This window comes from Pistacia vera, unplaced genomic scaffold, assembly GCF_008641045.1.
Source record: "Pistacia vera cultivar Batoury unplaced genomic scaffold, PisVer_v2 Contig46, whole genome shotgun sequence".
Classification (NCBI taxonomy): domain Eukaryota; kingdom Viridiplantae; phylum Streptophyta; class Magnoliopsida; order Sapindales; family Anacardiaceae; genus Pistacia; species Pistacia vera.
Window position 1 is genome coordinate 1,284,383 of NW_022196290.1, and position 72,089 is coordinate 1,356,471.

Consider the following 72,089-nt stretch of genomic DNA (forward strand, 5'->3'; position numbering starts at 1 on the left):
TAAAAAACAGTTCAATGCTCAGCTGTCTGTAGACATACGACAAGGTCATGGTAATCTAGTTTGGATTATTTGGTTTGCACGTATTGCTCTTCTTTAGTCTCATAAAATAAACCCCACTTGGTCAGCCAGGCTATCTACTTCAGGGGAAAAAAAAAAAAAGTCCATGTTGTGATGTAGCAATTGATATGTACACACGTGGAAGTCAACTTTTACCTTTGGGTGGTCAAAGTTAATTGTTAAAGACTTAAAGGGCATTTTCCATCTTTCTGGTATCTTCAATAAACCTAATTAAAGACTTAAGGGGCATTTTCCATCTTTCTGGTATCTTCAATAAACCTAATTCGAATTAGGTTTTGCGTAGCTCATTCTCGATCTTTCTCTCTTGGTTAACAGAGAGAGAAAGCTGTTATAATCTGTTGTGCTGGAAATCCGAAGAACGTTAATGGAATCAAACAGTGGTGGTAGGTCTTAGCTGTCTTGTCTGTTTTACCTTTCTTTGTTGTATAAATCTGTCACTAATTCTACCTATTTGATGATGTATGAGTGGTGAGAGCATCTGGGTGTACGGGTGTAAATCCAGAGGGGTTTTTCTCAGGCTGTGCCTTGTGTAAAAAGGGGTGAGCCTAGTCTCTGTAAGGTTTCTCATATATCATAGTGAATACTCTTCTTTTGCCCTGAAGAGTGGATGTAGGTAATCTAATAGATTACCGAACCACTATAAATCTTGTATTCTTTATTTTTCTTGTCCTTATTTGCTTTATTGATTATTGCTGTAAATTTTTGGTTGCTTCGATTGAATACTGCATATATTTGTTTTGGTTTTTGGTCTCATGTTACAACAAGTGGTATCAAAGCCATGTTCTCTAGCACCTAGGTCTTATTCTAGGTTGTGAGATCTAATTTTACGAATCTGCAGTAGTCTAGGGTTTGACCGTTTTCACAATAAGTTTTTGTAACTTAGGGTTTCTTTTTGTCTCTAGAAAATTGGGGCTTTTATACTCTGAGTAACTAGGAAGGTTAGAAACCTAGAAATGTCTAAGTTTGAAGTTGAGAAATTTACAGGGGATAATGATTATGGGTTATGGAAGATGAAGATGAGGGCTGTCTTAGTTAAGGATGGATTGTCTGCTACCTTATAGGGTGAGGATAGTTTACCAGAGTCTTTGTCTGATAAGGAGAAGAAAGATTTATTAGATAAAGCTTATAGTACTCTAATTCTAGGGTTAGGAGATAAAGTCCTAAGAGAGGTTAAGAAGATGACTACACCAGCAGAAATTTGGGAAAAGTTAGACTCTCTATATCTGTCAAAGTCTTCTCCTAATAGGTTAGTTTTAAAACAAAAATTTTTCAGTTTTAAAATGGATGAAAACAAAATATTAGGTGACAATATGAATGACTTTATGAAACTTGTATAGGATTTAGAAGGTCTTAGTGTTAAAGTTGAGGATGAAGATCAAGCTGTGATTCTTATTAATTCTCTTCCTAAAATTTTCTCAAATTTTGTTGATACTCTTAAGTATGGTAGACAAACTCTTAAACTAGATAAAGTAGTAGTAGTCATTACCATTAAGGATGTTGAGTTTAAAAAGGCGGGTAAGCTAGATGGAAAAGGACTAAATATCAGAGGTAGATCTAAGAAAAAGATGTCAAAGAAATATCATTTTAGCGGTAGATCTAAGTCAAAATCCAATTTTGTGAGGAAGTGTTTTCACTATCATAAGAAAGGGCACTTTAAAAGAGACTGTCCAGATAGAAAGAAAAGATCAGGAGAGAAAGAGGCTAGTGGCAATGTAGATATAGCTTCAAAGCTTCAGATGGATATGAAAGCTCTGATGTCCTAGTAGCTTCTGATAGAGAATCTAAGTCTGAGTGGATTTTGGATTCTGGATGCACATTCCACATGACTCCAAATAGGAGTTCACTGATGAATTTTAAGAAAATAGAATTTGGAAAGGTTCTAATGGGGAATAATGCAGTGTGTAGTGTCTTAGGCATTGGGGATGTCAGGTTATGTCTTTATGATGGCAGTTCAAGAGCCCTTTCAGAAGTTAGGTACATACCTGAGTTGAAAAGGAACCTAATCTCCTTAGGTAGCTTAGACTCAAATGATTTTAGTTGCAAGGCTCAAGGTGGAGTGCTTAAAGTTACTAAAGGGTCTTTAGTGGTTATGAAAAGAAAGAAAAAGAATGGCTTATATGTTCTAAATGGATCCATTGTTGCTGGAATAGCAGCAGTGACCTCACAGAAACCTAACAAGACTTCTATTTGGCACAAAAGGTTGGGGCACATTAGTGAGAGAGGATTGATAGAGTTAAGTAAGCAGAATGCTTTAGGAGGGGATAAAATAGAGAAGCTAGATTTCTATGATCACTGTATTTATGGGAAGATGAGGTTTATTATGGGAAACCACTGTTGTAAGGGCATTTTGGACTACATCCATTCTGATGTGTGGGGGCCAACCAAACATCCATCTTTGGGAGGATGTAGGTACTTCATTAGCATCATAGATGATTACTCTAGGAGGGTGTGGATTTATTTTTTGAAAACTAAGGGAGAGGCCTTTAGGAAGTTCAAGGATTGGAAGATTATGATAGAAAACCAATCTGGGAAGAAAATCAGGAAACTTAGGACTGATAATGGGCTAGAATTTATCAATGAAGATTTGATAGCCTGTGTAGGGTGAGTGGAACTTTGAGGCATAGAACAGTAAGACACACGCCTTGGTAGAATGGTTTAGCAGAGAGGATGAATAGGACCATTCTTGAAAAGGTTAGAAGCCTGTTATCCTGTTCTAAGTTACCCACCAAATTTTGGGCAGAAGCTACTCACACAGCTGTTTACCTAATTAACAGAATCCCTTCCTCAGCTCTTAGTTTCACAACACCCATGGAAAAGTGGTCTGGGCATCTTGCTAATTATAGTAATCTTAGGGTTTTTGGCTGCCCTATTTTTGTTCATGAGAAAACTAATAAGCTAAAACCAAGGGTCATTAGATGTATTTTCTTAAGGTATCCTGATAGCATAAAAGGTTACATGTGTTGGGATATTGTAGGAAAAAGATGCATAATTAGTAGAGATGTTAGGTTTAATGAGGATGAGGTGAATGGTCTAAATCAAAATGGGTTGAGTGATAATGAAAGTGATAATACAGTTAGGACAGAGATGATTAACTTGGATTTAGGTGGAGAAATTTCAAACCTGAACAGTCTTGGTCCAGATCCTAATGTAGATGTTCAAACCGAGGAGGATGAACCTAGCCTAGATGATAGTGGTGATAATGATAGGGTTGAAAATGATTTGCAAAATTATCAACGAGCTAGAGATAGAGAAATAAAGGAAATCAGATTACCTAGTAGGTACTCACATACTGATATGGTAGCTTTTGCTCTTCAAGTTGCTGAAGAGACTGATGAGGAACCTAGAATTGTTAAGGAAGCCATGAGTTGTAGAGAATCTAGGCAGTGGAAAGTGGCCATGCAAGAAGAGTATGATTCCTTAATCAAAAACCAAACCTGGATTTTGACTGACAAACCTGAAGGCAGTAGAGTGGTTAAATGCAAATGGGTTTTCAAAAGGAAAGAGGGCATACCAAGGGTAGAAGCACCTAGGTTTAAAGCAAGATTAGTGGCAAAAAGGTTTACACAGGTTGAAGGGGTAGACTACAATGAGATTTTCTCACCTGTAGTGAGACATACTACCATTAGAATACTGTTATCTTTGGTAGCTCAGTTTGGTTTAGAACTAGAGCAGTTAGACATCAAAACAGCCTTCTTAAATGGTGATTTAGAAGAAAAATTCTAATGGAACAACCTGAACTGTTTGAAAAGGGGCCTAAAAACCAAGTCTGTTTTTTGAAAAAATCTTTATATGGGTTGAAGCAGTCACCTAGGCAGTGGTATAGGAAATTTGATTATTTTATGTTGAATGCTGGTTTCATCCGAAGTAGCTTTGATGGGTGTTTCTATTTCAAATGCTTGTATGGTGAATGCTACATCTACTTGTCTTTATATGTGGATGATATGTTTCTAGCTTGTACGGATTTTTCTAAAATTGATCGATTCAAAAGGGAGATGAGTAAAAAATTTGAGATGAAAGATTTAGGACAAGCTAGAAAGATTTTGGGTATGAACATTGAAAAGGATAGGAAAACTGGGAGTCTTGTGTTGTCACAGAAAGAGTATGTTGAAAAATTAATCAAGAAGTTTAACATGCTTGACTCTAAACCTGTCAAAACACCATTAGGTCAGCATTTTAAGCTTAGTGTAACCCAGTGTCTAGAAACTGAAGAAGAAAAGAGGGAAATGGCTTGTATCCCATACGCAAATGCAATAGGGAGTTTGATGTATTTAATGGTTTGTACCTGAACAGATTTAGCCTTTGCAGTTAGTTCAGTAAGTAGGTTCATGAGTAACCCTAGAAAGAGTCATTGGGAAGCTGTAAAATGGGTGCTCAGATATGTGAGGGGTACACTGTCTACTAGTATTGTTTACAGCAGAGGGCAAATTCAGGAGAATTCCATCATGGGATGTATGGATGCTAATTATGCTGGAAATGTAGACAATAGGAAATCCATGACTGGTTTATGTTTTACCATTTGGAATAATCTGGTTTGGTGGAAAGCTAATTTGCAGGCTATTGTAACTTTGTCCACCACGAAAGCAGAGTATGTTGCAATTACAGAGATAGTCAAGGAGGCAATGTGGCTCAAGGGAATGCTTGATGAGATGGGACTATTTCAACAACAAGTTCCAATCAAGAGTGACAGTCAAAGTGCAATTGTTCTGTGCAAAAATCAGGTTTTTCATGAGAGGTCGAAACACATCGATTTTAGGCTGCATTTCATCAGAAATCTGATTGAAGATAAAGTCATTAAGGTGGAGAAAATTCCTGGAAAGGAGAACCCAATAGATATGTTCACTAAGTCAGTGACTTTGGATAAGTTAAGGCTCTTTAAGAGCCTTCTACATATTGAAGAAAACTACAGGAATTTTCCAAGGCAGTAAGAAAGGAAGAAGATCAAATGCCAAGATAGAGATTTGTTGCGATGTGGCAATTGATATGTACACACATGGAAGTCAACTTTTACCTTTGGGTGGTCAAAGTTATTTGTTAAAGACTTAAGGGGCATTTTCCATCTTTCTGATATCTTTAATAAACCTAATTCGAATTAGGTTTTGTGTAGCTCATTCTCGATCTTTCTCTCTTGGTTAACAGAGAGAGAAAGTTGTTAGAATCTGCTGTGCTGGAAATCCAAAGAACGTTGATGGAATCAAATGGTGGTGGTAGGTCTTAGCTTTCCTATCTGTTTTACCTTTCTTTGTTGTATAAATCTGTCACTAATTCTACCTATTTGATGATGTATGAGTGGTGAGAGCATCTGGACGGTGTAATCAGAGGGGTTTTCTCGGGTTGTGCCTTGTGTAAAAGGGGGTGAGCCTGATCTTTGTAAGGTTTTCTCATTTTCTCATAGTGATTCTTTTCTTTGCCCTGAAGAGTGGATTTAGGTAATCTATCAGATTACCGAACCACTACCAAAATCTGGTGTTCTTTATTTTCTTGTCATTTTTGCTTATTGATTTTTGCTGTAGATTTTGTGGTTGCTTGGTTTGAATACTGCATATATATATTTGTTCTGGTTTTTGGTCTCATTTTACAACAAAATCCCTTTGTACAATTATTATAAAAGAGTGGATTTTTTACTCAACAAGGGTCTCACTTTGGATATTATAATATTTGTTGAGTATATAAAAGTGGAGAACCATACAGTGGAGCCGCCATCGACTCCTCTACTGCCAAGCCTTTTATCAAATGTAAATGTGATTGTTCTAATGATAATAATGTTATAGTTTAGAGACTATATATACAACCTAGCTAATCTCTTTATTCATTCAATGACATAACATAATAGCCTTCAACAGTTCAAAACAAGATTCCCGAAGTGATTAAGTAAATTTTTATTGTTATGGCTACTCTTGCGGATTTCCTAGACGACCCAAACATGGAAGATACGGTCGACGATGACCTCTTGAAAGATGTAGAAGCTCTTGACTATGATGACCTGGATAATGTTTCAAAATTGCAGAAAACTCAGACATACTAATGTAATGTAGAAAGTTGAAGATGCACTTGAGGATCATGGAATTATATTAGAAGATGATCCAGAATACCTGTTGATTGTGGATAAAAATATGCATTATCAGTAGATATTAAGAATGAAATTGTTATCATTCGTGACAATAATCGGTTGAAATTTCTAGAGCTTGAATTACTTGTCCATCACCCTATTGATTATGCTTATCTTGTGAAAAAGATTGGTAATGACCGTTGTTGATCTGGAGGGGCTTTTGCCCTCAACTATTATTATGGTGGTTTCATTTACAGCTTCAACCATAAGTGGTAAGCCACTTCCAGAAAAGGTCCTCCAAATGACAATTGAGTCATGTGAGCGAAGCAGAAAATCTTGGATTTTGTAGAAAGCAGAATGGGATATATTGCTCCAAATCTTTCTGCAATTGTTGGAACAGTTTGAACTGAAGGATTTGGGTTCTTTTCGATATTTCTTGGGTATTGAGGTAGCCTACTCACCTAGAGGTTATCTTCTTTCTCAGTCGAAATATGTTGTAGATATTCTTGAGCGGGCTAGACTTACTGATAATAAGACTGTAGATACTCTGATTGAGGTTAACGCAAAGTATTCTTCTTCTGATGGTTTACCTTTGTCAGATCCTACTTTATACCGTACTATTATTGGGAGCTTGGTATATCTCACTATTACTCGCCCAGATATTGCATATGTTGTTCATGTTGTTAGTCAGATTGTTGCTTCTCCTACTACAGTTCATTGGGCAGTTGTTCTTCATATTTTGCAGTATCTTCGGGGTACAGTCTTTCAGAGTCTTTTGCTTCCATCCACCTCTTCCTTGGAGCTGTGTGCATACTCTGATGCTGATCATGGCAGTGATCCCATAGATCGCAAGTCTGTTATTGGTTTCTATATATTTTTGGGTGATTCTCTTATTTCTTGGAAGAGCAAGAAACAATCTATTGTTTCTCAATCTTCAACCGAAGCAGAATATTGTGCTATGGCATCTACTACTAAAAAGATTGTTTGGTTGCGTTGGTTACTTGCAGATATGGGAGTTTCTCTTTCTCATCCTACTCCTATGTATTTTGACAACCAGAGTTCTATTCATATTGCTCACAACTCGGTTTTTCATGAACGAACTAAGCACATTGAGATCGATTGTCACCTTACTCATCATCATCTCAAGCATGGCACCATTACCTTGCCCTTTNTTTGCACCCGGAATAGTGTATACACCGGAGTTAAGGAGAGACAAGTTTGTGCAAGGGTTGAGATCAGATATTGCTCGAGATGTAATGACAGGAGTCGAGCCCCCTCATACCTACAGTGAAGCTCTAGCACGGGCTTTAAGGGCAGAGATTTATGTGAACAAATATATTGCAGAAGGGTTGACTCTAACAGTACCTAGTGAGCCATCCACCACCTTACAGAGGGAGAGAGTAGATGTCTCAAAGAACAGAGAAGTAAGGGCCAAGAAGAAGTTTCAACCAAGGAAGAATAGGAGAGGGTAACAATACAAGCGGCCCAGGACAAAAGGGTTTCCCCCTTGTGTTAAATGTGGGAGGAACCATTCAGGAGAGTGTTTGAGGGATCAAAACGTGTGTTACAGGTGCCGACAGCCAGGGCATATGTGGAGGGATTGTAAAGCTCCCTTTCCACCGATGGCTCAGGCCCCTAGAGGTACAAATGCTAGGTTTTTTACAGTGGCACAGGGTGAAGCCGAGGCCAGTCCATCAGCCGAGGCCAGTCCATCAACCGTAACTGGTCAGTTATTATTTCATGCTGTTTCTTTATATGCTTTGATTGATTCTGGAGCCACTCATTCTTTTATATCTCATGGAATGATAGAGAGATTAAATTTGAAACCTGTTAAAGTGAGTCANTTGGTAGAGTGTTTATATGCACATGAGTTGTTTGAGGAAATGCCTAAGTGAAATCTGCCCTGTCACTGCCGTAACTATCTAAGTGATTTTTGGGTATCTTACAGTTTGAATTGGGCTGAGACCAAAACATAGAAGTTGTAGCCCTGTTTCTAAGCTTTAAAAAGAGACAGAACCGTAGCAATCCGAGGTGTATAACGCAAGTTATGGTCTTTTTAGTGTGACTGGTGCAGAATGACGGTTTTGAGGAAATCATGTATTTGGCATTTCATTAGTGCATTAGTGAGCATGAGCTAGCTTTACACATTTGTTTTTGCACTTAAGCAGTAAGATGTAGCTTGAGGTACAGTAGAGAATTTGAGTATAAGTTCTTTAAGAGTTAAGAGAAAGAGAATAGAGTAGGTTATGCGATGGGGAACCCATTAGTAATGGGTAGAGTATTCCCGCATGTACGTCGCATTGAGAGAGCGGCATGAGTAATGGACTTAATGAACCGGGTATTTCATGATTGTTTGGATCAATTTATAGTGGTTTTCATAGATGATATCCTGGTTTATTCTAAGTTAAGAGAAGAGCATGAGGAACATCTGAGAATAGTGTTGCAATGGTTGAGAGAAAGGCAGTTGTATGCTAAATTTTCGAAGTGTGAGTTTTGGCTCGATCAAGTGGTATTTTTAGGACATACGGTGTCGAAGGAAGGGATTTCAGTAGATCCAAGCAAGATAAAAGCAATCCTTGAATGGCAGAGGCCGAAGATAGTAAAAGAGGTCCGAAGTTTCTTAGGCCTAGCAGGTTACTATAGACGATTTGTTGAAGGGTTCGCCCAATTGGCTAAACCATTGACAGCTCTTACCAAACAGTAGACTCCTTTTATATGGTCAGAAGCTTGTGAGGACTGTTTCCAAGAGTTAAAGAAGAGGTTAGCAACAGCTCCAGTGTTAGTATTGCCTTAGGAGGGTGTAGATTATGANACTAACGTTAACTTGATTATGGTCGTCCACAACAATGGCTTAATTTTTCAAAATTTTTTGAATTTTTAAAAAATTTTATTTCAAGTCAGTGTTACTTAAAGATATTTATATCATTTCATAATAAGACAGTTAAATGTAATTTATTTCCTTAACTATATATATAATTGTTGATGCTTGATTTCGACACCAACTAATCGCACGTGGGAAATGCTGAGTTGGCTTAGAAGACACACGTGTAGTAAAAGATGGAGAAACAATGTTTAAAGTGGTTCGGATGCTTGAGTAAGCGAATCCTACGTCCACTGGTATTGTATTAATATATGAGATTAGATCGCGTTCAGTGAGCTAATTTACAAGTGATTACAAGAGAGAGAGAGAGAGAGAGAGAGAGAGTATATGTGCTATTTCCAGAGAGAAATTAGCTAATCCCACAAACGGGAGAGAAGCCCTCTATTTATAGTGGGATGAATTAAGGTAATGATTACTGAATCTAGAAGTGGGTTAGATTGTCGTGCAAATCATTCCTTGTGTCCTATTGCTCACCTGCTCGAGTGATTTACTCGACGTGTGCAGGGATTAGACACGTGGAGCACCTCTAGCCTTTCGTCATTCTGGTGCACACCCACTACACTGGCAGGAGCATGCTGCTCATGTCAGCACGCGACGTGGCTGCGTCTGAATGGCTACAGGATTTACTTAAGCTCTGACCGTTTGCGTTGACAAGGCTTTGCGTTAGCCCTACATTTCCAGGGATAACAGAAGTCCCCTAGTTTTTAAGGTTTGAGAATCGAACCTTAGAGAGATATGTTTGAAGAGATACTGGTCAATCTGACCTGGTTGCAAAGAGGTTGGGAAAACACTCCCACGCGGGCGACCTAAAATGATCTTTATTCTAAGGGTCAGCAACCTATTCTTAGACCTTATTCAGTGCCATAACAATGATTTTGGTCTTAACCAAGGTTCACGACCTGTTTACACTTAGCAAGATTTTCGCTGAAGGCAAAGGATCACGTTGCTTTGCAACTGATATACATCGAGGTCGAACAGTTACATCGCCTCGCGACTAACATAAGATGAGATCGAGGAGTCACGTCGCCTTGCGATTGACATAAGACGAGATCGAGGAGTCACGTCGCCTCGCGACTGACATAAGACGAGATAGAAGAGTCAAGTCGCTTCGCGACTGACACGAGATGAGGTTGAAGAGTCACGTCGCCTCGCGACTAACATAAGATGAAGAGTGTTTTATGTAACAACCTCTTCAGATTTTATCTGTTGCACTTTTATAGCTGATGCATTGATGGAACACCTTTTGTTCTGATAGACGTGTCCTGTGCGCAATAAGTGCCAGCCATGCTGAAACGACATTCCCTATCAGGGCATTAAATACGGACGTGGGTGCATTTAATGTGGAGGAGGGAAAGGAGTCGTCGCTTGAGTGTTTCAATGGAAGAGAACGACAATTTGGTTTCTTGAAGCGTTACGGTCACTCTTCTTCGCTGATTTGCAACACGTGGTCGCGATCAACGATGAGATGCGTTTTTCGCCCAAACGTCGTTTGACTTCGGGAAACGAAAGCGCCACTTCCTTCGCTATAAAACCCCAAGCTCACTTCAGGTAATGTCACAATACTCACTTTCTCAAAGAGAGCAAGAAACTTCCGTGAGCCTTGGTTCTTTGTCTTTCAGACTGGTGCGCGCTTGATATTCGGAGCAGGAGGATTAATCTTCTCATTCCAAAAGGTAAGGATGGTTCCTCTGCCACTTTTATTATATTTTTTCTTTTTTTCGATAGTTGCCATGCGATGACAGTCTGCCAGTAGTTGATCGGAGATGAAATCTTCTCCTTGGGTTTGAGCCATTGATGGTGGCTCTAAAATGTTCTTTTAGGGTTTTTCTATAGTTTAAGGGAGGAAACTTTTATTTTTTCCTCCACGTCATTGTACTTAATAGTGTACGGCGATTGAGTGATTCCTGTATGTCGCTTTTTTTAGACTGCAGAGGAATGGATTCTCCAACAACCAGGACAGATGAGGGGACCAACTCGCCTATGTAAGATGCTCCTGCGGGTCCCCTTCAAGAGATTCTTTCAATGATTACCACCGAGGAGATTCAGAAGGTGATAGACCAATACGCTCTCAGCGCGGAGGTCTTCCAACATAGGTCATACACAGCTCGGAATGCGCCAAAAGGAATGGTTGCGATCTCCAAGAATACTTTAAGAGTGGAGGGTTGATCCGTTTCCACCCTTTTGTCAGGTCAGCTCATGCCGAACATGTATATGATAGCCGTGTCTATGTATATCGCGTGTGGCGAAAACGGATTAGGTGAGCTAACGGCACTAGAGCTCAGTTACTCGTACATCCTGAAGAAAAGTAAGGACAAGGACTCTTTTTACCTCTCCAAGCGTCCTACGATCGAGCGGGAATACATAGTTACCAGAGCAATGTGGGGGCATACGAGATGAAGTCCTTTTTCTTTCGATATGATGTCATTTGCCACTTTTAGGAGCCGAGTTGTAATATCCCACTTGAGGTACGTGTTTAAGATTTGTTGTATTAGTTAAAAGTTTATTGTTTCAACTTTAATTGAGTTTGTATGTTGAGTTGGTTGAATTGTTGCCTTGAAAATTGGTTGAGTTTTGGTGAAGTTGGAAATCCAATCTTCGCCGAGGCGAAGAAGAAGCTTCGCCGCGGCGACGAGAAGAAGTTGTACTACGGGTAGGTTCTGCCCTATTTCGCCGAGGCGACGAAAAATGCTTCGCCGCGGCGACGAGCCTAAAACAAAGATTCTTGAGTTTTCTAGAGAATTCTTCCTTTGGGACACAATGACATTCTACCCCTAATTAGTAGGAAAAGTGGGGAGTAAAATGAAAGGAAATTTAGTAGAGATTGTGTTTTGTTGGTTGTGTATTTGTAAAGAATCAAAGGATATAGATGGAATTTCTAAGAAAGGGCAAGGGCAAAATGGGAAATGAAGCTTTTAATATGAACTAAAAAGAGTAAAGTGTAGAGAAAGCCTTTATTCATCTTCATTCCACCGCCTCTTCCAATTGCCCATATTCTCTCAATTTCTCCACCCAATTCTCCAAGAGTTCTAAGGGATTTAAGAGGGGTTTTGAGTAGAGATTTCATCTAAGGCATCCTAAGGTAAGGATTCATGCTTTAGATGTGAGTTTTCTTATAATTATAATGAAGTCTTATTGGGTTGTTGCTGTCCTTGTGGTTGTTTTGAGTTGTAGAGAGGAAACAAGACCACAAAAGGAAGGAAAAGTGCTAAAGAAGCCATCTTTGCACAAGGTAAGTAAATCCAACCAAGTTGAGTTATGACTAAGCTTTGAGTAGAGACTTATTTTAATTATGTATGTGTATGTAATACCTACTGAAAATTGAGATGAGATGTGTGCTTAGTCTTAGTAGTTGGGTATGATTAAATTTGAGAAGTGCTTTTAATGTGTATTGAGGAATGGAGTTTGAGATGAAGTTTGAGAGATGTTGTGTGAAGCTTTTTGGGAGTGCTTTTCTTGACAGGGATTATGAGTATTTGAGGGAGTTTTTCCTTAATTTGGATAGCTAAAGAATGAAGTTTAGTAGTAATTTTAGTAGAGAGTTTATATGCATATGAGATGTTTGAGGAAATGCCTAAGTGAAGTCTGCCCTGTCACTGCCGTAACTTTCTAAGTAATTTTTTAGCATCTTACGGTTTGAACTGGGCTGAGACCAAAACAGAGAAGTTTTAGCCCTATTTCTAAGCTTTGAAACGAGACCAGAATCGTAGTAATCATAGGTGTATAACGAAAGTTATGGTCTTTTTAGTGTGACCTGTACAGAATAACGGTTTTGAGGAAATCTTGTAGTTGGCATTTCATTAGTGCATTGGTGAGTATGAGCTAGCTTTACACAATTGTTTATGCACTTAAGCAGTAAGATGTAGCTTGAGATATAGTAGAGAATGTGAGTATAAGCTACTTTAAGAGTTAAGAGCAAGAGAATAGAGTAGGTTGTGCGATGGGGAACCCGTGAGTAATGGGTAGAGTATTCCCGCATGTACGCCGCATTGAGAGAGCGGCATGAGTATCAGATAGAGAAGCGGTGTAGCCCGTGAGAGTGCATGCGAATGAGGGCTATACCCGAGTACCCGAGAGAGAGATTATATACTCACACGGCCAAGGGTTCCGAATCCATGCATAACCGAGTCCGATCGGCTAGCATGAGTAGAGATCACGTAGAGTGGGAGTGAGTCCCGGCTGTGCCCCCGGTAAGATGGGGTCGTGATTTATGGAGTTATGAAAGAGTTATCAGGAAAGAGTTATCAGAAAAGAGTTCTAAGGGAAAGAGAAAAAGAGAGAAGTACCCAAAGAGAAATTGAATGAGGAGTTGTAAGGAAAGAATTAGAGAGAGAGTTATGGGGATAGCATGAGTAGAGGGTTTACTTACTGAGCATTATTTTAGTGCTCACCCCGTTGTTTTTCCATGTTTTGCAGGACCTAGGTGAGGACACTGTCGGATGGATGTCGGCGTGCGAGGAGGAGCGGTTACACTGTCCCTGATGTTTTGATGACTTTTTGTATACCTTATACATTTTGTGTAAAAATGTATATGTTTGTAAAAAATGCGTATATATGTTTAATAAAAGAAAAATTTGGGCCCAATTTCTTTATGTTATTTTATATGTATTTCTTTATAAGTTTTTGAGTAATAGTGGCTACACGAGTAGGTTCTCCTTTCTTTTAAGTTCGCGAACTTACTTTTGTTCTTTGCTAACGAGCTCTTTGTTTCTTCACAGTTAACAAAACGACCAGGTTATCGCGCCTCGAGGATCCAGACAGAATCACTACCTTTGGTTTTCTGCCCAAAGAGAGTCGCGATGCAAGACTGCTTGTGACAACCGCAAATTTGTGGAAGTATGGTTTCTTCAACTACGAAGCGACCTTAGAGACCACATCAAGTAAGCTTCTTAGCTTGTCTTGATTTTCCATGCAGCGAACTGCTTGGCTAACGATGTTCGCATGCAGCGACCATGCCTCCCAAGGTGCCCAAATCGCCACGCCTAAGGCAGTTCTCCTTCCCCCAACTAGGCGTCACCAGATCAACTAGAGGGGCTTCCAGCGGTCCCCCCATCAAAGGGACACTGGCGGGTGCTCCTGTCTGACCTGCGGGTGCTCCCCAGCCTGCGGCTGCTCACCCAAAGCAAAAGACCATGGCCTAGAAGTTTAAGAAGCAAAAGCAACTTCAGGCCGAATAGTCGGAGTCTAAGACTGAGGGTCTGGGCGTCCAACCCAAGAGGTCGCAGCCTTACCAAGCGTTCCGCTCGGGAGGGCTATCCAAGGGCATGACCAGCATCTCCATTGCCCCAAAGGGTCTGCAGATGAGGCAAAAGGAGGTCGCAGGTCCCGAGAGAAGGTCGGGCAAGGAGCCCGAGGAAGAGACTCTACCTACTGCGGGCATGGGCATGAGCACAGGCGCGACTCGGTGGGCCAACTTCCAGACCATTTGTAGACAGTAGTTTTCACTCTACTGGAGCGCGGGCTTGTGGAGGCGTTCGAGCAGTTTATGGCTTCCAACTCCATGGACCTGATGCTCATGTCCTTCCAGCACCTTAGCTAGGTAAAACGAGCTATCCTCAGCGAGAACTTATATTTGCTTTTCCAGTAGAAAATAAACTAACTCTTTATTCTCTTCATTACACAAGCCCTACATCTCTATGCACCTGTCCTTGCAGAAGGTTCAGTTGGGGGCCATTGTGGGATTAGTCGAGCTGCGAGAAGAGAATGTGTGGCTTACGCGAGAATTAGAGGCCGTATGAGCAGAGAGAGACTTGTCCACCGTTCAGACGAACCAGTATTTGTCTGAAAGGAATGCTGCTCTTCGCACGGTGGACTTTCAAAAGGCCGAGCTAGAGAAACGCAGAGAGGAAGTGAAGGAGCTCCAGAGGACAGTGGCCAGACTTACTAGAGAGGCTGGCAAGAAAGAGTAAGAGCTGCAAACTAACTCCGAGCGGGCCTTACTAGCAGAGTGGGAAAGGGCTGAGCTGTGGGAGACCACCAAAAAGCAACGGTGGGCACTTGAGGCTGAGCTCCAATTCACTTAAGGTCGTGTTACTTCGCTGACCGTGGAGATGCAACAGTAGGAGTTAGAGATCGAGAGGAGGGTTGCAGAGTGGACGATTCAGTCCATCTTCGCCCTTTGGTCAAAGAACCCACAGATCGATCTGTTCAACCTCCCCAATGAGTACCGGGATTTCCTTGCTGCCATGGCATGGGCCGAGGATGAGGAAGCGGCTCAGGGACCTAACTTGGAAGAGGAGCATCCAGAGTATGTCTCAGAGGAGCCTGCACCCAAACAGGTGATCGGCAACCAGTCCGAGGTTGTTGAGGTCACCCCTTCGGGACCTGGGGTGAGGACCAGTGATCTACTCTTATAGTTTTTTCCCTATTTGCTCATGTACTTTCCTTTTTTATAATAAATAAAGACATCGCTTTTTTAATCTTCCATGAGTACTTACAATTTTCGTACCCTATATATGTTACACATGAGATCCTATTCTAACTGTTTACAATAACATTGGTACAAGTCTATGCGAATAGAATTATACATGTAAAAATGATTACAAAAGAATAGAATCATACACTTGTTATTTAAAAGACTTACGAAAAGTAAAATCTTTACAAGGAAAAATGAGTTCGGAATTACTGATAATATGGTAGAAAATGTTCAGCATTCCAAGCTCGCGGTACTTCAGAACCATTTAGCCTTTTGAGATGATAAGTCCTCAATCTTATCACTTTAGCGATGCGGTATGGGCCCTCCCAGTTCGGCCCCAAAACTCTCGCACTTGGTTCTCTTGTACTGAGAAGGACTTCCTTTAGAACAAGGTCGCCGACCTGGAAGTCTCTTCTTCTAACCTTAGAGTCGAAGAACCTTTTTGCGCATTGCTGATAGGTTGCTATTCTTAACTGAGCCTTGCTACGATGTTCTTCAACTAAATCCAGACTTGCGCGCATAAGCGCCTCGTTGTTTATCTTGTTGTACAGGTCTCTCCGAAGTGAACTAGTCCCTACCTCTGCAGGGATAATTGCTTTGTAGCCATATGCGAGCGAAAAAAGGGGTTTTTGAGGTAGAGGTTCTCGGAGTAGTCTTGTATGCCCACAGGACTTCAGGAAGGTCATCGGCCTAATTTTCCTTGGCTGCGCCAAGCTTGGCCTTCAGAGTATGCTTGATGGTTTTGTTGATAGCTTCAACTTGACCATTTGCTTGTGGTCTTGCGACTAAGGCATATTTTTTATGGATACCTAGCTCGTCGCAAAATGGCTTGAATTCCTCGTTATCGAACTGATTTCTATTATCAAAGATGAGGATATGAGGAATCCCATAGCGGCACACAATATTCTTGAAGACAAAGTCCTTAAGCTTTTTGGTGGTGATCGCGGCCAATGGCTCTGATTCAACCCACTTGGTAAAGTAATCTACCGCGACCACTACATACTTGACTCCCCTTTTACCAACTGGCACAGGACCAATAAGATCGATTCCCCACATGGAGAATGGCTAGGGGCTGGTCATGGTTATCAGCTGGTAGGAAGGATTTTGTAGTATGTTCGTGAACCGCTGGTACTTGTCACACTTTTTGACAAAGTTGTAGGTGTCTTCTTGAATCAAGGGCTAGTAATACCCTTGACGAACAACTTTGTTGGCGAGAGATTGTGCGGCCATGTGATTACCACAAATCCCTTCATGTATATCCCTCATGATGTGGTCTGCTTCCTCATCAGTTACACATTGAAGGAGAGGGGCGCTGAACCCTCGCTTATACAGTTGGTCTCCTATAAGTGTGTAACGAGCAGCTCTAGTTCACAGGGTCCTTGCTTCGACCTTGTCTTTGGGCAAGGTTCCATCTCAGAGATACTAGATGATGGGGGTCATCCAGGAAACTGATTCTGCCACATTCACAGCCTATTCGGTCAAGCTGACACTAGGGGCCTCTATGAACCGAACAGGAATACTTTCCGGTGCATCTGAATCCAGTGATGAGGCTATCCTTGCCAAGACATCTGCCACAGAGTTGCTATCTTTAGGAATCTGTGTGATCGTAAAGTGCTTGAATGGCTCGAGTGCGACCTTAGCTGTCTTCAGATAGTTGATCATATTTTCTTCCTTGGCTTGATATTCTCCCAAAATCTAGTTGATGACCAACATGGAGTCACTGTGGATGCTAATCGCGCTTGATCCCATTTCTTTGGCCAACCGCAACCTAGTGAGCAGAGCTTCATACTCAGCCTCATTGTTAGTCGCTTTGAACCCAAATCGGAGGATGCCATGAATACTGTTAGTGTATATTAGTGTATGCCCTAGAAACCATTCGTGTTGTCGGTTTTAGAGCATTTTGTCTTCTATCTATATATCATAAATAATAGAAGAGAGAGTTCTTCAATTAATATATGTAAATTGCTTCCTTTATTCACTCATGCATTTAAAATAAAGTACATATATGAGTAGTCCAGGTGATTCATTTAATCGGTAAATGAATTATTGAAAAAGGCTCCCTACGGAAGCAATATAATTTGGGCAACTATATTGCATAGTAGGCATACTGGATGCTTATGAAAGATATCATGAGTTGATATAAGTACGGATGACGATGATAGTCATGTCACTGAGGCATTAGTATGAATTAGCACTTGGTGAACTGTTTTTCGAATGTGACCGAATAACAAAAAATCACTTGGAAGAGCATATAGTCAATGATTTATCATTTGGTTATATCAATGCACGATGTAGTCCTTTGACCTGAGACATTGTGGTCGGATCTGATATGGATATGTATGGTTCATACGGTGTATAAGTACGAGACTAGTCATGTTTCATATGATAAAGCCTATTTGGTCATACGTTGTTCATATGCGGAAACGAACTATGGTCAAGAAGGGATCCATTGACTTAGAAATATAGGATTAGGAGTACCGCTGACTCCATCCGAATTCGAGTTCCTGATTGAACGTTGATAAATGTCAAAAATCAGAATCTCTGGCTAGAGTCTATTATTCGTCATACAAAAGCAAGTTTGTGATGATGACTTCCGGACATATTGATCGACTATTCGATAGAAGATCGAGTTTAGGATTTTGACGTTCCATGAATCTATGCTCGATCAGGATATATCAATGGAGGGACTTATCTACATGGTACATATGATCTGAAATGGGTTCGATAAAGTATTTCTTCATCGTTGTTTAGAGACTATGGCACATTGCTAGATGTTTAACCACAATCGTTGGGCCTCCAAACAGGTTTCCAGATTCATCAAGAACTGGCTCACGGTTATTCCACGGTGGACCTACATGGTCATACCAATAGCTTTGAGAAGTTAGAGAAGGATGAGAGAGAAAAATGATTATCCAAAGAGGGCTAGCACCTTCTGAGGGTAATGAAGGGATTTCTATAGTAATAGTTACATAGAAAATTGTCTGTGACATTTTAAGGGTTAAAATGGTCAAGCAATAATTAATTATATTTAATTATTATATCTTAAAACGTTAAGATAAATGAGATAAACTAAAATAACCTTTTAATAGTTAAAGAGCAAAAGGGTAAACTAATGGGTTGTTGATGTAAACTAGTTTAGTTTACATGGACCCTTGAATAATATTTGATTATTCAAAGGGTGACATAATAAATACTTGGTCTCCCTTTTAAAATAAGATTTTATTGGGGCTTGGAAGTGAAAAACAAATAATTGCAAAATTGCCCAAGTATATATAAATGCAAATGGTTGCATTTTAGTTCATTTATTCACTTGTTCACTCAAAAACAAACTAAAAGCTCTCTCCCTAGCCACGACCACTCTCTAACTCTCTCAAGGTGGTGTTAAAGTGTGGAGGTCTCATCATTTTGAGTCTTATCTTCATCAACTTAAGGCAAAGAAGTAGGTATAGTGCTTTATCCAAGCTTTGTTTGAAAACCGTTTTTTGAAAACCAACCTTTCATGCTTTCAATCTTCATTTCCACCACTCTTCATGCATATTGTTGTTCTTTCAAATACGAGTCCCTTTGGGACTTAAGAGGAGAAGGCCTACCCTGGCCCTTTTCCTATTCGATGATCCATTAACATACAGGCTCCAGGTCGACAGATTCTGAATAGTTTCCTGAGTGACTTCGCTGGCTTGTTGCTCGGATGATATGAAAATTCTAGAATGAAATCAACAACAGCCTGCCCTTTGATGGTTGCTTTCAGTTTGTACTTCAAATCGAACTAACTTAGTTCCATGGCCTATTTAAGCAATTTACCCGATGTCTCTGGCTTTTAGAAGACCTGTTTGAGCGGGTAATTGGTCATTACATGAATTGTGTGGGCGTGGAAGTAAGGTCGCAACTTTCTGGAAGCAATCAGCAGGGCATAAGCTAATCACTCCATTTTCGGATACCGCATCTCGACATCCAACAGACGCTTGCTTGCATAATATACCGGCCATTAAACCTTGCTCTCTTCCTGAACTAAAGCTGCACTGACCACGTACTGAGAGACGGATAGATACAAGAGGAGAATTTCTTACGGGAAAGGCTTGGACAGAAGAGATGGCTTTCTGAGGTGTTATTTAATGCTCTGGAATGCATGTTCACACTTGAGAGTCCACTCAAACTTCTTATTGGCCCTGAGTATGTTGAAAAATTGCAAGCAGCGATTTGTTGCCCTTGATATGAAGCGACTGAGTGCCACTATTCACCCATTGAGGCTTTGAACTTACTTTCGGTTGGTTGGACTCTTCATATCGAAGAGAGCTTGGATTTTCTCGGGGTTGATCTCTATTCCCCTCTAGTTAACCATATATCCCAAGAATTTTCTCGAAGAAACTCTGAATGAACACTTAAGGGGATTGAGCTTTATTCTGTACTTCCGGAGGATGTCGAACATCTCAACAAGATGCACTATGTGATCTGAAACGACATGCGACTTGACTAACATGTCATCAATATAGACTTCCATCGATTTCTTGATCTGCTCAGAAAACATTCGGCTAACCAGCCGTTGGTAAGTTGTGCCAGCATTCTTTAGGCCGAAGAGCATAACTCTGTAACAATACAACCACCGATCTGTAACAAAGAAGGTATGCTCTTCGTCTGGCGCATACATTGGAATTTGATTGTATCCCAAGTATGCGTCCATAAAGCTCAGTAGCTTATGCCCAGAAGTGCCATCCACGAGTTAGTCGATTCTTGGTAGGGGAAAGTTATCTTTCAGACATGCTTTGTTGAGGTCGGTGAAGTCCACACAGGTCTGCGACTTGCCGTTGGGCTTCTTTACTAGAACCAGGTTGGCAACCTAGCTCAGGTAAAGCACTTCCTGGATGGACCCATTTTGAAGGAGATTATCTACCTCAATTTTCAAGGCAGCATATCACTCTAGATCTATTGCTCTTCTCTTCTAGCAGACCGGCCTAGCCTCACTGTCAATGTTCAAGGCATGGCAAATGAGATTCGGGCTGATCCCAACCATGTCAGCATGCGTCCATGCGAACACATCGATGTTTTCTCTAAGGAAGTTGGTCAGGTCGCTGGCAAGCTAGAGGTTAAGATTGCTTCCCATCCTCAACACTTGGCTTGGCTCGCTCTGGTCAACCGACACTTTAGATAAATCCTCAACTAGCCCATTGAAAGGGCATTCCTAGATACGAGGATCCATATTATCCTCAGCTTGGCCAGGCTAAGGTTCAATCTGACTAATCACCATTGCCTGCTCGGGAATGCCTCGTGGTATGCCTTTCCCCTTGCACGCAATTTGCACTGCCCTTACATAGCAGTCGCAAGACGCGCGTTGAGATCCGCTTACTTCCCTTATCCCCGTCGGGGTGGGGAACTTCATCTTAAGATGGTAGATCGAAGTGACTTCCTTGAAGTTTCTTAGTAGAGGTTACCCCAAGATGCCATTGAAAGCAAACGGGTAGTCCACTACTAAGAATTCAGTGGTCTTGGTGACCTCATCAGAGTCACCCAACGTGACTGAAAGCGAGATCGTTCCCTTGGGGATCAGGTGATCCCCTGTAAAACCATATAGGGGGATAGAGGCGGGCTTCAAGTCGGCCTCATCCAATTTCATTCTCTCAAAAGCTTGCTGGAACAAGATGTTCACAGTGCTTTCGTTGTCCACTAACATTATGTGGACGTTGCAATGCCCTATTTGTGGCATAATGATGAGAGCATCATCGTGGGGATGATGCAATCGGACTACATCTTTTTCATAGAAGGTGATTTCCTCCTCTCTGCAAACCTTTGGTGGTCGATGCGTCGTGTTCATCACACTGATGGGGTCCTGATGGGCTACGCAAGCATATCTTTTCTGGGCACCTCACAAATTCCCTACGAGATGCAGTCCTCCAAATATAACTCCTACGTTGTAGATACCCTTACGACCATGACACTTCTTGCTCGGTTCCTCCTGATTTTTCTCTCGTACGGGAGCAGAGTCATCAACATACTCTTTGAAATGCCCTTGCTTGATGAAGTCTTCAATTGCTTGATTGAGAGCTCGACACTCATCAGTGTGATGCCCATTATCTAGATGATAGCGATAGTATTTTTTACTGTTTCTGGCTTAAGGGGGATTTTTCATGGGCTCAGGCTCTCCGAGCAGGCTGGCCTCTTCTAACTTGTCAAGAATGGCCAAGACAAATACATTCAAAGGGGTATATTGACTCCTATCATGATTGCGACGAGGAACTAGAGCATAAGACTTCTTGGGCTCAAACCGTGGTTTCTTTCCTTTCCGCTGATTGTCATTAGCCCATCTGCCCAAAGTGCTGGGGTCGTGGCAGTAGAGTGCCGCCACAGAATTCTCAATACGGAGGTATTTCTCTGTAAGACTGTAGAAGCGAGTGAAGGAAATATCATCCTCTAATTGCAGCTCTTTCCATATGTCTGTCTATGGATGAACTCTCACGATAATAAGAGTTCGAACAGACTCCTCGGGAGTGTGAGCTACTTTATGGAGCTCCTTGTGGAATATGTCGATGTAAGATTTGAGGGATTCATCGCTCTCTTGCCTTATGTTGCTGAGGTAGCTCAAAAGCATTGAGAACTTCTTGTTTGCTTGGAAGTGTCTCAGGAACGTCGTACTCATCTAAGGCCATGAGCTGATCGATCCCGTTGGGAACGATCTGAACCATCGCTTGGCATGTGAAGTTAGAGTTACTGCCAAGCAACGACACTTTGCCAAGTTAGAAACTTGGTAAAGTTCCATCAGGTCGTTGAATTCATATAGATTATCCTACAAATTAGAATTTCCATCGAACAACCGCATATCGGGCATTCTGAATCTTGTTGGGAGAGGGGCGGCTAATATCGCTGGAGAAAAGGGAGACGCCTCTACGACCTGCCCTCGCTCATTTTGCTGAGCTTTTAGCTGATCTAGAGCTCGCTGCAGCTCCTCAATCTGAGGTAGTGGAGCTACCTGCGAATCACTTTCCGCAACGTGGGTTCGACCCTCATGGTTACGATTGAGGAATGACTGTAGGTCAGATCCTCCTTGCCTCTGCCGGCAGTTTTGGCCAATCTCAACACACGCTGGCTAGAGCCGTGTGATGGCACTGCATTGTTCAGGGAACCTTCCCGACCTCTACAGTGGTACGAATTGACCCGTAGATGGTAGGAACTTCTCGCACGACGATCAAGGTCATCATTTTGGCAGTAGTGGGAATTTTCCTGCCTTACACTTTTGTGGGAGTGCTCGCTCGACATGGCATAGGACAGCTAAGGTCGCAACATGTCACTGAGCCTTAACGCCAAAGGTAATCTACCAGGGGCACGGTCGGTGTTTGCTGGCCCCTCGGAGCCTCTAAGCTCGTTGTTCGCCACTTGCTTTCCCTTTCTTTGACGTGTGGCATGGGCTATTGCCCTTTTCTGCTCCTTCATTTGACCTGCAGGCGTTTTTGGCGGTGGCACCGCCTTACTTGATTTGGGTGGCACGACCTGATCCGATCCAACCGGTCCAACCTTCAGTTGACAAGCAGTGAGCTCAAAGGGATATCCCCCATGGTATTTTGTGAGACTAAGGGCACCTCAGGAGAAGTTTCCCCTTGCACCTGGGGGATCTCTTCGTCGCCATGATTGGTTCACTCAGATTCAAATCGGCGAGCCATTTGCTATTGTGGGACCAATTAGTCAGAGATTCTCCTGATGAAGGACGAATACTAAATCGGGCCCTCCTTCTAGCACCAAACTATTGATGCTTGATTTTGACACCAACTAATCGCACATGGGAAATGCTGAGCTGGCTCAGAAGACACACGTGTATGAGGGTATTGAAGTGAGTAAAAGATGGAGAAACAATGTTTAAAGTAGTTCAGATGTTTGAGTAAGCAAATCCTACGTCCACTAGTATTGTATTAATATATGAGGTCAGATCCCGTTCAGCGAGCTGATTTACAAGTGATTACAAAAGAGAGAGAGAGAGAGAGAGTATATCTGCTATTTCCAGAGAGAAATTAGCTAATCCCATAAACGGGAGATGAGCCCTCTATTTATAGTGGGATGAATTAAGGTAATGATTATTGAATCTGGGAGTGGGTCAGACTGCCGTGCAAATCCTTTCTTGTGTCTCGTTGCTACCTACTCAAGTGATTTACTCGATGTGTGTAGGGATTAGACACGCAGAGCACCTCTAGCCTTTCATCATTCTGGCGCACACCCACTGCACTGGTAGGAGCATGCTACTCATGTCAGCACGTGACATGGCTGCATCTGAATGGCTGCAGGATCTACCTAAGCTCTAACCGCTTGCGCTAACAGGGCTCTGCGTCAGCCCTACTTTTCCAGGCATAACAATAATATATTATAGAAAAGAGAAATTGGAAAGGAGAGTAATGGGAGGCGAGTGGGGGTTTGTTTAGAGATTTTGGGTAATTGTGAAATGACTAACAGAATAATGTAATGTCCCTATGTGATTGGATTGTGAGGCTGGTTAGCCTCTTTGTTTTTATAAGTCATTCAAATTCACCTTAGGTGACTTTGGTGATTCCCATACTTCACTTCTGAATTACTTTCTATGTATCTATCCTGCTCTGTCCCCTCCCTCTATCTCTCTGTCAAAAAAGCTATGATTTCAAACTAATGGAATGCAAAATGTCATATTTACCCCCCTTAATGTTTAGTCTTTTATACATATTTGTTGCCTAAATGTACTCATATTATTCTATTTTGATTTAGGATGCAAATGGGGTGTTAATTGCAAAACGAACTAATTAAGGAATTCGGACAGTTTCGACGTTGTTTCGTAATCTGGGCATAACTCTCTCATCCAAGCTCCGATTGAGATGATTCAAATTCGGTGAAACTTTAAGAAATATATCTACAACGTTCATGTTTTGAGTTTTGAGAGATACCACTGCATCAAGGTTTGTAATCGAGCTTAAGAGTGATGCATCTGCACTGGACGTCCTGGAGCATTCTGCCTTGTCATGCAAATCAATTGGGCAGGTTATTTTTGGAAGATTTGAGGACATGTGGCACACAAGTTACAGCTCAGAATCACCACTTTTCTATTTATTTTAGGACTTTATCTTATTTTTAATTAATTAGAATCAAATTAGTTAATGTTATTCTAGGATATTAGAATTTTCTTTTAAGAAATTGAGGGGGATTCAAACACAAAAATCGGGATTTTTGCTAAAGGGATCAGATTAGGGTTTTTTAGGGGACCACCTTCTCTCTTCTCCTCTCTGAATTTTTCTTTCTCTTTTGAGTTTTGATTATGGCCATGAGCGGCTAGAACTTTTGTAACTTGCAAGGAAACGGGGGCCTCAGAATCATTAAACTGTGAGATCTAATAATTTTTCTTAGTGTTCAATTTTCGTGTTTGAGTATTGGTGTTTTCTATGCCTAATTTTATGATTGTTTCGTTTAATTACTAGGAGGCCTACTATTTTTATTAATTGTTGCAATCTACACTAAGTTAGATATCAAATCCGTAATTGTTTGATCCCTCTAACTTGTGAAGCAATTAGGGTTAATATTCGCTCGTCAGGAATTAGTAATCTTAAGAAAACATTCAACTATTAATACAACTGCTTGTGTTTGTGTTGTTTACTTCATCGATTTCTCTAATTCTTAAGGCTGCCACTAGATTAAATCTTGAGCGCTTGTCTAGGTTTGTTTAGTGGTAATATAATTAAGATCGCTTGTTTCTTGATTAATTACAATCAAGGAGAGATAGGAAAATAGTTCCAACGATGAATATCAGGTATGGATTGATTAATTTTGCATCAATGATCAGTTGTAAGATTCCAATGGCGGATGTTGTCGTGAGAACAAGTTTTGTTAGTTAATTGATTTCGATTTGAATTGTTTTTTGTTATTTTTGCTAAGATTGTTTTTGTTGTTTTACTTAAACCCCCCCGCCTTGTTCACTCATTGAAAATTCGGCTAGACACTCTTCATGGGATCGACCCTTGCTTACCGTATTTACAGTTCAGTAGTAGAGTTAGGAAGGTTTTTAATCTTGGTTGCCTACAAGCACAACACAAATAGTTCCACCCAATAAATTCAATGCTATCCTACCATGTCTGCTTTTTCATTTCTAAATCTTAAAGACCCTAACTCCTTACCCCCCTGTTACTTCTCCATCATTTTTGCTTCTCCTCTTACGGTAAAACTTATAACTCCTCTGCCAAGTTTAACCAATTCATATTTCACAACTTTTATCAAATCTTAGTCTATAATATATAATTGTCCATTTTGGTTCTAGCCTTATAGAATTGTTTTTAGGTTTTACTAAGTGTTTATCATCAAACGCATCTACTTACTTTTAGTATTTGAGTCTATAAGCCGAATCCCAAACTCATATTCACTAATGATATGGGTAGACAGGTTCAATCAATTTTTCGTTGTCAGTGATGTTTTATGTCGAGTGTTTTATGGTATCCCTCAGAGTGTATAGATTGACCATTCTTTTCATTGTCTTAGTCTTGCTTACGTGCACAATAATACTCTTAAATTGAACTCGTAAAGCATGTTCAATTATTTTGCTTTACGAGTTTTTCCAATAGTAAATGTAACTTAAGTCCCTACATAATAGGAGCATTAGAGTGGTAAATAGCACATCCACATCAAACCTACCATATCGGGCGACCTAGGGCCTTCATTAGGTTAGGTTACCATTTACTATTCATTAAAACCCTAGAAATTAGGACAACGATCGTGCACAATTGAAGGTTGGGATGTTGAGGCTTTTGAAGAGAAAGGTCGGTAAGTGGAAAGGTGGCGACATAAGTGATTTTCGATGAGTGAAACCCGAAAATAGCAAAAATAAATCGACGGCAACATGGGCTGGTGATTGGTGAGGCAAACTGGTTGGGTGAAATGGGTTTTGGTCAAAGGTTGAAGGAGAGTTTTTGTGGTGATGAGGTATGTTGTTGACAGTGGAAACAGCCCCTATTTGCCTAGATTGTCGACGCTAACAATGTAATTGGGGGGTGTTTTTGCTTGATTTCAAACTTTTTTACAGGTTGACATCACCGGTTTGATCCTCCGATCACCTCAGGACCTACCACTTGCCTGGTTTCATGCCAGATCGGGTTTTAAAACCTTGCATATAATACAAGTCTTAGATCAATTATGTATGTAGTCATAAAACTTTATCACTTCAATTACATTATTAGATCAATAATGTTGAAGAACAGTTAAATTAAATAATACCCATATGAATTTTTATTGACTCGATAACTTATTAAATCGTAAATATGCCTTATAATTAAACACTAACTAAATAATTGGTAATATATAAAATAGGGTTTTTAGCAAAAATTTCCATCAAGAGCTCTATTATTGATAATTATCCAATCATCTATTATCCACCATCTCCTCCTCTTCACTATAAACTTGATTTGAAATTGAAGAAGAACCTACCAACCATTGCCCCATTTGTTCTCTCTCTCACGCAAACCACACTTAAAAAAAAGAATCCAATGTGTCACCACTGGCTATATTTTGCATTATTGGGCCATTCATCATGTGAATTGTGACACATTTAGCTCAAAAATAGGTACAGTATTTGGATACTCCTTGTCATCTGTCATTAATCTATTATCATTTGTTATTTCCAACCAAATTAAACTTCATTAACCTTAAACTCATGACATATATCTAACACATGAGTTTTTGTACCCATTCTGTGGGTTTGTACTCAAAAGAAATGGATTTGGTGGAGAGGATTAATCAATTTCATGTGCATAAATTAAAGTGCCACATTGCCACTGTTCATATTTGTACTTCCAAGACTAGTTAAAACTGATTCTCTTTTAAGTTTTTCTCTGTCTCTAATCATGTCGATCTACCTTATGTCAGAATCAATATTTCTTGAGAATCACCCACCAATCAATCCATTTTTTTCCCACTACAGTCTAACAAATGATATCACGTGTGTAAACGTGAATATAATGATGAATCACTTGAGAATATCCATCAAACCTGTTACGAAATCATTGCTATCAATCTCCTATGTTTTCTCCCCTTGTATATTTTATTTCCTGTTTTGTATATTTCTTAGTTGTACATGATAAATTAGATACCTATAATCTTTCCTTCCTGTAATTAGTTATTCTAGTTCCTAAACTTTAGGAACAAGTCTGTATCTTGTAACTATTTAATCCCTTGTTGGAAGAGAATAATACATAAGTTTTAATTCCCTTTCATTCAACTCTTGCTCTCTGTTGTACCCGTATTCTTTACTTGGTATCAGAGCAAGGTTCGTACCATCCATACGTATCATTACAACTTGAATCTTCATCTATTCCTTGTACCATGACTGACAACAAACCTGAATCACCTACACCAGTCATACATGTGCAATCTGAAAACGCTGGCTTCAAGTATAGTATCATTCTTAATGAAAAGAACTATGATGTATGGTCCCAAATCATGGAGATGCATATTGCAGGGCATGAAAAGCTTGAGTATATTATGGGAAAAACACCTCAACCAACGAAGACTGATGCTTCCTATGCAAAGTGATATGCAGAAATCAAAAGGTTAAGGGCTGGTTATTAACATCCATGTCACCTGAAAATATGAAGCGGTATCTCAGGTTACACACTGCACAAGAAATCTGGAACGCCTTGGCTAAGGCTTTCTATGATGGGTCAGACGAAGCACAAATCTTTGCATTAAACCAACGAGCTTTCTCCACTAAACAGGTTGGTCATCCTCTATCAACTTATTGTGGTGATCTTGTAGAGATTTTTCAAGAGCTAGATTATCATGATAAGGTTGTAATGAAAGATCCAGATGATGTTATTGTTAAAGTAGATGCCCTAGAGCCAATCAATTATTGTAGAATTGACTCTTTGTAATAATGTTCATTAATCAATAAAAAGCATTTTATTCTATATCGCGTAAATCATTATTATTACAATATGTATTGATATATGTCCTTAGAGTAGTAGAACCGTGACGAGGGTATCAAGTGTTTCAAATCTTGATATTGAGAACCCTATGAGCACATATGGTGGCCATTCTAGAAACGTCTTTAGCTCCAGTATTATTCTGAAGTAAGGGCACAAATAATACGATAAGGCTATCGTAGTGTTGAACGACCCTGTCGAAAGGCAGTGATTGATCTCACTTGTCAAGGATGTTTAGTGACAACCTGGTGCAACACATGGGTGCTTGCTGTAGGCGATTACATCGCAGCAAGTTCACTGGACTGACCCACCAGAGGATTCCATATGGATGGTAACCCCAGTGTCTATGGAATAAAACCTCTAACGAATGATGGTGCATGTGATCCTTAGACTTGAGATCACCAGAGCGCCTTGTGCACCGATTGGTATAGTTTGACACTAGCCTAACGCAGTTCTTTTCAGAGCTGTCAATACGGTGGTCATTGGCTACATCAAGGAGTGTATCAAGACTATGGTGGATTGACAGAGGTATTAGTTATTCTAGTTCCTAAACTTTATAACAAGTCTTTAACCAATTCATATTTCACAACTTTTATCAAATCTTAGGTCTAAGTAAATATTAATTGTTCATTTTGGTTCTTGCTTTATAGAATTGTTTTTAGGTTTTACATAAGTGTTTATCATCTAAAATGCATCTACTTACTTTTAGATATTTGAGTCTTATAAGCCGAATCCCAAACTCATATTCACTAAATGATATGGGGTATGACAGGTTCAATCAATTTTTCTGTTGTCAGTGATGGTTTATGTCGAGTGTTTATGGTATCCCTCAGAGTGTATAGATTGACCATTCTTTTTCATTGTCTTAGTCTTGCTTACGTGCACAATAATACTCTTAAATTGAACTCGTAAAGCATGTTCAATTATTTTGCTTTACGAGTTGTTTCCAATAAGTAAATGTAACTTAAGTCCCTACATAATAGAGCATTAGAGTGGTAAATAGCACATCACATCACAACCTACCATATCGGGCGGACCTAGGGCCTTCATTAGGTTAGGTTACCAATTTTACTATTCATTAAAAACCCTAGAAATTAGGACAACGATCGGTGCACAATTGAAGGTTGGGATGTTGAGGCTTTTGAAGAGAAAGGGTCGGTAAGTGGAAAGGTGGCGACATAAGTGATTTTCGATGAGTGAAACAACCGAAAATAGCAAAAATAAATCGACGGCAACAATGGGCTAGGTGATTGGTGAGGCAAACTGGGTTGGGGTGAAATGGGTTTTGGTCAGAAGGTTGAAGGGAGAGTTTTTGTGGTGATGAGGTATGTTGTTGACAGTGGAAACAGGCCCTATTTGGCCTAGATTGTCGACGCTAACAATGTAATTTGGGGTGCTTTTGTTGATTTCAAACTTTTTTACAGGTTGACATCACCGGTTTGATCCTCCGATCAACTCAGGACCTGACCACTTTGCCTGGTTTCATGCCAGATCGGGTTTTAAAACCTTGCATATAATACAAGTCTTAGATCAATTATGTATGTAGTCATAAAACTTTATCACTTCAATATACATTATTAGATCAATAATGTTGAAGAACAGTTAAATTAAATAATACCCATATGAATTTTTATTGACTCGATAACATTATTAAATCAGTAAATATGCCTTATAATTAAACACTAACTAAATAATTGGTAAATATATAAAATAGGGTTTTTAGCAAAAATTTCCAATCAAGAGCTCTATTATTGATAAATTATCCAATCATCTATTATGACACCATCTCCTCCTACTTCACTATAAACTTGATTTGAAATTGAAGAAGAACCTACCAACCATTGCCCCATTTGTTCTCTCTCTCACGCAAACCATCACTTAAAAAAAGAATCCAATGTGTCACCACTGACTATATTTTGCATTATTGGGCCATTCATCATGTGAATTGTGACAAACATTTAGCTCAAAAAGTAGGTACAGTATTTGGATACTCCTTGTCATCTGTCATTAATCTTATTATCATTTGTTTAATTTCCAACCAAATTAAACTTCATTAACCATTAAACTCATGACATATATCTAAGCACACATGAGTTTTTGTACCCATTCTGTGGGTTATGTACTCAAAAGAATAATGGATTTGGTGAGAGAGGATTAATCAATTTCATGTGCATAAATTAAAGTGCCAACATTGCCACTGTTCATATTTGTTCTTCTAAGACTAGTTAAACTGATTCTCTTTTAAGTTTTTCTCTGTCTCTAATCATGTCGATCATCACCTTATGTCAGAATCAATATTTCTTGAGAATCACCCACCCAATCAATCTCATTTTTTCCCATCTACAGTCTAACAAATGATATCACGTGTTGTAAACATGAATATAATGATGAATCAACTTGAGAATATCCATCAAACCTGTTACGAAATCATTGCTATCAATCTCCTATGTTTTCTCCCCTTGTATATTTTATTTCCTCTTTTGTATATTTCTTAGTTGTACATGATAAATTAGGATACCTATAATCTTTCCTTCCTNTAATTTACTCCCCACTTTTCCTGCTAATTAGGGGTAGAATGGTCAAATTGCCCTTAGGGAAGAAAATATCTAAAACTTAACAAACATTTTGGTCGGCCCGTCGCCGCGGCGAGGAAGCTTTTGTCGCCGTGGCGAAACTGTCCAGCAGCTTCCCGTGGCTTCAACACCCCTTCGCCGCGGCGAAGATTCTTCTTCGCCCCGACGAAGCTTGGAACACTGAACTTCTTCTATTTTCAAACAATTTCAGGGCAAGTATTCAACATAACACTCAATCAAAGGTCAACCAAACAATATTACCAAGAAACCAACTCAAATAAGAGCAAAAGAAGAAACAATAACTACGTACCCCAAGTGGGGCGTTACACAAAAGAATAATGGATTTGGTGAGAAAGGATTAATCAATTTCATGTGCATAAATTAAAGTGCCAACATTGCCACTATTCATATTCGTGCTTCTAAAACTAGTTAAACCGATTCTCTTTTAAGTTTTTCTCTGTCTCTAATCATATCGATCATCACCTTGTGTCAGAATCAATATTTCTTGAGAATCACCCACGCAATCAATCTCATTTTTTCCCATCTACAGTCTAACAAATGATATCACGTGTTGTAAACATGAATATAATGATGAATCAACTTGAGAATATCCATCAAACCTGTTACGAAATCATTGCTATCAGTCTCCTATGTTTTCTCCCCTTTTATATTTTATTTCCTCTTTTGTATATTTCTTAGTTGTACATGATAAATTAGGATACCTATAATCTTTCCTTCCTGTAATTAGTTATTCCAGTTCCTATACTTTAGGAACAAGTTTGTATCTTGTAACTATTTAATCCCCTTGCTGGAAGAGAATAATACATAAGTTTTAATTCCCTTTCATTCAACTCTTGCTCTCTGTTGTACCCGTATTCTTTACTTGGTATCAGAGCAAGGTTCGTACCATCCATACGTATCATTACAACTTGAATCTTCATCTATTCCTTGTACCATGACTGACAACAAACCTGAATCACCTACACCAGTCATACATGTGCAATCCGAAAACGCTGGCTTCAAGTATAGTATCATTCTTAATGAAAAGAACTATGACGTATGGTCCCAAATCACGGAGATGTATATTGCAGGGTGTGAAAACCTTGAGTATATTACTGGAAAAACACCTCAACAAATGGAGACTGATGCTTCCTATGCAAAGTGGTATGCAGAAAACAAAAGGTTAAGGGCTGGTTATTAACATCCATGTCACCTGAAAATATGAGGCGGTATCTCAGGTTACGCACTGCACAAGAAATCTGGAACGACCTGGCCAAGGCTTTCTATGATGGGTCAGACGAAGCACAAATCTTTGCATTAAACCAACGAGCTTTCTCCACTAAACAGGTTGGTCATCCTCTATCAACTTATTACGGTGATCTTGTAGAGATTTTTCAAGAGCTAGATTATCGTGATAAGGTTGTAATGAAAGATCCAGATGATGTTATTGTTAGAGTAGATGCCCTAGAGCCAATCAATTATTGTAGAATTGACTCTTTGTAATAATGTTCATTTCAACTAAATGCATTGTTATTCTAGTATTGCTAAATCATTATTATTCCAATATGTATTGATATATGTCCTTAGAATAGTAGAACCGTGACGAGGGTATCAAGTGTTTCAATCTTGATATTGAGAACCCATGAGCACATGGTGGCCATTCTAGAAACGTCCGTACGCCAGTATTATTCTGAAGTAAGGCACAAATAATACGATAGCTATCGTAGTGTTGAACGACCCTGTCGAAAGGCGTGATTGATCTCACTGTCAGTTGTTTAGTGACAACCTGGTGCAACACATGGTGCTTGCTGTAGGCGATTACACCAGCAAGTTCACTGGACTGACCCACCAGAGGATTCCATATGGATGGTAACCCCAGTGTCTATGGAAAAATCCTCTAACGAATGATGGTATGTGATCCTTAGACTTGAGATCACCGAGCGCTTTGCACCGATGGTAAGTTTGACATTACCTAACTCAGTTCTTTTCAGAGTGTCAATACGGTGGTCATTGGCTACATCAAGGAGTGTATCAAGACTATGGTGGATTGACAGAGGATTCTCACTCTCGGTAGAGAAGTTATCTCATGCGCAATTCAGTATATGGCAATGACACTAAAACTGTGGCCACAGGGGATTGAGTTTTGCTCTATCCAATTTATAATAGAGTCATTGGTCCAAACGAATACATACATATATCGAGAGTAACCAAGGTTGACACATTTCTATGCCTTCGTCTCGTAGAGATAACGTATGATGAAAGATCTATGCACGGTAACCATATCGTTGAGGTACTACTTTGCTAAATCCGAATCTATCGGTGGCCATGATGCCTTGCTAGGGCCAATCTTGTCTGTGTATTAGTGAGACGATTAATTGGTTTAATCGCGACACTATACACTGCCGATATGATGAGGACCTATGGTCACACACATGAAGAACAATTTAATCCAAGAGAAGAAGGGGTTTTCGTCTTTTAAGGGAAAGGTTATTTTGGTAATTTCACATACAATTAAATTTGCTGAGGTCTAGCCTTTGTTTAATTTGTTAGAAAAATTAAATAAGTGAATTACATTTTAAATGTGGTTCGACATATTAAATATATATATCATTATTGTTAAATGTTAATATATATATTATATATATATATATATATATATATATATATATATCTTATATAATATATATATATAAAAATTATATTAATTGATTTAATTGAGATAATGATGGAATAAAATATAAATTGGGAGTATTTGGCAACATGGGGCTTTGGTTGGAGTGTCTTCGTGTGGACTACGCAGGTTGATCCTACACTTGGATCGACAACAACATTCGTCGACAAATTTGAGCCTCCAACGTGGTTTGTTTCTTTAAACCATAGATTTATTTTTCCTGCAGATTTATTTAATATGAATTGTAAATTATACCCTTGATCTTGGCTCATGTAATGATCCCTAACTTATTTTTTTTGTTTCCCTGCTGTATGGGACCTTTACTAAATGGTATCAGAGCCTAGGGTACTGAATTTTACAATTTTTTTTGGATGGTTAACATTATTCGATGATATAATGTTCCTTATAAAATCTGCCTTAAATCATGTTTTTGAGAAATTGATTAATCAATTAATCTGATTTGTTGATGAACTGCACTTTGGTTTAATGCATGATGGATTTTTGGTGAGATCAATGTGTTTGATTGATGAAAATCCGGTTAGAGTGTTTTTGGTTGCTATATAAAAGATCCGGAGCTATAATCGTGTATTCGCCGCGGCGATATACCCATCGCCGCAGCGAGCTTGTCCAACTGGCCTGGTGACAAACTACGCTCGCCATGGCGAGTGTCCTCTGACGAGCGCTTACAAAACAGCCTTGCACGTGATATAACCCATTGCCGTTATATCCGCGCGATCATCCTCAACGTGCGCTTACCAAACCAACCGCAGCGACGTAAGTGTGGACGTCGCATAACCAATGCACCGTAGCGATCTAACTCATGCTGCAAAAGCGCACTTCCAGTGTGTAGGGGTTAAAATGCAAAGTTTCAAAACTTTTGGACCAAACAAGATCTATAAATTATTCAGGGGTAATTAGTAATTAACCATTAATTTCAAAAATTGATTTTTTAAATGTATCTTTGTACTTGTTGTATATTCCATGGTGCCCGGTACATGAGCCTTAACTAAGGGGAGTTTTAAATTTTTTTTGGGTATGTATGTTTGTATTTTATTAAATAGGCCGCGGTGTCCTGCCTTTCTCCTCTTTCTTGATGTACATTCTCTTCTCACTAATCCCCTCGAAGTAATCGAGGTTTCTAAATTTATTGATGTAAAGAATTTTGTATTATTATTCTTTTGTAATTTTAAAGTTTTGTAATGTACTTAAGATGGAGCAAAGAACGAGGCAACCATACTTGAAGACTCGAGATGTTTATTACAGGACCCCCTAGGTGACCCACCGATTCCTTGGCTCAGGAAACTGTTTTAGTTGCCATGTACCGGCACGTTTTAATTTTTGTTTAGAATGCATGCTAAGGTTGAATGTTTGATAACACCAAACAATGTCATTCTACAAAGATAATAATCTGATGAGACATTAAATAACAAACCCCTCAACTTAATTATATTAAGTCACGTAAGCCTCCATCACCATGGTTTTAATCAAACCACATTCGTCGAACTTGTTCCCAAAAGCGAAGGGTACACTTCTACCAGTGAGAGGTTAAAATACATTGGAGTTTTCCTTAATGTGATGGTCAACTTAAAATGACGTGTTTTGCTTGTTCGCCAAAGGAAGGTTGATAAACGTGTCATAGGCATAGTAGAGGAGTACACATATTATGTGTACGTGTGACATGTAGTGTCCACTCTATTGATACTGAGAATCACACTTGAGACAATGGTTGGAGCCATTGATTGTGTGTTGGCTTGTGGCTTTCTCACATTTGAGGTTGATAGTGGGAGCTATCAACTGTTTGATTAAGTTTGTTGGCCTACCTAATCAACTCATTTTGGCTTGTTCGCCAAAGCAAGGTTTGAAATGGAATGGGATCTTCGTCCACTAGGAAGTCAACGGGCTTTCCCGAGTTAATAGTGGGGCTATTGCTTGAGTAAAATATGGGGAGCATCTTTAATAAAAACCATATTAAATAATAATGAACTTTATAATAACTTTATCTTTTCTGCAATATAGATTCACCAAAATGATAGTATGAACTGCTACCGATAATCGAGAAAGAAACAGGTTGATGGATCCATTTTCTCAGACGTATCGTAATCTTGGATTATACTCAAGTCAGAAAAGAAATTGTATATCCTTGAAAGCCATACATGGCTGAGCCTAATCCTATGCTCACTCAGAAGTTAAGGATCTTATCAAAAGTTCCTTGATGATGCTGATAGCGTTCAATGCTTGATGTTAGCAATCGATGACACCTATGTTGCAAAAGCAGCATGAGAATATGGATGTTTTCTCTATTATTCTACATCTCAAGAGCTTTATGACAAATGTGCACTGAGAGGTACAAGGTGTCAAAAGCACGTTTGGGAGTCATCTGACTAAGGGAGCCAAGTTGGTCCTCAGTGCTCAGATGATCGAGCACATAGAGGCTTGAGACTTTGGGTGTGGCTTGGATGAGAATTACTAATGGATTTAATTCTCATCCTTGCCTGACTTATGCTCCGTTCATAATGAATTTCAATAACGATGTGAGAAAACCCTGTCAGAACTCTTGAACATGCTTAGGACTGCAGAGGACTTGAAAAAGTCCAAGCCTTTTTACTGGTTGCTGCGGTAAACCAAAGGGTAACGCAAGGTAAGGCCAAGCCAAACCCAGCCCAGCCAAGCCCAAGCCCAAGGACAGGTTGCTCTTGGGCTTGAGATTGGCATAGGAAGGGCAGTAGTCTGCTTCTTTTGTGGCAACCTGGCCATGGAGGAAACACTACAAGGCTTTCCTCACAGCGAAGAGTCAGAGGCTACGACTTGTGTATTTTATGATTGAGATTGATTTCTCTCCCTCAACATCTTGGGTCATTGACAAAGAATGGTACTCACATTTGTACTGTGTGCAGGGACTAAGGCAGAGTAGAGTGCTCGCCAAGGGAGAGGTGGACCAACGAGTTGGAAATGGAGCACATGTGGCTGCATTGGCTGTAGGACTATTGTTTATCTTTGCTAGGCTTATTTTGGAACTACATACTGTTATCATGTACCTTCTATTTCTAGAAATATTTTTTCAGTATCCGCTTTGGTAATATAGGGTATCATTTTGAGATATCTAATGGATTGTTGTCTTTTAGTTTGAATGGTTTCTATTTGGAATGCAAGGTTAGATAATGGATTATATGTTCTGATTAAACAATAAAGATATTCTCAATATTGAAACCAAGAGAGCTAAACATAGCGATCAAACAGACATATCTCTGGCACTGAGATTGTGTCATGTTAATAAGACTCGCATTGCAAAACTTCAAAGGGATGAGTTTTGGACCCTTTTGACTTTCAGTCATTTGAGTGGAGTCATGCCTATTAGGCGATGACCAGTCTCCTTTCACAGGACAAGGTGAAAGGGCTACTGAGCTGTTAGGCATCATCCATAACTGTAACATCTTCTGAAAACTAGTACAATGCATGGCATAATAACAATATAAAATTGGGCCCCAAAATTTTCTTTTCATTATAATCATATGTCTTTTATAAACAAAGATACTGTTTACAAATCGTTTTAAAAGACAACAAGGGGAAACAGTGTAGCTATCTCTCTTCGCTTGCCGACGCCCCTCCGACTCGCATCATCACCTAGATCCTGCATCCACAAAGGAAAATAACGGGGTGAGCCACAAAATGCTCAGTAAGTAAAACCCTCTATCTGTCTGTCCCCGTAGTATAACTCTTAATTCTTTCCTTATACTATTTCTGATTCTATTTCTGTTCTAATACATCATGGCCTCATCTTACGGAGGTACGGCCGATGGCGTTCACACAGCACCATCTCCTCTCCATGGCTATCGGGTGGAATTCCATAGTACCAAACCTCTTCTTAGTGCTACCGAGTGAGGATCACAAAGCACCAACTCGGTTTTTTCCTACTATCGGGTGGAGATCACCTAGCACCTCCTGTTCCTCATGAATTTTGGTAACGATCACCAAGCATAACCCATCTCTAGTCACTATACGGGTGATGGTCACAAAGCATCAACCCACTTCTCTAAATGTCGGATGATGATCACAAAGCATCAACCTACTTATCTATTACTAACCGGTAGTGGCACAAAGCATCTACCCATTTCTACTACTCATCGGTGACGATCACAAACGCGCACCTCTCTAAGCTATTCGGTGGTGATCCAAAAGCATCAACCCGGTTCCCATAACTGTTGGTGATGATCACAAAGCATCAACCCATCACTTCTACTCTTCTAATCCCTCTATCTAACATTTTTATTCTCTCTACCCTTAGAGTAGTTGTATTCACCAAGCTCTCTACTCATAGAGTATTTGTATCACACAAGTTTCCTACTCTTTCTTAGTTCACTTTTCAATGCTATAATAATGCATATGGATGGTTCTCCTCACTAATGCACTTGTGAAATGCCAACATGCAATGTTGCAAGAATTAAGGTTCATACTTCAACTCAACCTCTACTAGGCATTTCATCAACAACTCAAGTGCATCATAAAACTCTACTATAGCAATGACTAAATCTTTCTCTAACCATCCGATGGGGAAAACCCCTTCACATAACCATAAAACCTGTCAAAGAAAGCACTTCCAAGGGATCCCAATACCCCTCAATTTCATCACAAACTACCTTTCCAACCCAACAACTCATTTCTCATATTTGCAGGTCTAACATTCACAAAGCATAGAAATCCTATTTAAACCTCCATACATGGCATATCACATGTATATTACATACATACATCATTTCTATCAAACCTCATTAAGAGAATTCTTAAATCTCACCTTGGGTTGAGGTTAACTTACCTTTTATAGAGAGACTTCACCAACTCTTCCTTTCACTTGGTTTGCTTGACTTTTTCTCTACTCTTAACCAAAGGATAAAACTCTCAAACTTCAATATAAACTAAAACTCACAAATCACACAACTTAAGTAGAAATCCTTACCTTAGGAAGCTTAGGTTGTTTCCACCCCAATCACTTCAAAAGCCCTTAACCTTGGTCAAAAGAAAGAGAAATTGAGAGGAAGAAGAATGAAGAGTTGCGTTTTGGAGAAGAAGATGAGGTTGCTAACTCTTAATTCCTTTTAATGAATTATACAAAGCATTCCCATTTTGCCCTTACTCTTCTTTGGGAATTCCATCTATATCCTTTGATTCTTACAAACTCACCCCCATATCATCATATTCTCCATGAAAAATCCTTACAATTAACTCCCCCCACTTTTCCTGCTAATTAGGGGTAGAATGGTCAAATTGCCCTTAGGGAAGAAATATCAAAACTCAACAAACATTTTAAACGGTCTGTCGCCGCGGCGAAACTTCTGTCGCCACGGCGAATGTCCAACAGCTTCCCCGTGGCTCAACACCTTCCCCCGCGCGAACGCGAGCTTGGTACTCCAAACTTCTTCTATTTTCAACCAATTTAGGGCAAGCATTCAACACAACACTCAATCAAACAATAATACCAAAAACCAACTCAAATAGAGCGAAAAAAGAAACAACAACTACGTACCTCAAGTGGGTTTACAATTCTTCCCCCCTTAAAAATTTCGTCCTCGAAATTCATGCAAATAACTCTGGGAAACGATTGCATGTCCCGCTCTACTTCCCAAGTGACCTCTTCCACTTTGTGATTCCTCCAAAGGACCTTCCTAGCGGAATACTCTTGTTCCGAAGTTCTTTGACCCTTCGATCTAAGATCTGAACTGACGTTCTTCATATACTAGATTCTCTGTCTTCAACGTCCCCACGCTCAGGATGTGGAGGGGATCACTTACATATTTCCGTACATCGAGACATGGAAGACATCATGCACTCTGTCCATGCTAGGTGGTAGTGCCAATCTGTAGGCCACTTTCTACTCGTTGCAAGACCTCAAAAGGACCTACATACCTCGGTGCTAACTTTCCTTTGCTTCCGAAGTGATTACTCGCTTGTAGGGGAAACTTTCAGAAACACTTTGTCACCCACTTGGAATTCCACCTCTTTCCTCTTCAAGTCGGCATAGCTCTTCTGTCGATCTTGGGCTTGTTTCATTCTATTTGATTACCTTCACATCTTCTACCAGTTTCTGAGCTCTCTGGCCCAAGAGCAGTACTCAACTCATCTCTTTCGCCTACTTCATCCCAATAAGCGGAGACCTACACCTTCTACCATACAAAGCCTCGTAAGGCGCCATTCTAATGGTAGACTGATAACTGTTGTTGTAGGCAAATTCCACTAATGGTAATATCTCATGCCAGGATACTCTGTAATCCATGCAACAGCCCTCACATATCCTCGAGCACCTGATTCGTTCTCCAGTTTGGCCATCTGTTCTGAGGATGATAGGCAGTACTGAATGCTAAACGGTACCCACTCCTCTGTAAACTTGTCCAGAGGCTGAAACAAATCTGGAATCTCTATCTGATACTATAGTCTTGGGCACACCATGCAATCTGACTATCTCCTTGAGGTACATCGAGCCAACTGATCTGTAGTGGTACTTTCCTTTACTGGAAGAAATGGGTTGACTTGGTTAACCTCCACAATCACCCATATAGCGTTACATCCCTTCTGCACCGTGGGAGACCGTGATAAAATCCATTGAAATGCTCTCCATTTCCACTCTGGAATACCAGTGGTTGAAGCAAACCCTGACGGCCGTTGATGTTCTGCTTTCACTTGCTGACAAGTTAGACATTTAGCCACAAACTATGCAATGTCTTTCTTCATACCTGACCACCAATAGCCTTTCTTTACATCTTGATACATCTGGTTGCTCCTGGATGAGCGGTGTACGGTGTGTCATGAGCCTCCATAAGATTTTTTGTTTCAACTCCTCATTTGAGGAAGCACAACCGATTTCTGAAATAGAGGACACCATCTCTCACAAAGAACTCTGCTGACTTGCCCCCACCACTTGCTGAACTGTTTTCTGACCACCACTCATCGGCCATTTGCTTTTCTCTAATTTCTTCTAGTAAAGAAGACTGTACCTCTAGACTAGCAATTCTTCCCGGAACCACTTCAATCTCTCCTTAGACAATTCTTCTATTAACTCTTTCTGCCTGGTAAGCCGGAAAACATGGGCTTTTCTACTCAAGGCATCGGCACTACATTGGCTTTCCCCGGTTGGTACTTGATCTCACAATCATAATCCTGACCAGCTTAACCACCTTCTCTGCCTCATATTTAACTCCTTTTGAGTGAAGAAGTACTTAGACTCTTATGATCGGTGTAGATATTACTCTTCACACCATAAAGGTAGTGCCTCCAAATCTTTAAGGCAAAGACCACAGCTGCTAATTCCAAGTCATGCTAGGGTATCTGGTCTCGTACTCTTTCAATTGACGAGAGCATAAGCTATAACCCTACTAACTGCATTAACACAGCACAGTCCCTGCAAGAGGCATCTGTATAAATGTCATAATCTACACCTCCTGCGGTAACACTAGTACAGGAGCTGTTGTTAACCTCTTCTTCAACTCTTGAAAGCTTCTTCACATGCTGCTGACCAGACAAAAGGAGTCTTCTGTTGGTAAGAGCTGTCAACGGTTTAGCCAACTGGGCGAATCCCTACAAATCGCCGTAGTAACCTGCTAAGCCTAAGAAACTCCTGATTTCTTCATCATGTTCTCGGCTTCTGCCATCAGGATCGCCTACACTTTACTCAGATCTACCGAAATCCCTTCCTTTGACATGGTATGACCCAGGGAATATCACTTGGTTCAGCCAAAACTCACACTTAGAAAATTTAGCACACAACTTCGTTTCTCTCAGTCGTTGTAATACTAATCTCAAGTGCTTCTCATGCTCTTCTCTTCTTTGAGTAAATCAGAATGTCATCGATGAAGACAACAATGAACTGATCCAAATACTCATGGAACCCTGTCATCAGGTCCATAAAAACTACTGGGGCATTAGTCAAACCAAAAGGCATTACTACAAATTCATAATGCCCATAACTTGTACGAAAGGCATCTAGCCACATCTGCCAACCACTCTTACTTGATGATACCGGACCTTATCATTTTGAGAACACTGCCGCTCCTTTCAACTAATCAAAAAGGTCATCTATCCGGGGTAGCAGGTACTTATTCTTCACTGTAACTTTATTCAGCTCCTCTAAATCAACACATCTTAGTGATCCATCCTCTTTTTACAAACAGGATTGAAGCTCCCCAAGGAGATGACTCTGTCGGATAAAACCTTTATCTAAAAGCTCTTGGAGTTGCTTCTTTAATTCTGGAGCTCATGGGGCCATTCGATAGGGGCTTTAGATATTGGTGCTGTCCCTGGTGCTAGTTCGATACTAAATTCTACCCCTCCCTCGGAGGCAAACCCGGTAACTCTTCCGGAAACACATCTAGAAAGTCCGAACTACTGGAACCCTCTGAATCTCTAACTGTGGAACATCACCACTTTGCACTACATGGGCAATATATCCTGAGCACCCATTTCTCAACATCTTCCTGGCTTTCACATTACTAATCAACATGCTCAACTGATGGCCTTCTCCAAAACTAAACTTATCTCCACTATCGAGGTTAAACCTCGCCTTCTTTTTCCGACAGTCAATCTCTACTCCATATCTTCCTAGGAAGTCCATACCCAGAATCACATCAAATCGGGCATATCAAAAACTATTAAGTCAACGGTTAACTCCCTACCCTGTCACTAAGGACTCTCGTAACAAAATCTCTTGAGTCACAACACTAACCCCTCGGGTAGTTCTATCTTAATGGGTTGAGTCGCTCTAGTAGGTTTCAAACCTAATCTCTCAAGCATCCCTAAGATATGAACGAATGAGTAGCACCTGAGTCAATTAAAGCATATAGAGGAACTGAATGAAATAATAACTGACCAGTAATGGCTGATGGGCTGGCCTCTGCTTCCCCCTGGCCACAGTAAAAACTTTGGCATTTGCAGTACCTCCTGAACTCTGAGTCGTGTGTAGAAAAGGAGCTTTACAATCTCTCATCATGTGCCCTCTGTCGGCACCCATAACACACTCTCTGATCCCTCAGACATTCTCCGGGGTGATTCTTCCCGCATTTAGGGCAAGGAGGAAACCCTTCCGTCCGAGGTCGTTTATTCTTCCACTCTTTCTATTCTTTCTATACGAAACTTCTTCTTCTGATTCTTCATTCTTTACCTCTTACACCCTCATGCCTCTCTCTCTCGGTAGCAGAGGGTAGCTCCTTTGGTCCTCCTGTCGAGGATCCTACGGGGAAGATTTTTTCTCAAAAATCTCTGCCTTCATTGCCCGCTCAAGGCTCACTATAATTTCGGGGAGGGTTGGAGCTTGTCATATATCCGGCTATCTCCGGCTTCAATCCATGCACAAACTTATCCCTTCTCAAGGCCGAGTGCTAACTATTCGGGTGCAAACCTTGCAAGAGCGTTGAATTTCACCGAGTACTATTTCACGGCGCTGGTCCTGCTGTAAACTAATAATTCTGGACCTTCTCATGACTTGGTCTCTGTTCTATACTCGCCATGCTAACTCTGCCTGAACTCTTCCACTCTTACTATCACGTCATGAGTTTCTTCATTAATATCCCCCAAATTCGGGCATCACCCGAAACAAGAAACTCGCATACCGATCTTCTCCCGGTCTGCCATGGGAAAATAAACCTGTGGCTCGTTTCTACTACCCAAGCCACTCTTCTGCTATTATGGGTCTGTAGTACCCTTAAACTCTGAGGGTTGATGCTGACTAGAAAGACCGTAAATCGGTTCAACCTGTTCTGTACTGGGGGAGGTACCGGTTGTCCTCTTTCGACATGTGTAACTGGCGGTACCGTACAGGGGGTATAACTCTCCCCTGATTTCTGCCATAACTTGCTGAATAATTCCTCGGATTCTAGCTTCACCAGGGAGGGGCGTAGACTCTGGTGGTTAGAAGGTTCTCTTCTTCACCACACCTTACCGCATTTCGATAACTACGCCTCATCTACAAAATGATCACACTAATGAACTCAAGAAACAAGTACTAGAAAGATTACTCACACAAGGTTAAGGACCGCGATATAGTACACGTCTCACAAAACAAACGCGTGAAACAGACAAATCCAAATCTTTGCTCGATACCAAAAATGTAACATCTTCTGAAAACTAGTACAATGCATGCATAATAACAATATAAATTGGGCCCCAAAATTTTCTTTTCATTATAAATCATACTTTCTTATTACAAAGAGTACTGTTTACAAAATTCGTTTTAAAAGACAAAACAGGGGAAACAGTAGCTATCTCTCGCTCTGCCGACGCCCCTCCGACTGCATCATCACCTAGATCCTGCATCCACAAAGGAAAATAACGGGGTGAGCACAAAATAATGCTCAGTAAGTGAAACTCTCTATCTGTCTGTCCCCGTATGTATAACTCTAATTCTTTCCTTATACTATTTCGATTCTATTTGTTTCTAATAACATCATGGCCTCATCTTACCGGAGGTACGGCCGGATGGCGTTCACACAGCACCATCTCACTCTCCATGGCTATCGGGTGGAATTCACACAGTACCAACCCGTTCTTAGTGGCTACCGAGTGAGGATCACAAAGCACCAACTCGGTTTTTCCCTACTATCGGGTGGAGATCACCTACCACCTACCCGTTCCTCATGAATTTGGGTACGATCACCAAGCATTAACCCATCTCTAGTCACTATCGGGTGATGGTCACAAAGCATCAACCCCTTCTACTAAATGTCGGATGATGATCACAAAGCATCAACCTACTTATCTATTACTAACGGGTAGTGGTCACAAAGCATCTACCATTTCTACTACTCATCGGGTGACGATCACAAAGCGTCGACCCATCTCTAAGGGTATTCGGGTGGTGATCACAAAGCATCAACCGTTCTCATACTGTTGGGTGATGATCACAAAGCATCAACCCACTTCTACTCTTCTAATCCACTCTATTCTAACATTTTTATTCTCTCTACCTTAGAGTAGTTGTATTCACCAAGCTCTCTACTCATAGAGTATTTGTATACACAAAGTTTCCTACTCTTCTTAGGTCACTTTTCAATGCATATAATAATGCATATGGATGGTTCATCTCCACTAATGCACTTGTGAAATGCCAACATGCAATGTTGCAAGAATTAAGGTTCACTACTCAACTCAACCTCTACTAGGCATTTCATCAAACAACTCAAGTGCATCATAAAACTCTACTATAGCAATGATTCTAAATCTTTCTCTAACCATCCAGATGGGGAGAAACCCCTTCACATAACCATAAAACTGTCAAAGAAAGCACTTCCAAAAAGGGATCCACAAACCCCTTCAATTTCATCACAAACTACCTTTCCAACCCACAACTCATTTCTCATTTTGCAAGGTCTAAACATTCACAAAGCATAGAAATCTCTATTTAAACCTCCATACATGGCATATCACATGTATATTACATACATACATCATTTCTATCAAAACCCAATTAAGAGAATTCTTAATCTCAACTTGGGTTGGGGTTTACTTACCTTGTTATAGAGAGACTTCACCAACTCTTCCTTTCACTTGGTTTGCTTGACTTTTTCTCTACTCTAACCAAAAGATAAAAACTCTCAACTTCAATAAACTAAAACTCACAAATCACACAACTTAAGTAGAAATCCTTACCTTAGGAAGCCTTAGGTTGATTTCCACCCCAAATCACTTCAAAAGCCCCTTGGAACTCTTTGATCAAAAGAAAGAGAAATTGAGAGGAAGAAGAATGAAGAGTTGCGTTTTGGAGAAGAAGATGAGGGTTTGCTAACTCTTAATTCCTTTTAATGAAATTTATACCAAAGCATTCCCTTTTGCCCTTACCTTCTTTGGGAATTCCATCTATATCCTTTGATTCATTACAAACTCACCCCCATATCAACATATTCTCCATGAAAAATCCTTACAATTAACTCCCCACTTTTCCTGCTAATTAGGGGTAGAATGGTCAAATTGCCCTTAGGGAAGAAAATATCTAAAACTCAACAAACATTTTAAACGGTCTGTCGCCGCGGCGAAACTGTCTAGCAGCTTCCCCTGGCTTAAACCCCTTCGCCGCGGCGAAGCTTGGTACTCCAAACTTCTTCTATTTTCAACCAATTCAGGGCAAGCATTCAACACAACACTCAATCAAACAATAATACCAAAAACCAACTCAAATAAGAGCGAAAAAAGAAACAACAACTACGTACCTCAAGTGGGGTGTTACAATAACGATGTATGTGGTCCACTAATAGTTGAAGTCAGAGGTGGATATTCATACTCATCACATTTACTGATGATTCAGTAGATATGGTTATGTCTACCTTATGAGACATAAATTTGAAGCCTTTATAAACTCAAGGAATTCAAAAATGAAGTACAGAATATGTTCGGCAAAAGTATTAAAGCTCTTCGGTCGGATCGAGGAGGTGAATACTTAAGCTCAGGGTTTTCAGAGTACCTGAAGGAATGTGAGATAGTATCACAACTCACCCCTCCTTTACACCCCACATAATGGAGTGTTAGAAAGGAGGAATAGGACCTTACTTGACATGGTTAGGTCCATCATGGTTTTAGTGATTCACCTGCATCATTCTGGGGTTATGCCCTAGAGACTGCGACTCACGTTTTGAACCGTGTGCCATCAAAGTCTATAGATAAGACCCATATGAGCTATGGAGTGGGCGAAAGCCCAACTGTCTTATCTAAGGATTTGGGATTGCGAAGCTTATGTTAAGAAATTGACTTCGAACCAGCTGGGCCTAAAATCCTATAATGTATATTTGTGGGTATCCAAAGGAGACCGAAGGATACTATTTCTACCACCCAAGAGCGTAAAATTTTTGTTCTCGAATTGGTGTCTTCCTAGAAAAGAATATTTTCTAAGAAGTACTAGTGGGAGAAAATAGAACTTGATGAAGTCTAGAACCATAAGATATACTAAACGAAGGACAGGATGATGTGCCACAGGAATTGGTTGAGCATCATGAGGAGGTTACTCCAAAACTTGTGCATCAAAGTGAACCACCTCAGTAGCACAGGAGCTACATAGCTCGACTAACAATGAAGTTGAAAAGCCAATTCCGGAAAGAAACTCCCTGAGAGAGTACATCGTGAGCCGGAGAGATACGGTGTATCTCGTGACTCAACATGGTGATGTACTAGTCTACCAAGACGATAAACCCAGAACCTACGAAGACGCTATATTAATCCAGATTCAGTTAAATGGCTTGAAGCCATGAAATCTGAGATGGACTCCATGTACTAGAACCAAGTGTGGTCTCTGGTGGAACCATCTGAAGGGGTAAAACCCATAGGGTATAAATGGGTCTTCAAGAAGAAGACTACGTGGATGGCAACGTGCATACTTATAAGCACGACTGTTGCCAAAGGTTTCAAACAAATTCATGGCATTGACTATGAAGAAACATTTTGCCGTTGCCATGATAAATCCATCCGGATGATGCTTGCAATTGCTGCATATCATGACTATGAGATTTGACAAATGGATGTCAAAACTGCTTTCCTGAACGGAAACCTTGAGGAGGATATGTACATGACACAACCTGATGGTTTCGTTTTGATAGTCAAGCCAATAAGGTATGCAAGTTGCAGAGATCCATTTATGGACTCAAGCAAGCTTCAAGGAGCTGGAACATTCACTTTGATGAAGCCGTAAAAGAATTCGGTTTTATCAAGAATGAAGATGAGCCCTGTGTTTACAAGAAAGTGAGTGGGAGCGCAGTATCATTCCTAGTGTTGTATGTCGATGACATACTTTTGATCGGGATGATATACCGAACTTGCAGTCGGTAAAGACTTGGTTACCAAGTGCTCTCCATGAAGGACTTAGGGGAAGCAGCCTACATCCTTCGTATAAAGATCTATCGTGATAGATCGCGTAGATTGCTTGGCCTAAGTCAGAGTGCATATATTGACAAAGTACTGAAGAGATTCATATGGAAGAATCCAAGAAGGGATTCTTCCGATGTCACATGGTGTTATCTCTCTAAGGAATTGTGTCCTAAAACACAAGATGAGAGAGATAGGATGAAGAGAGATCCCATATGCGTCAGCAATTGGATCCATTATGTATGCCATGTTATGTACTCAGATTGATGTCTCATGTGCTTTGAGCACTTGTAGTAGATATCAATCAGATCTAGGTGAGCGTCACTGGATGGCTGTCAAGACATTCTAAAGTACCTGAAGAGGATGATAGATATGTTTTGGTTTATGGAGGGGAAGATGAGCTCACTGTAAAAGGATACAGTGATGCTAGTTTCCAACAGATAGAGATGATTATCGATCGCAATCAGGGTTTGTATTTTGTCTCAATGGGGGTGCAGTGAGTTGGAAAAACTCCAAGCAAAGCACTGTAACGGATTCTACAATGGAGGCTGGTATATTGCATTGTCGGATACGGCCAAGGAGGCAGTCTGGATTAAGAGTTCATTACTGAACTTGGTGTGGTTCCTACGATTGTTGATCCTATAGACGTCTATTGTGACAATAATAGAGCAATTGCTCAAGCTAGGGAACCACGGTCTCATCAGAAATCTAGACACATACTCAGACAATTCCATCTCATCAGAGAGATAGTTGAGAGGAAAGACGTGCAGATCAGTAAAGTGCATACTGACGACAATCTCGCAGATCCACTGACAAAGCCTCTATCGCAGTAGAAGCATGAAAGGCACTTGAGATCATTTGGTATTAAATACATGAATGATTGGCTAAGTCAAGTGGGAGATTGTTAGAGTAGATGCCCTAGAGCCAATCAATTATTGTAGAATTGACTCTTTGTAATAATGTTCATTAATCAATAAAAGACATTTTATTTTATATCGCGTAAATCATTATTATTGCAATATGTATTGATATATGTCCTTAGAATAGTAGAACCGTGACGAGGGTATCAAGTGTTTCAAATCTTGATATTGAGAACCCTATGAGCACATATGGTGGCCATTCTAGAAACGTCTATAGCCCCAGTATTATTCTGAAGTAAGGGCACAAATAATACGATAAGGCTATCGTAGTGTTGAACGACCCAGTCGAAAGGCAGTGACTAATCTCACCTGTCAAGGTTTGTGGTGATAACCTGGTGCAACACATAGGTGTTTGCTGTAGGTGATTACACCACAGCAAGTTCACTGGACTGACCCACCAGAGGATTCCATATGCAGGTAACCCAGTGTCTATGGAATAAATCCTCTAACGAATGGTGGTGTATGTGATCCTTAGACTTGAGATCACCGAAGCACTTTGTGCACCGATTGGTGCAGTTTGACACTAGCCTAACGCAGTTCTTTCAGAGTTTGCAATAGGTGGCGATTGGCTATATCAAAGAGTGTATCAAGACTATGGTGGATTGACAGAGGATCTCACTCTCGGTACAGGAGAAGTTATCTCACGGCGCAATTCAGTATATGGCAATGACACTAAAACTGTGGCCACAGTGGGATTGAGTTATTGCTCTATCCAATTTATAATATGAGTCATTGGTCCAGAAACTGAATACATAATATCAAGAGTAACCAAAGGTTGACACTATTTATATGCCTTTGTCTCGTAGAGATAACGTATGATGAAAGGATTGAATTGCACGGTAACCATATCGTTGACAGGTAGCTACTTTGCTGAATCTGAATCTATCGGGTGGCCATGATGCCTTGCTAGGGGCCAATCTTGGCTTGTGTATTAATGAGACGATTAATTGGTGTTAATCGCGACACTATACACTGCCGATATGATGAGGAGCCTATGGTTCACACACATAGAAGACAATTTAAGATCCAAGAAGAAAGAAGGGCGTTTTCATCTTTTAAGGCGAAAGGGTATTTTGGTAATTTCACAATACAATTAAATTTGCTGAGGTCGTAGCCTTTGTTTAATTTTAAACTCAGATTTATTTTTCCTATAGATTTTATTTAATATGAATTGTAAAATTATACCCTTGATCTTGGCTCATGTAAACGATCTCTGAATTATTTTTTTTGTTTCCGCTGCGTGTATGGGACCATTTACTAACAGTTATTGCATATAAAAAATTAGTTAAACGCAGGAGAGTGCACGTCTTTCTTAATGGACTCGATGCAGAATTTGAACAACTCAGAGGAGAGATTCTCAGAAAGGATCCAGCACTGGATTTTGAAGAAACATATGCGTATGTAGGTCATGATGCTATCCACAAAATGACATTAAATGGAGAAATTGATCATCACGAATCATCTGCTATGATAGCTCGTCGGAACAAACCTCAACAAGGGCGTACAAATCAACAAAACTCTGGACCTTCAAAAGAGATTATTGATCAAAACCAATCATCTGAATCGCAAAATCGCAACTATGTAATAGGGACTTCAAAATCAGAACGCATGTGTACTCATTGTGGTGGAACTGGACATACCAAGTCAATGTGCTATGAATTGATTGGGTATCCAGATTGGTGGGATCCTACTAAAGCACCCAAACGGAATTCAAAAGCAAAGCCTCATGCTTCTGCTGTTGTGGCCGAACCTTCTAGCAACCTTGAAGAATCTTCATCATTAATCGCTATTTCAGGTAATATTGGTAAGGCTCTTAATGTCTCCACACTTAATAGTAATAGTACTTGGATAATTGATTCTGGAGCTACGGATCACATAACTTTTGACACTAATCATGTTCAGTCTATAAAATCATCCAAACAATCTAAAATGTCCACAACCAATGGTACTCCTTCTCATGTGATTGGAGAAGGCTCAATTACCCTTACCGAAAATTTAAACTTGGATTTAGTTTTGGTTGTTCCCTCTCTTAACTATAACTTATTGTTTGTTGCTCAAATAACATGTACTTTGCATTGTATTATGATATTTTGGCCTAATTTTTGTGTTTTTAAGGACATCCAGACTCAGAGGACAATTGGTTATGGTACTAGAAAAGAAAAGCTCTATTATCTTGAGTTAACTCTGGCAAGTTTGAATCAATTATCCCAAGCATTCTCATTTGAAAGATTTGGCAATGTTCAAAACTCTGAAATTTGGTTATGGCATAAGCGGTTAGGCCATGCTTCTTTTGGATATTTAAAAAAATTATTTCCAAAGATGTTTTCTCAGTTGACTGATTCTAGTTTTAAGTGTGATATTTGTGAATTGGCTAAAGTCATCGTGTTACTTTTCCAATTAGTATGAATAAAAGTCCAGTACCTTTTATGGTTGTTCATTCGGATGTATGGGGTCCTACAAAGATTTCTTCTCTAAAGGGTGCATGCTGGTTTGTTTCATTTATTGATTATCACACACGTATGACTTGGGTTTGTTTGATGAAATCAAAAAATGAAGTTAGTTCTTTGTTTCAGAAATTTCACAAGATGATAGCAACTCAATATCAATCTCATAAACAGGTTCTTCGCATTGATAACGGTAGAGAGTTTGTTAATCAAGACTTAAAACAATATCTGAATTTACATGGTATTGCTCATCAAACGACTTGCCCCTACTCCCCCCAACAAAATGAGGTTGCAGAGCGCAAGAATCGCCATCTTCTTGAAGTCGTACGTGCATCTTTATTTGGGGCCCACATGCCTACCAGTTACTGGGGTGAAGCTGTCACAGTTGCAGCCTAGCTCATTAACCATGTACCGTCAAGTTCATTACAATTTAAGACTCCTCTCCATGTGCTTCATGAGACTATAAGTGCTCTTGTCGTGCCAAATCTGCCACCTAGAGTATTCGGATGTGTAGCCTTTGTACATCTTCACAAATCTTTGAGAAATAAATTGGAACCTCGAGCTATTTGATGTGTATTTGTAGGCTATGGCTTGTATCAGAAAGGCTATCGGTGTTATCACCCTCCTTCTCGCAAGATGTATGTTACACTTGATGTTACCTTTCATGAAAATGAAATGTATTATTTTGTCCCTGAGTCTCCATTTCAGGGGGAGAGTAGAGATGAACTGCAGACTCTAGACGACTTGGAGGATTTTACAAGTAATGGCAACTGGGAAAGTCAAAATGAGGCGGTTGGTCATACTTTAAATGATGAGGCAGGTCATATTGTAGACAATGAGAATGAAATGGAAGTAGTACCGCCAGTCTCTTCATCACCAGAAGTAACAACTTCCTCTCCTCAATCTGTACCATTTAATCAATTGTCTCCCCAAGCTGAGTCCATCTACGAACCTCAGGTAAACTCTGAAACCCATATAAAAGTGTTACCAAATTGAGTCACAAGAGGTATACCTAAAATAAATTATGAACCTACTCTTACCTCCAAACCTAAATATTCCATGAGTAATGTTGTGTCCTACCATAGGTTGTCAAAGGAATGTGAATCTTTTGTGAATCAATTATATGTAGTATCTATTCCTAATAGTGTGCAGGAAGCCTTGAAAGATCCTAGGTGGAAAGAAGCGATGAATGAAGAAATGAAATCTCTCCAAAAGAATTCAACATGGGAAGTTGTTGATTTACCCGAAGGGAAGACACCAGTAGGGTGTAGATGAGTCTTCACTATTAAATACAAAGTTGATGGAACTATCGAACAATTCAAAGCCATTCTTGTTGCTAAAGGGTATACCCAAACTTATGGAGTTGATTATATGGAAACGTTTGCACCCGTTGGCAAAATCAATATTGTTCATGTCCTGTTACCTCTGGCGGTAAATCTTGACTGGCCATTACACCAATTTGATGTAAAGAATGCCTTTTTGCATGGAGACCTTCAAGAAGAATTATATATGGAATTGCCTCCCGATGTAAAATGCAGATTAAAGGAAGTCAGTAGGTTTGCAAATTGAGAAAGTCTTTGTATGGTTTAAAGCAATCTCCTAGAGCCTAGTTTGGAAGATTTACTAGCTCTATGAAGGTTTTTGGATATCAACAAAGTAACTTGGATCATACTCTCTTCTTGAAACATAATAAAGAGAAAATCACTGCTCTTATTGTGTATGTTGGTGACATGATAGTGACAGGAAATGATCCAGAAGAGAAAGTTGCATTACAAAGTCATCTTGCTCAAGAATTTGAAATGAAAGATCTAGGTCCATTGAAGTACTTCCTAGGAATTGAGGTGTGAAGGTCAAAGAAAGGCATTTTCTTGTCTCAGCGGAAAATGTCTTAGATTTATTAGATGAAACAGGAATGTCTGCTTGCAGTCCAGTTAGTACTCCCATGGAGGAAAATTTGAAACTAAGTATGGATTCGAATCAAATCCCTGCTAACAAAGAACGTTATCAGAGATTAGTAGGCAGACTAGTGTATCTTGGACATACTCGACCAGATTTGGCTTATGCATTAAGTGTTGTCAGTCAATTCATGCATTCCCCAAAGGAAGACCATATGAATGCTGTTATTCGCATTTTGCTATACTTAAAGTCATAGTTTTGATATTAAAGGGTATACCGATGCTGATTGGGCTGGATCAGTTGATGATAGACGTTTTACATCCGGTTATTTCACATTTATGGGTGGAAATCTTGTTACTTGGCGGAGTAAGAAGCAAGAGGTTGTAGCTAGATCCAATGCTGAGGCTGAATACAGAGGGATGGCTAAAGGAATATGTAAATTATTATGGATCAGGAATTTAATCCAAGATTTACATATTCGGCAAGTCAGTCCTATGAGATTATATTGTGATAATAAGGCAGCGTGCGATATTGCTCATAATCCAGTTCAACATGATCTAACTAAGCACGTTGAAGTTGATAGACATTTCATCAAGGAAAAACTAGAAGCAAAAATCATTGAGGTGCCTCATGTTCGGTCTGAAGATCAACTTGGCATTGTGGCGTAACTAGGCATACCAGTCAGCTTTAGTCGTTGTCTCGCCAAGTTGGGCATGTGCGACTCTATGCACCAACTTGAGGGGAGTGTTAGAAATCATTGCTATCAGTCTCCTAGTTTTTCTCCTTGTATATTTTATTTCCTCTTTTGTATATTTCTTAGTTGTACATGATAAATTGGATCCTATATTCCTTCCTTAATTAGTCATTCAGTTCCAACTTTAGGACAAGTCGTATCTTGTAACTATTTAATCCCATTGTTGAAAGAGAATAATACATAAGTTTTAATTCCCTTTCATTCACTCTTGCTCTTTATTACCAGTATTCTTTACTAATCTTGCTTCACGTTAGTAGAGGATGCATGAGTGAGAAGTGATACAAGAAAATAATGTAAAATAAAAGAAGTATTTTATAATACTAGTGTTTAAGTCGTATAACACCATACAGATACAGTCTAGGTTAAAACTTAAAAATGATCCTTTATTGACATATTACCTTTGATAGACTTTAACTTTTTTACTTCATATACATAATGCTTTATGACCATATGTACAGCACGTCACGTCTCCTAATTTTAAAGGTTTTACATTATGAGATGAGAGTGAGACACCGTGGTCCCTGGTGGTAATTAACGCAATCGTCTTTGGATGAGCGCACGGGTCTGCTTCCACAGCCTTTGCCCCTCAGATTCATCATTTGCCAAGGGTGAGGTGTTGGTTTCATTACAGTCTGCAAAGTATTTCCCACTGACACCTTCTGTTTGTGGGCTCAAAGCGACATAGCATGTGGTTGAAGCACCCTGCACAAAAATATTACATCAACTCTATCAAATGAATCTTTTGGGCAAGACACTCATGTCTTGACAAACCCTACCTGACTTGTAGATTTTAGTAACTTGGAAGCAATGAAAAACAGAGAATCTGCACAGACAGTTTGTTTGCATGCTTTTAGATTTGTACAAAACGAAAACAGTACACCAATTTAAATGTGAATGGGACTGGATTGTAAGCTAATTCTTGCCTGTAATGAAGCCCTTATGAGCTCTAATTATTCCAGTCTTTACAATGCCTGGATGTACTGCATTGATGGACACTCTTGCGTTCCTCGACTGCAGACAGCCAAATCATTGTCTATAATTTTAACCAACATTAGTGAAAACCTTTTTTGGTTTAAAGGTAGCCTTTTTTACCTGGAGCTGCCTGCTTAATTCCTTGACATGCAATATATTAGCCAATTTGGACTGTGCATATGCGCGTGTGCCATTATAACTGTAAACAATTATGCTCTTTGTTAGCCAATCTGAACATACCATATGCTGAAAAATTAAATGGGGAAAGAAAGGGTAAATTTACTTCTTCGGATTGAGCATTCGAGCGAAGCAAAAATCATCTCTCTTCACCCAACTATGAATTACTGAAGAGAGATTAATAATTCTTCCCTGGACACCTGTTTTGTCAGCTGTTTCTATCATTTTCTCTATCAGCAATTCTGTCAACAAGTAATGCCCTGCCAAATCAATCAAACATAAACAAAAACAAACATGTTCATGTCAGTTTGTGCCCAAAAAAGACTAGACGGGCTCCACGTCTGTGCAACCTGGACCAAGTTTATCTTAAGATTCTTTTGTAAAGACTGGGCCAAACGGCAGGCCTGTAAAATGCTCATATTCTTCAAATAATAATAAAAAGTGCCACCAAATCTCTTTCTAAGCCCTAATACAAAATTAGGCTTTATAATTTTAAAAATACCCATTTTCTAATCTCTTCTACGATGATTACCGTATCATTTTGTCTTCAAAATCATATAAGATTTTATCTGTTGAATCCCTAATTTAAACTGCAGGAATAAACGTTTTCAGATTACTTAATTAATGGAAACAAGGAACTCTTATAAAGTTTTGAGGATAAAGAAATTAGAGATTACCCAAGTAATTTGTAGCAAATGTCATTTCAATTTTGTCCTCCGAGAACTCCAAATTCTTTGAATAAACCCCTGCGTTGTTTCTGAAAAACAATTTACATATAAATAAATATTTCTCTCTCCAATTCCAAGTAGCAGAAGAATTAAACCTAATAAATAAATACTCACATAAGGATGTTAAGGGGAAGTCCTAGAGCTAGAAACTCATGACAAAATCTCTGAACAGAAGCTAAGGAACTTAGATCAATCTCAAACAATATAATCTCTGCCTCTGGACTTTCTTTTTGAATCCCCTCCTTCACTTCAACTGCCTTTTTCAGGTCCCTCGCCGGAATCACAACTCTCACTCCTCTCTTAGCTAATACTCTTGCCGTTTCAGCTCCAATACCAGAAGTTGCCCCTGCAAGATGGTAAAGGTTTGATAATGCATAAGAATTTCTTTCATGACAAGATAATGTAAGTATAAGAAAAAAAAAAATTAATACCCAGTTGACAAATTTATGAAGTATATTATTAAATAAATTGCAGAATTAGTATTCTCAGTTTCTGCAGAAAGCCAGCAGAGATCTAGTCAGAACCAATGAGAGACAAGACTAATAAAGAAGACAAAAACCGTATCCTCCTACAACCAAAAAGAGCCACTAATAAAATATCCATGCTTAGCAGTCAGCATACCCACCCAAATACCTGTTGTAGGGAAAGGATGATACAGATTTTCTCTGTGCCTTGCAGATTATCTTGAAAACATTTTTTTATACAAAAAGGAAGAAAAAAATAATGCTAAATCCTAAATGTTTTACATGTGTCCTCTTGATTTTGAATAAAATATGCCGAGGAAGTTAAAGGCAGATCCTTCAAGATCATCTGCCATAATGTGAAGTCTGAAGAAAACAAAAATGAAATGGTAGAAAGGTGTGGGAATTAAATATTTTTCATCACATATAAAAGTAATTAAGAACTGTTTTCCATGAGATAGAAGGCACTGAGAACTTTTTAATATGTATCAATATCAGTATCATACTTTACTTTCAAAAATATGTAAGTGGAGAAGATTTACATGAAGCTAGCCAGCAACTCATCATCAGATGGAAGAAAAGAAACAGAAAATTGTGAAAGATAACTTGCATAAACTTCGCTTTAGATATATAAAGTTCTTTTTGATTTCTTTGCCCTTTCATGCAGCAGTGAGGAGTAAAAAGGTGACAATTTCATCACCATATAAGAAAATCTTCTTTACTTAGAGATTTCTTATATACATATATATAATTATATATATACTAACCAGTGATTATAGCAGTGAGAGGAGATGAAAACAAGGAAGAACAATCTTCGGTAACTTGTTCAGCAGTTGATCTTGAGCCATAACCACTTGGCCCGGCAATGCCTGCTAAGTATCTGAGTGTTTCCTTCATGAGGGCGTAGCAGCTTTAGATTCTCAAAGACCAAGATAGCTAGAAGTAGAAGCCATTGATATATAGTACACAAATTTACCATATAAAAAAACTTGGAATTTTCTGCTAGTTTATGGACCATCCTACTTTGGTGGTCTCAACCAATCAAAACTGTTTTGGAAATGTTGATCAATAGTCATCCAATGAAATCAAAACTTGTTGAGACTTGCAATACAGCTGATCTTTAAGTATACCGGTAGGTTGTGTAATTGTAAAATGGTGCCGTTATTTAAGGGGTCTTTTTATATTTCTCATAATAACTGTCTGCCCTTTTTTGTTTTTTTTTTTTTTTTCTTCTGGACATTTTCCTACTTAAACTGGAGCTTGATATACAAAATATACAAGAATTATGACGTGAAAAACAGACAATTTTGACAGAATTATTAGAAATTATTTATATAGAAATTAATAAAATGGTTGGAACTGTTGCTTTCTCTTTAATCTCTTNTGGAAGAAAAGAAACAGAAAATTGTGAAAGATAACTTGCATAAACTTCGCTTTAGATATATAAAGTTCTTTTTGATTTCTTTGCCCTTTCATGCAGCAGTGAGGAGTAAAAAGGTGACAGTTTCGTCACCATATAAGAAAATCTTCTTTACTTAGAGATTTCTTATATACATATATATAATTATATATATACTAACCAGTGATTATAGCAGTGAGAGGAGATGAAAACAAGGAAGAACAATCTTCGGTAACTTGTTCAGCAGTTGATCTTGAGCCATAACCACTTGGCCCGGCAATGCCTGCTAAGTATCTGAGTGTTTCCTTCATGAGGGCGTAGCAGCTTTAGATTCTCAAAGACCAAGATAGCTAGAAGTAGAAGCCATTGATATATAGTACACAAATTTACCATATAAAAAAACTTGGAATTTTCTGCTAGTTTATGGACCATCCTACTTTGGTGATCTCAACCAATCAAAACTGTTTTGGAAATGTTGATCAAAAGTCATCCAATGAAATCAAAACTTGTTGAGACTTGCAATACAGCTGATCTTTAAGTATACCGGTAGGTTGTGTAATTGTAAAATGGTGCCGTTATTTAAGGGGTCTTTTTATATTTCTCATAATAACTGTCTGCCCTTTTTTGTTTTTTTTTTTTTTTTCTTCTGGACATTTTCCTACTTAAACTGGAGCTTGATATACAAAATATACAAGAATTATGACGTGAAAAACAGACAATTTTGACAGAATTATTAGAAATTATTTATATAGAAATTAATAAAATTGTTGGAACTGTTGCTTTCTCTTTAATCTCTTCATGGTTTGAATATGAATGGTAATTAATTGGTTGGACATGACATGGACATAATATTTTTCTCATTATAAATGACTTCATCGATAGGAGACAGTGATATCATAGAAACTGGGGTGATGTTCAAGGTTGGACTACGAGAATTAACAGTGGATTGATGATGATGTGTTAACTCTAAAACAAGAAGAAACATGAGAAAAGGGTTAAGTAAAGTTGACTTATGAGGTAAAAAAAAAAAAAAGTATTCAACAAATGATATAATTAAAACTTGAAGGAGCTTTTTTACTCTGTAAGAAAACTGAAAACAACATCACTTTCCTTGAGAATTAAGACATATATGTCTGTGTTGAAACTTGATCATGAAACTCTCTTTCACACGTGCACATCTAGAATAACCAGTATAATTACATGCAATCTATGAGAATTCAAAGTTCTGGGAAAATAAAAAAGAAAGAAAATTGCAGACAAATTTAAAGTGGGTTTTGGGTAGTGCGTGTGAGTGTGTGACCCTGTCACTCACGTCTTCTTTTTCTTTTGGTTTCACTATGGAAAAAATGATGGTCGGTGTTGGGGATTTGATGGACTAAAAGAGAGCAATGAGGTTGACTCTTCAACAATGGAGTTGTGCACAAGGGACCCTTTTGTTTCCCAACTTGCAAACATCTATCATTAATTTGCCATCAGTTAGTGAAGCAATTCTCTTCTACTTTCACATGTGATCTTCTTCCCTCTCACTCTGCCTATAGTCTTTCACTCATTGCATATGTTCACATAAAGTGTAAAAGTTAAATTAAAATTGATGCTGCAACAGAAAACAGTCTCCATTTCTCACCTATATCCCCATACATCCATGCTTCTTTCAACCCAAAACCAATAATATCAATTCCATTACTCTGAAGCTAAAGAAAAAGGGTTTATGAATTTCAACTTTGGTATTTTGTTTCTTGTGTTGGTTTTATTTATTTTATTCATTGCGTTATTGTCTTGATCGATCTTGTTGAGGGTTGGGGAAAGGAGATGACCAATAGTAGTCATGACTAATGAAGAAGATGGTAGAAAATTAAACATTCACATCAAATTGTTATTGTCTTCTGACTTCATCATTTGAATTAAGGAATAATTAATCCTAATTATCTTATCAAATCACCAACAACTCCACCAAATTAACTGTGAAATGAAAACCATTATTTATCTACCTAATAGCTCAACTACCCATTGCATATATCAAACACTAAATTGACATTTGTATACATATAAACACAAACACAAGTAAAAAAAATACATAAATTTATATCATGTTATAGAAGAAGACTCTAGGGCCCATGAATTACTATTGATGTCCCCTCCAATCACAATATTTTCCTACCCTGAATTCATACTTTCAACAAAGCTAGCAACAACAGTGCCGACAAACCCTAATATTTCCTCAATATCATCTACCTTTTGTCATCCATCAACATTAAGAATACTTTAATAATACAGATAAATATATATAACATTCTAATGAGTGCTAGTCCCACGTGCCATACACCAATCATAGGATGACAAATGGCCCCATCAGGTGGAGGGGTCATTCCCATCAAGCCAATCACGGAATAGAATTGGGACACAACCAGTCCTAGTGTTGTTGTGATTTCATTATTGTACTAGAACATGGTAAATTAATTAGCTCCAAATAATTAGCATGATTGATTATATGTGTGTTAATTAAATTATAGTTGATTATCTTGTTTTCTTGTTAGGAGTCTTATATAGTAAGATTTAGTTAAAAGGTTGTTTGTCCTTATCTTATTTCAACAAAAGAAAATCATTAATCTCCAAGCTGTAAAAGCATTTTCACTGTTGAATCATGTTCATGTAACAGGAAGCTTGATCAACAACATGGTGATCATACTTCATCATTACCAACAAGACACGAAATTATATTTATCTAGATTTATATTTATATTTATGTTTATTATATAGTTTCAAATGGGAAAAGAGATAGACCTCTGTATGTTGAGATTGGTTGAATTATTTATCAGAAAAAAAGTATGATGGTTTAAGAGAGAGGCAATTCAGGTCGAGCAGTATAATTCAAAGACAGTATAATGTGTTTGCCATTCTTTTTTGGTTTCTGGGTGAGTTAAGTGGGGACACATTACTACATTGCAATTTCATTTACTCATATACGCGGCTTAAGGTTTTAATTCTATTTTCAAATGTAATATGATTATGCATTTTGGTTGCTTCATATCTGTATTCCAATACATAAGTTTTTTAGATTTTTATAATTTTCCTTATGCTTTAAATCAAATTTTTATGCCTTTTTTTTTTGGTGACCAAGAGTATTCGGGCTAGCTTGCGCACCTCAATTAATCCCTCAGGACTCTGAAGTTGACAGCAGGGTAAATCCCTTTAGTGACCACCCCTATTAGCAATCAGGTAAATTGAACTTAAAACCTTAATACATCCAATTGTCTTTGTTGACTGTTGAGCCACCTAATGATAAATATATATTTTACCAGTAATTGTCTTTGTACTCCAATAATATTGCGTTGGAAATCAAAATAAAATGATAAATTTAGCCTTAAATGAAAAACATTAAACTTATTAAATGTTTGTTAGAAACTTTTGAGTGAGTTTATTTACAAAAGAAAAAGTAACAGGTTTATGTAGAAAAATATGATAGAGAGTGTGAAATAAGAGAAGCTACTTTGCTAAAAGGAATTAAAATTACCATTACCAGCACTAAATAAAATCGATTAATTATATTAAACCCAAGATATAAGCTCACATAAATTATAAAAAAAAAAATCATAAGGTATTTTATTCTAGTGTTAAAATTGTTTCAAATTGGGATTGAGATCATGTAAGTGTAATTAAAAATGATTTTTGAAATTTAATAAGTGCAAATTTAAAAATTAAATATGTGAGTAAAAATAGGCGTGTTTGATTCAGTATTCTATTAATTTTTTTAGTCAGATTTTTAAAATATGCGTTTGACACATTATTCAAGGAATCAAATTTTGAAAATTTGATTCTTGACTAATCTGATTTAGGCGACGTTGCAGTTTACTTTTTTTTTTTTTCCTTCTTTCTCTCATTCTTCTTCAGTTTATATACGGCTTCCACCTTCATATACTTCTTCTTCAAAGATCCGAACCAGCGACCGCCACCCTTTTCCACATTTCTTCTTCAAAAATTACAACAGAAACCGCCACCCTCTTCCACGTTACAACCACCATAACACCCTCTTTTCCCTTGTATTAAAAAACACCACCCAAAAACACCTTCTTTCGCCGCTTAAGACTCAAGAAACACCACCATCTTTCGGTTTCCTCCAACAAACCAAGGCCAACAGGTACGACCACGATCACCCCCTCTCCCCTCACAAAGAATTCTATCAATAAATCCTTTATAAAAAAATATACCAAATACTTTTTTTACAATTTATTCAACTCTAATATACTATCCTAAATATTTTAATAAACATCAAATCATATTCTCGTAATAATAATCCAACTAAATACTATACTAAACACATTTTTTTTTTTAAATCCTATTATCCAAATAATAACCCAACCAAGTTTACAATAATCTTTCTAAAATACTACTCAAAATAACTAAACAAATGCACCCAATTTTCACTGCTCGTAATGGAATTATTTGTTAGTTAATTAAGGTATGCTAACCTTGTAAATTGATATTATTGATTTGGGCCTGAATATCTTTGCACCGTAAGGCTTTTTTTTTTTTTTAATTTATTTTTATATGGGCTTAACTTTACATAATACTGGGTTTGCTTTACTCTGTATGGGTCTTCCGGACCAAAATTATTAATAAATCATTTCCTTGGATTAAGAGCATATATTGTATAATGAAATTAAACTAAAATATTTTAAATAATTTTGTTCTGTATTATATATGAAATAACGTATTTTGAAATTTTCGCTTCAAGCTCCAAATTACTTTGAGCCGACACTGCAGGAGGGTTGGATTGTGGCTGAAAGTACCACAGCAACAAAGGGAAATGACGACATAACTAATGAATAATACTACACATATATCATTTTCATACAATATTTCTCATACAACATTATATGGTAAAATATAGTTAGGTGAAAGTTTAATTTTAACTTTAAATTAGCCAATCATATCTTGTCACATAATGTTGTATGAGACATGTTGCATGAAAATGATTTATGTGCAGTATTACTCATAACTAATATGTTTTATAAAGTATAGCCACAACATATGTGGTAAAAATCTACTTTTCATAGTCGATTACGCGAAGTAGGTCATATTTTATTTTATGATCCATTTTACGTAATCTTTTCGGTTAATTGGAAATTTTTATATTAAGCGGATAAATGAACATATGAAATTGTGTTTCTTGTGTCTAATTCCTTTTATTTGTTTACTTAAGGTCGAACGACATGACACACCTATAGTTTGCCGTAAAGACAATTTGGTATCCCAATAGTTTGGAAAGGACAAACAATTACATTTCGTCGGGTTCTGTTAGGGATTTCCAGTTGCTAAAGGGCAATGTAGTGATTTCATCTTCAACTACAAAATCTTCAAATTTTAAATATCTTTCTTGGTTAATGAAGCGAAACTTCTCTCGGAAGATTCACTTAGCAACTCAACACGTGTTCGCTACAGTTGACTTTGGCAGAAAAAAAATTAGAATAACTTTTTCGTACGTTGCCTCTTTGTTCTATGTCTCTGAAATAGTTTGAACAAATCCGCGGGAAACCATTAACAACGACAAGTAAAACAAAATCGGCAATAGTGGTAGAGTGAATGCTATGAATAGCATGTTAGTATATGTCCTAGGAACCAATCGTGTCGTCGGTTCAAGACATTATGTTTTGTATATATATTTTTATCTTATCAACAGAAGATAATGTTTTTATTTCACATGTGGTTTATTGCTTCATTTATATATATGTATTACATGTGAAATATTCGGATGATACAGATCTTTAGAAGATCAAAATCATCAAAGTATTCCCTACATAAGTAATATTAATTGGGCAATAATATTACATAGTAGGCATGCTGAATGGCTCCGTAGAATATCATGTGATGGTATTAGTGTGAGTGATTATAAAAGTTATATCACTAGGGCATTAGCATAGATAAACGGTTAGTGAACTGTTTATTGAATATGACCATTTATGATGAATCACATGGACATTTAAAATGTAGTCAATGATTCATCATAAGATTGTACTAGTGTATTATATATCCTTAGACTTGAGATATCACGGTTGGATTTTGCATAAATGCATATGGTTCATATGGTATATAAACATGAGGGAATCATGTCATGTGTTAATAAGCCGATTTGGCCACGTGTTGTTTATGTGTGAGGACAAGTGATAGTCAAGATGAGATCCGTTGACCTGGTATAGATTGATATCAAGTTCCTAGACAAATGTCAAGATACATTGGAAAAGGGAAATCTTCGGTCAGGGTATATAAAATGTTATCTGAAATGTTGTTTCATGGTGACACATTCCATATGTATTGATTGTCAATTTGATATAATTTTAAGATAAGGATTTTGACATACTATGAATCCATTCTTAATTGGGATTAGATAACGGAAGGATTTGATTATACAACGTGTATGATTATAATAGAGTTCGTTAGAGTATATCTTCATTGTGACTTAGGGGTTATGGAGCATTGCTAGATGCCTACTATAATCGGTGGAGTTTTGTTCATAAAGAGTTATGACAAAATATATCAGAATAGACTATGATATTGGGCCCACGGCTAGGCCACAGTGAACTTAAGAGGTTACATATAAAAACTAAGGAGAATGGAGAAATAGTTAAAGAGAGTTGATTATCCAAGGTTGGCTAGCACCTACCAAAGGTAATAAAATTATTTATATTATTATCATTGAATTAGATTCAATGGAGGTTTATATTAGATATTATGAATAATTTAAGAGTTAAATTGCTAATTGGAATTAAATGGATATCCAATTCATAATTAATCATTTTCTTTATATTAAATTGAATCTAACAATGAGTTGTAATTGTAAACATATGAACAATTTAAAGGTCAAATTGTTATGTAAACAATTTAAGAGTTAAATTGTTAATTGTGATTAAATGTTAATCCAACGTTATTATTTAAAGAAGTTTAACAACTTCATAATAATTATGAAATTATTTACAATTAACAATTATTGAATTGTTTACAGGGCTACATATATAAAGAAAATGATATATCAATTTTGAGATAGAGATAAAAAATTTCTAAGAACCCTAAATGTCTCTCTTGGCCTAATTCTTCTTTTACCTTAGTGTGGATACTCTTTTGTTTAATTTCTCTTGAAATTAAAAGTCTTCAAGATTGCTAAGGACTTAAGGTAACAAGTTATACCTTACTTGTTTTCAATTTGATTGATTTTTTTTTGCAAAACATGAATATACATGTTATAGTATCACATGCATCATTCTCCATGCATTCCATCTTTCACAGCAATCAACCCTAAATGGAAACAATTGACTACTAGTGAGGAGAAAACAATTGGGAAGCGAAGATGGTGGAGGATGACTGAACGAACGTCAGTGATAGTGAATGAGTGTAGACTGTTAATAGCAACTTGATGCTGGAAAAATTGTCAAGGATGAGTGAAGGAAAAACAACCTAAGGAAGCAGCGTTTGTGGTCTAGGGTAGAAGGAACACTTCGGAGAGGGGAGGAGGGAGGCTACTGACAGCAAATAACGTTGAACAAACTATAGACGATGAGTGAGAAAAATTAACCTTGGATAGCGATGACAATGGAGTAGGGGTGAAGGAACAACAATGACAATCGACAACATAAGGTTGTTTATGGGTACTTTGATAGTAGATAAATCATTGATGATGACCAAACAACGAAAACCCTAGAGATAGTGGAGTAGGTAATATTCAACAACTTTATTTTTTTGTGAAGAAAAACACTATAGTAGAATAAATATCGAAAGTTGTTTGATGGTGTTCGTTGGTTGTCATAGTTGTGTGTATGTTTGTACGGTTTTGAGATAAGTATTTGCAGAGGGAAGGTAACTATTGTGTTTCTTGGTTTTTCATATTTCAGTGCACTACTAAATGGGTATGTGTTTGGTTCGTAGGATTTGCAAGTGGTGGAGATCAAAAGTGGACATTGAAGCGAAGACGTAAGGTGAGGTGATTTTCTTGGCTTCTTTGTATCCGAGGAGAAATGGTGTTCTACGTGTACGAGTAGATGAACATATGTGGTTTGGTTGCATTATTGTATGTTATTATGGATTGTTAGTGCTTCATAGTCTTTTGGATTGTTAGTGTTTAGACATGCCTATAGTGAAATAAATATACTGTTAATTAACTTTAATTTTTCTCAGAGATTGTTGAACTACATGTTAGTTGTTATGTTGTTTGGAACTTTATCAATACTACATTTATTTAGGTTGTTTGAAAGAGCTTCATTGTGCTGTATAATATTAAACGTTAAGGAGATGAAGTTTCTGACGTGTTCCTAATACAGTGGACCTTATAAGGTTTGTAAAATGATAGAAAAATCCAACCAAACCGTGGGGCTGGTTTGGTTGAATTGATTATTGGGAGTGCTTGTGTGAATAACTTTTCTTATACATTTTTGGATGGTAGGATGAACCCGCAACTGTTTAATTTGAAGTTTCAGTTTTTTGGTATTTATTGTAAGATGCGGAATATGGACCCGATGAATTTAGCTACATAGTGTTGATAAAAGATATGAAAAAATGTGTTGTAGGGGAGAATGAGGTCGTTTAGCTTTATCCTTATAGGAAGTTTAGGGTGAAGGCTAGGTTATCGTTGGTTGGGGGAGAAAGGTTTATTAGATACTGATAAGGATGTGGCCTTTATTTTCAAGCAATATGGGTTGAAAAACATTAGGTGTCAACTACAGTTGACTTTGGTAGAAAAAAGAATTGACTTTTTGTATGTTGCCTCTTTGTTCTATGTCTCCAAAGCAATTTGAACAAATATGTGGGAAGCCATTTACGATGACAAGTAAAATGAAAACCGATGATAGTGGTAGAGCGAAAGCTATGAATGACAACCAACCCTAAATGGAAATGATAGACGACGAGCAAGGGAGAAAACCATTAGGAAGCAAAGATAATGGTGGATGACTGAATGAATGTTGATGACAGTAGACGAGTGTAGACTGTTAACAACAACTTGACGCTGGAAAAACTGTTGAGGACGTGCGAAGAAAAAAAAACCTGAGGAAGCAGTGTTCGTGGTCTAAGCCAGAAGGAACACTTCAAAGAGTGAGGAGAGAAGGCTATTGTTAGGAAATGATCTAACCCCTGGCAGCAGAAAAACAAAAATAAAATAGCAATCGATTCCATTTTAAGCCAAGATCAGGATAGATATATTACATATGATATGTCAAATCAAATATTCTGCAGTAATATGAATGACCAGAGTAAAGATTAGAGTTCATACGCATGTTTGGAGGCTCCTTCAAACTTGTCTCTGACTGGGTTTGCTATCGATTCAAAACATAATTGAACTAGTGGTTGTCCACATGAAGGTAACTCGAATAGCTAAAGAGGGATTTGCTAGATCCTCTTTTGCCTCAAGAACCAAGAACAAGAATTCAATAAAATTTGATTCAACAAAAGTAAAGTGGTGTGAATAGTAAGATGGGGCTGGAGCGTTTTTAATGAATAATATAAAATGAATTCACTCATTTAATTCATAAAACACATGCACTTATATAGTGCATGTAAAACTCTTATTCCATTTAGGAATAAGCTTAGACATCAACCCAAACAGCCCCTTTATGTCCAAACACAAACTGATTTTTAAATTATCTTCTATGTGTGTGACCCGTATGCTTCTCATCATATCAGCAGTGTGTAGTATCATGATTAACACCAATTAATCGTCTCACTACACACAGACTAAGATTGGCCCCTAGCAAGACATCATGGTCACTCGATAGATTCAGATTCCGCGAAATAGTTACCTGACAATGATATGGTTATCGTGCAATTCAATCCTTTCATCATCTGTTATCTCATCGAGACTGAGGCACAACAATAGTGTCAATCTCAGTTACTCTTGATATGTATGTATTCAGTTACTGAACCAATGACCAGAATAATAAATTGGATTGAGCAACAACTCAATCTTACGATGGCCACAGTTTTTAATGTCATTGTCATTTACTGAATTGCACCATGAGATAACTTCTCCCGTACTAATGAGTGATGAATCCTTTGTCGATCTACCATAGTCTTGATACACTCCTTGATGCAGCCAATCACTACCGTATTGACAACTCTGAATAGAACTACGTTAGGCTAGTGTCAAATTACACTAATCGATGCACAAGACGCTCTGGTGATCTCAAGTCTAAGGGTCACATGCACCACCATTCGTTAGAGGATTTATTCCATAGACACGGGGTTACCATCCATATGAAATCCTCTGGAGGGTCAGTCCAGTGAACTTGCCTATAACAAGCACCCATGTGTTGCACCAGGTTGTCACCAAACAACATTGACAAGTGAGATTAGTCACTGTCTTTCGACCGGGTCGTTCAACACTATGATAGTCTTATCGTATTATCTGTGTCCTTACTTCAGAATAATATTGGGGCTACGAATGTTTCTAGAATGACCACCATATGTGCTCATAGGATTCTCACCATCAAGATTTGAAACCTTGTCACGGTTATACCATTCTAAGAACATATGTCAATACATACAATATGATTTACGCGATATAGAGTAAAATGTCTTTTATTGATCAATGAACATTATTACAAAGAGTCAATTTTGCAATAATTGATTGGCTCTAGGGCACATACTCTAATAGCTATTGACAACGAATAACGTTGGACAAACAGTAGATGACCAGTGAGAAAAATAAACCTAGGATAACGACGACAATGAAGTAACGGTGAAGGAGATAGATCTGAGCATCATATAAATTTGATACCGGGTTCAAGTCTACCTAAAAAAGCTCATTACCAGACGAGTCCGAAAGAACTTGAAGAACTTCAACAAAAAGTTTATGAATCCCATTATTTTCTTTCAGAACCTGGTTTTTGTCAATAAAAAAAGTAGCGTGATAAATGCCCTTTTCATAATCACCATGGAAATCCTCCACTATGGCAAAAGCTATAGTTTTTTTGTGAGGATTCTTTGAGTGAAAGAAAGTGAAAGAAAAGACCTGCTTGGGTTTGTTGCTTTCATGCCCTTGAGTGTGTTATGCTTCAAGACAGGAAGTTGATTTATCGTCGTTAGGTAACAACCACCTATCAAATTCATTAGGCATTAGAAAGATCTATTGGCAAAGCATTTGGTTGATAATCTGTTATTGGATAATTTACTTTTGTCAAAGCATCCCAACTAGCCTTCCTCACCCAACCAGCCCTAAGTATGGGACTTTCTCTCAAGAAGAAGTTTCAACACAAATAGTTAAGTCCAAAACGAGATGCTAGAGTCGGGCAAAAGGTCAATTACAGTGGTAAAAAGAGCGATTGAGATTGGATTTCAGGTTTGATAGTTTCGAGCAGGTATTAGCCATCGGTGAGCGTACTTTCGTAAAAGCACCATTGGGCGGTGGTTCCTTTCTTTGCTCTTGAGCTTGAACAAAACTCACCATTAGCTCGAGTAAGAGTTCCAAATTGAAAAAGTAAACAGAACATGACTTTAGAAGAAGGAACTGAGTGTTGAGAAACAAATGGTTTCTTAAGGTTTCAAACTACTAGTCATTAACACTGCTAGAAAAGAAAAGTAATGAAGTCCTTTTCTTGTACAAGTACGTTGACTATAGATAAATCGTCGATAACGACCAAAAAAGGAAAACCCTAGAGATAACAGAGTAGGTAATATTCATCAGTTTTATTTTTTTTGGTGAAGAAAAACACTGTAACAGAATAAATATCGAAAGTTGTTTGATGGTTTGTTGGTTGTTGTAGTTGTGTGTATGTCTATATGGTTTTTAGATAAGTATTTGCAGAGGGAAAGTAACTGAGAAACACTTGTTGTGTTTCTTGGTTCTTCATATTTTAGTGCACTACTAAATGGGTATGTGTTTGATTCGTAGGATTTGCAAGTGATAGAGATCAAAAGTGGACATTGAAGCGAAGACATAAGGTAAGGTGATTTTCTTGGCTTCTCTGTATCCGAGGAGAACTAGTGTTCTGCGTGTACGAGTAGATGACATATGTGGTTTGGTTGCATTATTTTATGTTATTATGGATTGTTAGTGCTTCATAGTTTTTTGGATCATGTAACACCCACATGGAGGTACGTAATTTAATTTATTTTTTTTAATACCCTTAGTTGATTTGTTAAAGTTATTTGAGAAAATGTGAAGAAAATGTCTTAAACTTGCATTAAGGGTAAAATGGTCTTTCACTAAAAATTAGTTGAAATTGTGGGGGAGTGAAAAGAGATAGAATTTCATGGAGAATGTAAATAATATGAGGGCATTATGGTAATTAACTAAGGGACATAAATAAAATTTAAGAAAGTGCAAGAGCAAATGGGAAACTATATATACATTTTATGTTATATCAAATTGAAGAGTGAAACCCTAGCCACTCTTCAACCATCAGCTGCATTTTCACCTCCATATTCTCTCAAGCTCTCAATTTTTCTTCAAAGAAAATTCATAGATTTTGGGTACTTTTGGGTGGATTTTTAATCCTAGCATCTTTAGAAGTCCTTGCACCTAAAGTGAGTTTTAATTTTTAAGTGTTGAATTTTGATGATTTATGTTCATAGGATTTAAGAGAAGGGAGTTTGATCCAAGAAGGTTTTTAAAGTGTTGGATTGCTCTTGTATAAGGTAAGTAAATCCACCCAAAGTATGATTAGTTTGACGTGTGTAGAGAATTTCTTTTATGTATACATATGTCTTATATGTAAATTGTTGATGGATTTGGTGTTGATAATGTTATAACTTGTCCATGAGTATTTGTGTTGGTGTATTGATGTTTGATGATGTTTGGATGAAATTTGGAAGAGGTGGAGTGGAAATTTTGGAGTGTCTCTTTTGGGAAGATTTGGTGTTCAATATGGAGGGTTTTTCCAATTTGGGGGTGCTTAGAAAAAGATAGAATCTAGCTAAATTAGAGTACTTTGTGCACATAAGTGTTTGATGAAATGTCAAAGAGAATGTTTTAAGAGTATGATTATGTATTATATTGAGATGGTTTGTAGATAGTAGAGAATGGCATGTTTGCATTCATCATTGTATAAGTGCATTTAAACATGTGAATTTAGAAAGAAGTATAAGCATGAAACCATCTACATGCATGCATATTCATAAGAGTATGAAAAAACACTAAAGAATGTCAAAGATTAAATAGAAAGAAATGAGAATGTTAAAAAGTTCCAAATCTGAATTTTAGTTAAAGAAGTGTAAAAAGATAAAAAGAAGGAAAGGTTGTTGCGATGGGGAACCGTGAGTGACAAGAAAAATTTTCCCCACATGCATGCCGCCTTTAGTGAGCGACCTAAGAATTGGTACAGTCCATAAGAGTGTATGTGGATGAGGGCTGTACCCAAGAAAGAAGAATACACTCACACGACCAAGGTTCTAAATCCATGCCTCAACCGAGTCCAATCGGCAAAAGAATAAGAATAAAAAAGAATAAGGATAAGAAAAGAATAAGAAAGAAGAGAAAAGAATAAGAAAGAAAAGAAAAGAAAAGAATGAGAAAGAATAAGAAAGAAGAGAAAGAAAAAAAAAGAAGAGAAAGAAAGAAAAGCAGAATAGGAACCGAGAAGAAAGAAAAACAGAAAAGAAAATGCACCTTTTATACAATTGTGCATTTGCATTTTATTTATGCATAATATCATACCCATTATCTGAGAAGTGAGAAATTAGAATAGAGAAAGAACAGAGAGAAAAACAGAGTAAGAGTAGAGAATGAATAGAGAAGAATGGGGAAATGTGAAGTAAGGAAAGAAATTCAGAATTTAAGCAAAGGAAAGAGAAGTGTAACATAGCGGGTTTACTTATTGAGCAATTAGTGCTCACCCTGTTGTTTACAATGTTTTTGCAGGTAACAGGTGAAATGCGGTCATTTGGATCATCATGCAGCAGAAAGGGTTGGGCAAAACTGTCAAGCTAATATTTTGAGACTTATTTGTATTATGTAAAGTTTTGTGTATAAAGAAAATTAAATATGGGCCCATACTTTTATACTCATTTATATACTTTTCTTATATGTATTTAATGAGTTTTTACTATTATTTTATGAGTATACTAGCTAGAAAGAGAGTCATTACATACCATTAGTGTTTAGACATGCCTATAGTGAAATAAATATACTGTTAATTTAACTTTGATTTTTCTCAGAGATTGTTGAACTACATGTTAGTTGTTATGTTGTTTGGAACTTGATCAATACTACATTTGTTTAGGTTATTCGAAAGAGCTTTATTGTGCTGTACAAAATTAAACATTAAGGAGACGAAGTTTCCGACATGTTCCTAATACAGTGGGTCTTATAAGGTTTATAAAATGATAGAAAAATCCAGCCAAATTGTGAGGCTGTTTTGGTTTGAATTGATTATTGGGAGTGCTTGTGTGAATAACTTGTCTTATACATTTTTGGGTGGCAGGATGAAACTGCAACTTTTTAATTTGAAGTTTTAGTTTTTTGGTATTGATTATAAGATGTGGAAGGACCTTGATGAATTTAGCTACATAGTGTGGATAAAGGATATGAAAAAAATGTGTTGTAGAGGAGAATGAGGTCGTTCAACTTTATCCTTATAAGAAGTTTAGGGTGGGGGCTAGGTTACTGTTGGTCGGGGGACAAATGTTTATTAGATACTAGTAAGAATGTGACCTTCATTTTTGAACAATATGGGTTAAAGAACATTAGGTGTTCTCTACAGTTAACTTTGGTAGGCAAAAAACAAATGCATTTTCGTATGTTGCCACATCGTTCTATGTCTTTGATGCAATTTTAGCAAATTCGCGAGAAACCATTTACAACGACAAGTAAAACAAAAATCAACGACAGTGGTAGAGTGAGGGCTGTGAACGACACCCAATCCTAAATGAAAGTGATAGACGATGGACAAGGGAGAAAGCCATCGTTAAGTGAAGACGATGGAGGACGATTGAACGAACATCGACAATAGTGGACAAGTGTAGACTGTTAACAA

At 38.3% G+C, this 72,089-nt stretch overlaps 2 protein-coding genes across 4 annotated transcripts; one reads left to right on the forward strand and one right to left on the reverse strand.

Annotated features, from left to right (window-relative positions):
• The first annotated feature begins 6,317 nt into the window (after positions 1-6,317).
• LOC116145064 (uncharacterized mitochondrial protein AtMg00810-like) lies at positions 6,318-7,174 on the forward strand. Its single transcript, XM_031430509.1, has 3 exons — positions 6,318-6,416; positions 6,525-6,976; positions 7,132-7,174. Exons 1-3 carry the CDS (start codon positions 6,318-6,320, stop codon positions 7,172-7,174), a joined length of 594 nt encoding a protein of 197 aa, XP_031286369.1.
• A 46,557-nt stretch (positions 7,175-53,731) lies between these two features.
• On the reverse strand, positions 53,732-57,489 carry LOC116145005 (short-chain dehydrogenase TIC 32, chloroplastic). 3 transcript variants are annotated; one of them, XM_031430459.1, is made up of 8 exons: positions 57,320-57,489; positions 55,393-55,624; positions 55,228-55,307; positions 54,657-54,810; positions 54,494-54,572; positions 54,325-54,412; positions 54,178-54,224; positions 53,732-54,103 (listed from the first exon to the last, which is right to left on the reverse strand). In XM_031430459.1, exons 1-8 carry the CDS (start codon positions 57,447-57,449, stop codon positions 53,933-53,935), a joined length of 981 nt encoding a protein of 326 aa, XP_031286319.1. In that variant the 5' UTR covers positions 57,450-57,489; the 3' UTR covers positions 53,732-53,932. The 3 variants fall into 3 exon arrangements, with proteins under 3 accessions (XP_031286319.1, XP_031286318.1, XP_031286320.1); XM_031430458.1 differs by lacking the exon at positions 57,320-57,489 and adding an exon at positions 56,507-56,676; XM_031430460.1 differs by lacking the exons at positions 54,178-54,224; positions 57,320-57,489 and adding an exon at positions 56,507-56,676.
• Between the last annotated feature and the right edge of the window lie 14,600 nt (positions 57,490-72,089).

Excerpts from the sequence above, each read along its gene's own strand:
- LOC116145064 (XM_031430509.1), top strand. The coding sequence starts at position 6,318 with ATGACCGTTGTTGATCTGGAGGGGCTTTTGCCCTCAACTATTATTATG. Across the intron at positions 6,417-6,524 it reads GTAAGCCACTTCCAGAAAAG|TTTGAACTGAAGGATTTGGG; the intron begins GTCCTCCAAATG and ends TTGTTGGAACAG. Across the intron at positions 6,977-7,131 it reads AGTGATCCCATAGATCGCAA|ATATGGGAGTTTCTCTTTCT; the intron begins GTCTGTTATTGG and ends GGTTACTTGCAG.
- LOC116145005 (XM_031430459.1), bottom strand. The coding sequence starts at position 57,449 with ATGAAGGAAACACTCAGATACTTAGCAGGCATTGCCGGGCCAAGTGGT. Across the intron at positions 54,413-54,493 it reads AATTAAGCAGGCAGCTCCAG|TCGAGGAACGCAAGAGTGTC; the intron begins GTAAAAAAGGCT and ends GGCTGTCTGCAG. Across the intron at positions 54,225-54,324 it reads TCATAAGGGCTTCATTACAG|ATTCTCTGTTTTTCATTGCT; the intron begins GCAAGAATTAGC and ends CTGTCTGTGCAG.